Raw genomic sequence first — 62,740 nt, 5'->3', positions numbered from 1 at the left:
TGAGCACCTCAACTTCATGCTTCGGTACGTATTTACGAAGTGCGCATCTCGTCTATAATTACGCGAGCTTTATTTAGAGAAGATTTCAACATTCGCGCTTGGAATCTGCTTTCTGTGGTTGTATTCGAACCACCTCGATGCGCCAAAGCCTTGAAGCAAAGCAATGTGTGCACGACACCGTTACATATCCTCGCAATGAATCGTCCCTGATGCTTCTCACCACGACATGTTTTACATTTCTCGCTTTGTCGTCACTGTGCACAAAGTGAAGGTACCCATTAGATAGTGAATTCTTGCTACGAACTGCAACATTTCCCTCTTCGTATGCGTACTGCTCTATGTCGGTGTCTGCAACATCCGGAAATGTAGCTGCACGTATTTCTTCATCAACGAAAATACCGCAGTTTCACCCAAAATGTGACACAATTATAGCGATTGTGAAATACTAGAGAATTACGTAAAATAGGGTTTCGAGCTCTTTAGGCTGCGTAAATTGCTCAGATTTGACTGAGGACTGAGGGGACTGAGCACTGAGTGGACTGACGACTGTATATGAAAATAGAAGGCTGAATGGCAATTTGTATCTTTACCGTTGTTCTCAGGCACGAAAGACAGGAGAGTAGATGTTTTCTTTGTATAGCAACAGTGCACACTGTAGATACCTATTCAATATTATCCGTGACATGACTACTTTCATGCCCACTCAGAAATTTGGTTTGCTGCCTACATAAATGACAAAGAAGGCGGTCTTGCAGCTCTTTCTGAGCAGGCTCTTAATACCAGACGAGATTGTGTAGTTACGACAGTGTTTGACAAGCACAAAGGTGACCGGTCGACTCGGCATAAACTGTTTGCATAAACTGGCAATCAAGCATGCTGGTCTTCACATCCACGCGCCGAGAGGTCGTCGCCTTCATTACAATACGTGCATTCTAAATTTGCCGAGAGGGGAATTGTAAGATACGTGTGAATTAAGAAATTGTGCCACAATTTCGTTATCTTTATTTCTAAAGGGGGACTTCGAAGGCCTATTTGAGTATAGGTACCGAGATGTTTAAGGCATTGGCCGCGATATGATTTAGATTTAATCTAATGACATTAAGGCATCATTGGCAACAAGTAAAAACCTATTCCTTACATTCAGTTTCTTTTCATAGTCTTGAGAATATAGCCAATTGCGGTACTATCAACGTTCACAGGGGTTGACTAGAAAATAATTGTGTGCATTTGGGGAAGAAAAGAGAACGGCACGTAAGGTGCAATATTGGCGTCACCTATTACATTTCAGTGCGACGTTGGGCTAGTTATAGTGGGTAAATGGAACGGCGTTCGAAATATAGGCTGCTCGATCATATCAGCAAAATAAACAAAAAAATCTATGGGCCCTTCGCTGAGCTAATCTGCGATATGTGAAAGCCTATCTATGGCTGCCTCCGTTGCCGTTCTCTGAACTGTTTTGCGAACGCACGCCGCCGTGGCCGCGAGCACGGGATGCAATCACAGCCATATTAGAGTGTTTTAGTTGAGCGTGTTTACGCGCCGCTAAGCAGCTAAGCGGAGCGGAAGAGCTAATGCGCATGCGCCGTCCGCTTAGCCGTAAGCGGGCTAGCGGAGCGAGGAACACGGTCCGCTGAGAAGCTGCCTGAGCGGAGCGTGCTGCGCAGCGCTTTGGCTAGCGTTGGCGTCAGAAGGAAAGCGGGCTGGCTAACACGTGGCGTTTCCCAAGACGGCGCTTTATTTTCCATTGGATAAAATGGACCGGTAACGCATTACAAGCGCAGGTCTCGATATTTCATGGATAAATGAGTTATATATATATATATATATATATATATATATATATATATATATATATATATATATATATATATACATACATACATACATATACACGTTTTGCTGTATAAGAGTGATCAATAGGTGTGTTTACTTTCTTTCATTACACTGAATTTGGCCAGGGGGCGCTGCAACTACGAAAAGTCCGCTCCGCTGTGGCTTAGCGGGGCAGCTCGGAGCGGAGCGTACTGTAAAGACGCTCAACTGAAACACTCTATTGCTTCAAGGTTGGTCGCCGAAGTGCGCGCACCCTCACTCTCAGCGCCCTCAGCGCCACTGGCATGGCGTTTGCTCTTCTGGCTCCTCTCGCCGGTGGCGCCTCCTCTCCTTGCTCCCCTCGCCGGTGATCACCGCTTTCCTGCATCCACCGCGGACTGCGCCCGGACACTCATGAGAGCTACTCAAGGCTTACGCCTTAAAAGTAGAGAGACAGCTTTGTGCTTCACTACAATCAATGGGCATGCTGACCTCTCTTTCAAAACACAAACGATCCTGGGCAATAGCATAAACAGGCTAACAAGACTCATTGAAGCTGTGCAGACAACAATGCATGTGTTTGCATACAGCAGTAGGTCTTCAATTCGTCTTTGTGTGTGCGTGTCTATGTGTGTTCGCCCGGTCGCTCGTTCTGAGTCAAAGGCGGTGCATCAAAAATAACCCCATGGCCATTGTCATTATTTCTTGAGGAGCAACGGCTCTCCTTTCCACTCGCGGCTTTATGGTGGTGCTAGTTGCTACTGTGCGTTATTGCTTCTGGGTTTAGTAACTTTTCATAATTTCATAAAATGTTGTGACGCGATACCATCAGAAAACGATATTAAGTTTTCATTCTTTTGCTTTGTTTTAACAACTTGCTGCTCTCTTGCACGGAGGATCTCAGTTCGAGTCCTTGGTAATGGGCCTGTTAATATCTCAAATAAATTGAATTATCATGCCACGCTGGGCTAGTTGCCTCATATTATCATGTAATCGTACACAGCGCGGATAACGAAAATAAACACAAAAGAATGCACAGCCTCTTGTGCGGCGCGTTTTAACGCGATAGCGTTAGGGCCGCGCGCCGCAGAAAATCCGCTTTTGGCGTCCGGCGTTGGTGCCGACGTCTCGGGAGCGAATATTGACATATTTGTTTCGGTATATGCATATGCTACGCCTTATTACACGACATGCGGTATGTGCTGGTTATATTGCCACCTAATGCTATCAGAAATGTTGCTCAGACCTTGTCTTACATTCTTGACGAAATAGAGGATTGACGAATTTTGAGAATGACAGCCTACAAACAAATGTCATGAAGCAAAACTAAGACGGCGCATGCCTTTCATGGGAAATGTTCTACTGAAATATTAAAGTGCGGAATAAGAATAGAAACCTGAAAACAATGCAAATTTTTTGTCGTGGCGGTGCACCATCTCCGGGATCGGGCCCCGCAAGAGGCCACGCTCTACCAGAAAACGCGTCTTCGTGCGTAGAGTTCGCAACCATCGTTTCCCTGTAAACGTTGCAGTTACAGAAGTTGCAGTTGCCGGGAAGCCGTGACGTTCCGAATAAATTACTTGCGTTATATCACCGTCGCCGCGCGTCCTGTGCTGTATGTGCAAGTGAAAGCGTCCGAGGGGAACCGATGATCGCGGCTCAATCTCGCCCGCAGGAAAGGTAGGGAAGCGGGAAGGCAGCGCGCCGCTTTCCTTCGCGGGCGAGGCGCCTGGGGAAGGGGAGCTAGGGGGGGAAAGTTCAACTCGGGCTGCAACTGCGCATGTGTACGTTGCGCGTGGTCTCGCGCGCCCTTATCTGGAGATCGATCAGCGTTGGGGGCAGAGTCTAGGTGCACAGGCAGCCCGCACATTTGTGCGTGTGGTGCATTCTCATTCTCAGGGCTCATTGTTGCAGAATCGATAGAAAAAACGAAGGTCGCTTCACTCGCTGCTGCTACCGCATTTCCTCACGCCAGCGTTCTGACAGCGAGTGTCCGCGTTCATCGAGTGTGATGTTTTCATGTTAGCTTTGCGCGCTGACACCATGCTTGTTTAGTTAATATGCCTATGTTTACAATTTTAAATGGCCGACAAAACTACTATCCTTACTTGGTGTAGCTGTCCACTAATTTGCGATTGCAATCGATGCTTCGCATTTCAGCCGAAACTGCGATTTCATGTGATGCTCGCTGCTTACGTAACTGCACAATTATAAGACGATTACCTTGCGACACTCCTTTCAATACACGTCTTTTCTATATAACTACATGGTGGAAACACTATGGCGTGACAACAAGGGGGGGGGGGGGGGGGGGTAAGGAGCTTTTAATGCGTTTTCATGTGCGGGTGCAACTCCACGCGCACAGACTCAAATCTATCTGGCTGCGCATGAAACACTCTAATTGTCGCTACAAGACAAAGACACGCGTGACACGCGTGCCTTCAGCGGCGCTTTATATGGGCACACAACTGCAATTACATGGTGAACGCCACTGCGTGCGTTGCTCATGGCTCAATATGTAATCACCCCTGCCACAATCACGTGGCTGTAGCTGTTGCCGTGCGCACGAGCAGTCACCCAGAAAGCGCCTCGACAAAGCACCCGCAAATCACCGGTCGCGCACGACGGCCAACTTGTGTGCCGCTAGTTTGTCGTTAGGTAATTCTCATCCGCAAGGGAATACCTCAAAACGTGTGGTTCAGCGTGAGACCGCTGCTCGATTCCTACCTTTATGTGCGCTACCTTCCCCCGCGCCGTATATTCAAGGCTATCTGATGTGCTCCTTTTCCGGCGCGCGGCACACTGCCCGGATCGGCAACACAGAACGTATATAGCCCTTCGCTCTTGCATGCGCTGCCCACGGGAGCCGCTTCTCAACGCTACTATGTCACAGACGCTTTGTCATTGTCATTCAGTCTCTCTCTATATCTGTCTGGCTACGCCGTGGCGCACATGCTTACTTAGCAAGCTCACGTCTACTACAGTTCATATTGCTCCTCGCAGTCATTGCTCTGCCCTAGCCGCGAAACTTACTTTGTTTTGTTTTTCCAGCAATATCTCATGCGGGCTCATAGGTGCGCTCTCGTATTTTGGAATGAAGTAGGCTTCAATAAATAATTGACTTGGAAGATCACCGCGTTATGGCATGACGCATTATAGGACGAGCGTTTGCTCAGGTACACAGGTGCACATCTTCAGTGAAACCACAGGCGAGTATCGACCGCGTCCTTTAGAGTAAGTTCTCAGGGTATTTATTAGTATTGTTCTCCCAGGCGAACATGCGCTACGGGCAATATATTGGTAGGCAATCTATTGGCAGTGTTATTTAGCAAATATCCCAGTAATGTTTCACGTTAATCGTGTTACCGATTATACGAAAGCATCAGCAAAACGGTATGCAGGCTTAGGCGTCGCAAGCAATCCTAACTGGTCCCAAGTCTCGAAAAAAAAAACTGGCCCAGGAGAACTGCTGAAAACTAGGTGGATATGTGCAAACGTTAATATATGCTGACAGCACACTTCCCCCTAAAAATGCTAAATTTCCTTTAAATGCAATATGGAGGGAAATATATATATCTTTATGAAAGTTTTGGAAACATAAAGAGAAATTGATACTCCCTTAAAAAAGCCTCATGTTTACTACTCGATCATTGAAAAATAATCATGCCTAAGTACATTTCAAAATTAAGCAGAGAACGCGAATACAATGGGATGAATGCCTTGCTCTCGTCTGTGAGAAATGGTTAATTTGACACCATGAGAACAAGGTCACTCAGTGTCCGAGCGACTTTCGCTGGACATACATAAGAATCAATCGCGCCTGCACCTACATTCGAACTTTATTGTACATAGGCAAGCCTTCGAACGCGTTTACTTGTGAATCAGCTGCGAAGCTTGTTATCAACATTTCCATACAACGACCGGTTTCGTACATAAATGTCAGATGGCGAAAGTGTTTGCAGCCACCTAGAAACAATAGGCGTCCGCGGCTGATTATTGATGAGGTCTTGCTCCCCGTTGGACGGTTCCATGTGCATGGCGGAGTTCCAGGTGCCAATCCTGGGCTTAGAAGACCTCCTGTATTTCGCTATGTTTAAAGCTACGCTACATTTTCAAAATGAAACAGAGAGCTTATAATGAAGAATTTTGAAAACTGTGCTAAATTTTTCTGATCGCCATCGTTTCGATAATCGTATGCTGCAAAGGGAAAAAATAGCAAGCAATACTGTATGGGGTAATTTAATTGGGTTTTTTTTCCGCCATTTTTACAGGATGCAACGAAAAAAAAGAACCTTAGAGCATTCTTCAGCTGTCTTTCCGGTTTTCTTCCCGGCCCATACAGCTCTATTGTTAGTGCACGCCGAACAAATATACTTGTTGGCACAAAAAAGCAACAAGCGTTGGTGGGCCACGAATTATATTGTCATTGCCATCACAATTAAATCATAACTGTGTTAGGTGTTGTTCCAATGAGATCGTGAGAGACAATATGACCATACATTACTGCTAGCTATTTATGTTTACCAAATATATTGGCGACAAAGAAAACAGCCGCGCTGTACTCATATGTCTAACAAATGTTTATGCTAATCAAATAACAAAGTTGCTTTTTCCTTTCTTTGCAGCATACCTGAACTACCGAAGACACAGACATGGCCACAGTTCACCAATACCTCGCCAACAATGATTCTTATCGACAACGGACACTTTAACGTGACGCGAGGATTCCAATATAGGTGTTCAGAACTCTGGGATCACTCTATTGAAATAAAGATTATGCTTTCGCAGATGTGTGCAAATCCTAGCAATTTCTACACAAACAAATCAGCTGTATAAGGAAGGAGTCCTAAAAACCACGAATGCCAATGTGGGAACATTTTGTTGAAACCTGTCTAAATATATACTCATTTGCGAAATTCGAAGGTCTCTTCCAGCGCCACACTATGTCACTTGGAATTCATTGGCTGTATCTGTGGTGAGTTCGTCCATTTCACTATACCAAGTGTGCTCGTTCATTATACCTAAGGTCTCGTGCGCGCTTGAAAGAACTAGCTGTAGTCCAGTTTAATCTTGGCAAACGATTGTCTCCGTTTATCTGACGCAAGTAGACTTCGTTATAGCTGATATTTGCATACACACTCTACCCGAACTTAAAGGACAGAGAGAGAGAGAGAGTGAAATAGAAGACAGGAAAGGCAAGGAAGTTAAGAAGATGCGCGCTTGGTTTGCTACCATGCACTGGGGAAAGGCGTATATGGATGAAAAGAGAGAGAGAGGACATAAGAGTGCACAGTTTCGCGCACTTTTAAAGGTTCACACCGAGTGTACACACGGTTGCCAAGACCTGTCGACTTGAGTTAGTGCAACAACGTTTTGGGTGCTTTCCGTGCCAAGGACACGTACGTCGATGGTCCAAGGATCTTTATTTCAGAAAATAGCCTTAAGTCGAGTCGCTTCAATGCTGTCTGAAGAGCTTCACGCTCGGCGTCGTACTAGGGAGAGAGACATAGGATGTGTTCAATTGTTTCTATAGTTAAACAAGAGCGGCGCATGGGCGTATCCACCATTCGAATGCGGAAAAGTGGGCCTTCGTAAATGCCACCCCGAGCGAAATTCCGCCCAATACTGTCGCCTGAAGGCGGGAAACATTTGATGGCATTTTTAGCATTGGGGATGGATCAAGCCTATGAAGATGACACTTCAGGAGGTTGGGAGAAAACCAGGATTTGTGCTTCATAGCTTTAGCCACCATATCAAGCTTTCTTGGGGCGTCGGTTCTGAATAAGCGAATTGGGAGTGGTCAGACTTTAAGATGGGCAGACCGGGCTGCTTCGGCGGCTAGGTCATTACCAACAATGCCGGTATGCCCAGGTAGCCACTGGAATGTAATTTCACGCCCTTTAGCAATAGCGTAATAGTGGCCTTCTCTTATCGAATTTGTCAGTTGCTCATGTGTCTTGCGGTATAGGGCAAACTGCAGACTTTGAAGTGCTTCCTTAGAGTCGCAAATAATTATCCGTTTCTGAGGTGCGTAGTTCAGGAGCTATTTGACGGTAGCACGCAGGGATGCAAGCTCTGCCGCCGTTGATGTAAGGAGTGACAGTTTGCATTTTTTGGCAGTTTTCGCAGCTGGAATGGCAACTGCACGTGAAGTGCTGTTAGATGACACCGAAGCATCGTTATAGATGTGTACTCAGTCTCCGTGTTTCACATTGATTAATAGCAGCGACATCTGTTTCAGAGCTATTTTTGAGTGATTAGCCTTCTTCTTTACTCCCGGAATACTTAGGCGCACCTGAGGCAGTTGAAGACACGACAAGGGGAATTGAAGCCTTGCTGCTGGTGTGTATACTGATAGAAGACAATCTTTATGGCTGGTGATAACGTCAGAAAGCGTTACGCGAAGTCTCTGTGAGGTCAAGAACGCCAAGTGATGATCGGGGACGCGGGGAAGATGACGGATATGCGTCCTGAGACAATCCAGAGCAACGTATGTTTGGATGAGATGATGGTTGACGAGCATAATTGTTGCAGGTGTTCACGCGCGGTGAGGAAGTCCTAATGATCTGTGCAGTCCTTGGCCCCGTAAGCTCTCCAACGAGCGAATATTTTACTTGCACGTGCTGAACAACACTGGAAGGCTGTAGCGCAGACATCCTGGAAGCTCTGTACAACTGAAGCATGGAGCGTATAGATGTGCCCCATGTTTTCCCCGCATGAATCTCAGGTTCTGGCAATCGGCGACAGTTTTCCTTCAGGAAAGGGAAATGAGGGCTCCAGAAAGAATTTCAGCCGATTATTACACCCAAGATTCGATGGGTCTTTCCACGGGTGATAGTGTGTCCAATAATGGAGACTGGGTATACCGTCATAGGTTTATGTGTAAATGCAACCTATGCGCATTTGTCGGTTGATAGATTCAAACTTGGTGTTTGAAGGTATGGAGATGTCAAGGTTGCTCCCTGCTGCAATCGCGCGCGAACTTGAAGGCGAGCGACCGCAAAAGTCCAAAGGCGCGTCATCTGCGTATACCGAGAGTTAGATTGTTTCAGGTAAAACTTCAGCTACTCCAATGAGTGCCACATTGCACAACGTGGAACTCAATACTCCTCCCTGAGGCACGCCACAGTACCTTTAGTATTCAGCGGTGTGGGGTCAGCTTCTCTTTGTACAAGAAATGACCGGCGAGTCATGTAGTCGAATAACCAGCGAAGAATGCGGCCGCCGATCCAATAGTCTCTAGGAAGTTGATGACATCTTGTGTGACGCTGTCATACGCGCCTTTGACGTCGAGAAAGAGGGCAACTCATATGGGCTTACGACTTTTCTTCTGCTGCACAAACGTTGTTAGGTCAGCTACGCTATCAACTGAGGAACGACACCGACGAAAGCCTTCCATGGAAGCGGGATATATAGTGTAACGCTCGAGATACCATTCTAGACCTGCAAGGATCATCCTTTCCATCACCTTTCCAATGCAGCTGGCCAGAGCGATAGGGTGATATGCCGCCAAGTCCAGCGGATATTTTCCAGACCATGGCACCAGCCGACTTAATTTCCCTTGCCGGGAAACGATAGCACCATGCCATGAGAGTTTGAAACTGTTCAGAAGCGTTCTTCTTGCCGCTTGTCCAAGGTGTCCCAGAGCAGCGTAGGCAACGCCGTCAGGGCCTGGACAGGATGATTGTTTAGAAACCGCTAAGTCAGCTTCGAGTTCTTCCATGATAAAGCATACGCCCATTTCTGGTAGCCGAGCTGTTGAAAGGTCACTTGCATCAACGTTTACGTCGACAGGTTGACCGGTCACTCTCGCACAGAATTTCTCCGTTACACAAAGCTCAGTATGGCCAAGATGCGCAGCCAAAGGTGCGAATGGGTGTTGTTATTGTGGAGATCAAATAAGACCATGGACTGTCCTCCACATGAGTGAAAGCGGCTTGCGAGGGTCCAGTGATTCCCATAATTTCTTCCATCGCTCTAGTTTGTCTATACGGAGCTATACCTGTTTCTGTATACGTCATGCGTCTCTGAGATTATCAATTGATTTAGTGCGTCTGTATCGTCATTCTGCACTCCATCGAATCGCAGGAACCCTCAATTAAATGTCAAAATCCTTTCGGTTTGACCACAGCGATTGTGAACACTTGGCAGTGTAAACTTAGCGCATCTTTTATATCGCTGTAAGATAACATATTACTCCTTTTAGAAATATTTTATGAACTATATTAAAGCAGCACCTATGCAATGAACTAATCTCCTCCCCCGATTACGTTTTACAACGACTAGACCATTATTGCTAAGTAGGCGTCCACTATGCAGAACTTCAACGCTTCGTTTTTCCTTTTTTTCAGTCGTTCTCAGCACCGCGAAAAAGTGAAATAATGACCAATTTATTAAACGTTCAGATAACATTATGTAATGCGAGGGTTCTATTTGCATTGTCCATAACCAACTTCTGTTTTTAATGTCTGCTTTACAATGACAATAAATAAATAAATTTTCTATTATTAGGAGTTGTCAAGACGTCCGTGGGACGAAGATGACAACGGATGCCCAGATGTAGGCCTTGATGATAGCCTACGACAATTTGCTTTTCTCTTTGGCTTACCAACAGAAAAAAAGTGAGGATAAAAGAAGACGCCGGTATTTCTTTTTTCAAGGCCTGCCGTGAAGACAAGATAAGTCACTGGGTTCTTCATCCGATGTTGTGAGGTCATGAGGCTTCCCCAAGCAGTCCATATTAGGCGTGTTATGTCGCTACCTTCTTCCCCACAAATTTCTACGTGTCTCCCGCTTTCCTCTCGTCTACGGATGCCAAGAGTAGCTCTCGAGACAATGAAGATAAGAAAGACCTTCCTTCAGTAGGCTTGAGGGCAACCATTTTATCAGATCCAAGTTTTCGCGCGTCAAATGAAACAAACACACCTTTCTCTTGTACATGGCTGTTTGTCCCAAAGCAAGCAAGTGACACTTACCTGATTATTTCTGACAAACGGGGATGACTTTCAATTATGAACACAAGTTTTAAGCGCATGGAAGACACGGACAGCAGCAAAATACACGGAAACAGGGCCAGCGCCGGTCCAATTTTCATATTTCCTACTGTACTCGTCCTGTTTGTGCTGAAAATTTTCGTTCACAATGTACCAACTAGCCCATGGCATGATCCTTCCATCTTTTAAAATATGTTATGTGAAAATCTTCTAGTTTAAATAGAAAGCATAGAGTTAAGCCAGTGATCACCTCAATATTGTGAAGTGAGCTCATCGCTGAGAGTTTACATGTCATTACGTTTAGGCTGTGATTTCCTTCGGATGCAAAGAACTGACCTAATGGACGTAGCGAGGCCTGGCCTAACCGCCAAGAGCAGCATTTCTAATCTCAATAATAGTGCAACGCTCAATGTTATCTTAAGGGTTCTGCTGTGATGATCATATTTGAACAATACGTTCCTTACCGTGATTGCTGCTAAATGATATTTGGAGCCTGAATCAGACATAAATGTCTCATGCACTGTACAGATTCTGGAGCTCGTCTCTCTAGGATGCCACGAATGGCAGGCGTGAATGTCCTCAACCTTGTTTCAAAGTAAAGAGAAACAAGTGCAACGTGTGACTATGACGCAAGATAAACGCCGCGGGATCGCATGAACGATTTCATTACGCATGCACATGCTCCTATATTTCTACGTTGAGGACGAGAATAGCTATGTAAGCCCGTGCAAGTTACAGAATGCTACTAACTGGGGAATTCATGAAAGCCAGAGAACTGAAGGTATTTAAAGTTCACATGAACAACCAAAAATTTATTCTGTTTCCTCGTGCAAAACCCCGATCTCAATACCAGGCTCGTCATAGTGGGGGATTCTCGAATATTTTGACCATCTAGTGTTATTTAGCGCCCACCTGTTAAACTAATGGAGATTTCACTGCTTTTGGGAGTGAAATTCTCCCAGAGAAAACTCACTGAAGTGTCAAAGCTAGAATTATTTAGAAATTAAGCGATATTCGAAATTATAACCTAGGAAAGATTGGCAAAGCATTAAAGAATTCACCGGCGATTACGATACCCCTCAATGAGAAGTTTGAGTGCAGCTGTATACGTATTGTTATTTCGCAATAGGCCCGCCGTGGTTACTCAGTGGCTATGGTGTTGGGCTGCTGAGCACGAGTTCGCGGGATGGAATCCCGGCGATGGCGGCCGCATTTTGATGGAGGCGAAATTCGAAAACACCCGCGTACTTAGATTTAGGTGCACGTTAAAGAAACCCAGGTTGTCAAAAGTACGGTATTGCTTCACTACCGCGTGCCTCATAATAAGAAAGTGGTTTTCGAATGTAAAACCCCATAATTAATTTATTAAATTTATATTTCGCAATATATTCGCTGGCGTGGTTGATCTTTCCCGTCCTACACGTTGCAAATCAGTGAAGTGTCACCAAGGGGTAAATCTCCGCATGGCTGCCATTGGCATGTTTTAATGCAGACGCTCTTTCGACGCTAGCGCCAAGTTCCCCTTCAGTTATGGCCCCAACAAGAGGGCGATACTTCGTCAAAATGTCGGCGCACACGATTGTGTCCGTTGTCATGGCAACTAGAACGGCAGCCGCGCGTCGCCTCCTCATCGTAGCGCTCTTTGTTTTGTTTTTCTTTTTGTTGTAATTATGACTACCCGCTCCGCTCCCTTTCCATCCTTCCACATGCCCCGCCGGCCTTTCCTTTTTATTTCTTTTTCCGGGGCTGCTGAAACATAAATGGCGCGCGCTACGCCAGACATTGGAATTGTTTGTGAACTGGCGCGTAGTGTGCCGTGGGTTCTTTACGTGTTTGCACGCACGCAGTCTTGCCCATAATTTGATATGCCAGCGTATGCTAGAACATATCTAAATTCGACTTACAACACAACAGATCTTTGGCTTCGTCTTATGAACTTCCGTTTCCGAAAACAAAGGTTTTCCTATAACTTGATATAATGCACGCTTAGAAAATGAACAAAACTGAGAAATGCATAACTGTACATGACTACTAAATAACACAAAAGTTCACGCAGTGAACTAAAAAGTAAATAAAACTCAAGAAAACATGAAGGCCGTTTCATGTGCACACATATGAAAAAAGATTTTTACATAATGCCCTAAAGACCGAAGTGTAGAAGAGCTTCTGATATGCGCACTGAGAGCTTCTGATATACTCACTCAGATATTGCACAAAACTGGACAACATGTATGGCATAGTCATGACAACTAAAGAGAGGGAAAATTCACTGGTAATGGGAAAACAATGACACGGAAAATACCTAAAAGTACAATAAAATGCTGAGGTTGTTTTATTGACAGTCATATAAAAGAAAATCAAGAAGCGTACATATACCTGCACAAAAGTATATGAAATGCGTCACATGTTCATTACTACTGAGCAAAATGAAAAGGACATGGCAGAACAAAAATACGGTTGTACTAAAGAGATAAATACATATTATCACATTATTTTGCACTTGGCCACAACTTGAGTAACGGTGGCAAGGGGGAGCAGAAGGCAGTCAGATTTTGTATCAGCACATAGAAAACATTAGCAGAAGGGCCTATTTGTCAATCAAGAACAGGTGAAATAAACCAACAACACGACTCTCTTTTCCCCCGAATGCAATGCTTAGCTGTGAAATTACGTCACTTAAGGCACTAAGTCGTACCTACTGGGCACTCCTTTGTGTAATAAACACGAACTGCCAGAATCTGCATATAGGACATTTGCAATGCTCATGCTTTCCAGAAAAAGAAGTGCATCGTGCCTACACATGAAGTTTGCTGGCGCGGTTTTCCCATCGGCAATCACTGAGATAATACATAAACGCGAACAGTAATTCTTCAGCTGTTAGTACGTTTGCAGAACGGTGACGCACAGAAAACTACTGAGGGCGGAATGAAAAGCTGGGCGAGTTACTGAAGTTGGCAGAATGAGACTTGGCTCAGAAAAACACAAGTCATACACCAGATGACAATGAGGAGGAACATCTATTTGTCAGCTTTCTCTACTGATAACAGGGAAGTATAGCACAATGTGCCAAACTGCCTCTCTAACCGGGAGAACGCGAGAGGCAACGCGTGGGTAACACGTGGGCGCGATTCCGTGCAGCCGCCGCAGGCAGGGCACCGCTCATGCAGTGCTTTCTTTTGACGTGGTCGTCGCATGACTTATCGATGACATCATCGGTGAACAGACGACGTGCGCTACTCTAGTGCTATATCGGAGCGATCGTAAACGCAGAAAGCGCCACACACACTAGGCGCTAAAATGCGCGCGGCGTGGCGCCATCGTTGACGTGCAGCGGTGGTACAGAGGCCACACCAGCTGGCGGAGAGTCGCTTGGAGAATCACGTGCCAGCACGAAAATCTCTGCTCCGCTCTCTAGGTGCGAGATGGGTGCTTTTTCCTTCGCCTCCTCACAGGTTGGCGCTGTGCTTACGTTCTTGTAACTCGAAAATTCTGTCTTCTGAACGACTGAAAGCAGGCTTTACACCCAAGTATTGAGTGCGAGTGGAAGGAATTGCGCGAGCGTCTAGCATCGTCCGGCTGAGAGGCTGTATTGAAACCGCCTCTGCGTACATTTCGTACAATCGCGTCGGCTGAGGCCATACCGTTTTGGAACGTGCAGTCGCCGCGTATTTATGCTCTTGACGTTCAGGAAATAATGCCCAAGAGTGCCCTTGGAAATTAGATGCTTTCTTCGTATTTTATTATTGTTTAGGATGAGTCGGGTGTTATCTACCTCATGCATGTAAAAGCGAATTCCTTTTGTTTGCAATGCTACCGATTCACCAGTTTTACACGTTTCGACTTTAGAAGCAGTAATCCTATATTACATACATATACATCTAAATACCAAGATGACTTGAATTAGTAAAGGCAAGGCGCAGTAGACCAGGACTCAAGAAGAACACAAACGACAGGACCGGCGCTACTCAGAACTAAGTTTATTTCCGCAACAAGCCTGTCTTATGTAGGTTAATCAAACCGAGTCACACACGAAACTTTAGAAGTAAAATACAGCAATCCGTTGACCACTCAGGAATCATATCCGGCACAAAATATCAAATGAGCAAACACGAACCACACGTGGAGCAGCACGGGAAGCAATTTATTGAGCATAGTCTTTTCCAACCCAATGGGGAGAAAAAACGAGACATAAAAGTACCGTCTACTCTCACTACCAAACTATCCACGGCATAACACACTTCAAACGCCTAAGGCCCAGTCAGTGATAAAACCCGCACGACTATGGGAATAGTGACCAACGAATAACACGGAAAAACATGAATAAGGCCGTCTAAGTACAGCGTCTGCGTCAAAAATAAAATCTCTAATAGTCACTCACCTAAAAAATTGATAAAACATGTGACTGCGCGAGAAATGAACCATGTGACAAACAATGAAATGGACTGAACAATTGAACGATAGAGGGTCTTAAGAACAGTGTCTGCGTCAAAAAACGCAACAAAAGCTTAAGAGCTACTAGAAAATTGTGAACAAAATAAAAACTAGGTAAATAAAAGGAAGACAGAGGGAAAAAACCTAAATGAAATCACTATAACATGAGGCCTAAATGAAACCTTCTAAAAAAGTAGTCTCCTTGTCACTAAGCATAATGGACGGCCTGCTGACGCAATTGTTTCCCTCTTTCTTGAAGGAATCGGCTTCCACAATTTCCCGCTCGAACCTGTCATTTCCAAACTTCAAAAATTTAGTTTTGTCGAACTGAGGGCGGCAATTAGTGCAGTCTCTGCAATGCTCTGCTATGAAACTCCCTTCGTTGTTGGGCAGATTAGGACAATGTTCCATTGCACGCTCACTGAAACATCGACCTGTTTGTCCGATATAGCTGCGACCACAGCTTAGAGGGATTTGGTAGACGACATGTTTCCAGCATTCTTTTTTTTGTGCTCTTATTGAGTCCTGGTCTTCTGCGCCTTGCCTTTACTGATTCAAGCATGAACCAACTAGCCCAAGCAAGAGTTTTACTTGACCAAAATGGCACATGCTTCTAATTTACTTTCCTTCAGGTGATGCTTTCCGGTGAAGCTTCGTACGGCAACAAATGTTGCTTACCTGATGCCGCAGCGTAAATTTATATAGACCAGCATAATCATCGCCTCATTTCACAACGCAGGTTGCGTCTACTTTATGAAATTGCACGGGGCACAAATTTGTTGGAGGCTTGTAAAGATCGTTCACAATCATTTGTACTAAATCAAACGATTCCGCACTAAGACCGCACGTGGTTGATAGTAGAGTGGCTACGCCGATCAGCGCAGTAGGCGGAGGGCGTTCCAGCTAGCCTTCAAATTGCTCGCGCCCAGAACAGAAACCGGAAATGTGGTTCAGGTATTAATGGCGGCTGCTTGGTGCGCTAGAGCCGATTTGGCCGCTGGGCTCCATGGGGGTGTCCTCTCTTGTTGAATTTCTTTTTAAGGCGAAAGCCTTTCTAGGCTCATGGTGAAGTTTGTGTCAGCAGACCTGAGCGACAGAGCGCCCGCCGAAGCATCATCACGCCATTTGAAGGCAGATTAAAGACAGATTAAAGAATAAAAAATTATTGATGGTGACAGTTAGTAAATGATAACGTTATAACAGAGATCGGAAGATGTTTATAATGACTAGTAATGACTTATAATGACTGCTAATGGCTTGTAATGACTACTAATGGCTCAGAAATGACCAATAAGTCTAACGACTGCTTGTAATGACCACAATTGATTAGACATGACTAGAAATGTCTAGTACTAAGTAGTAATGAGTAAAACGACTAGTAATGACTTGTAATGGCTACTAATGACTACTAAATGACAGAATATGTCTAACGACGGCTTGTAACAACCACAATTGATTAGAAATGACTTAAAACGCTTAGTAATGACCAGTAATGACTAATAATTACTGAAATGACTTCTAATGACTAGTAATGACTACGAAATGACCAATATGTCTGACGACAACTTGTGAAGGCTACAATTCATTATAAATCACTAAAAATGCTTAGTAATGACCAGAAATGACTAATTATGACTGAAATGACTTGTAAAGACTACTAATGACTATGATAGGACAAACATGTCTAACGGCGGCTTGTAATAACTACAAGTTATTGCAAATGACTAAATATGGTTGGTAGAGAGCATTAATGACTAAAGAAAAAATAGAAAGAGAAGAGGCAAAGAGAAAGACGCGAATGATAAGATGTCGTAGAAGGGTCACGGAGAAGGGTCTCGTAAGTACCTCTGAAGAGGAACTTACGAGACCCTGTAAGTTTTAGTCATATGTACCGTGAATTCAAAACTCCTAAGCAGATGCGCTCGAAATTCGCATTAGAGAGTATCGTAATCGTTGGTGAAATTTCTTACCCGTCGGCAATTGCTACATGACACCACTCACAATATAATTCACAGTTCAGATTTTCTAGATCAAAGGAATTTAGTAGCTATTTGAGGAATGCAGGGTCGAGGAATGCCGTATGAAACTGCCATTGTAGGGAGTGCTGCCTTACTACTAAACTTTTCTTTCCGTGACATGCGTACACACAAGGCTGTCACATGCACAAACATGATAAAACCATATATTTTAACTAGACACATTCCTAAAACGGCATTTACCTTTAACTACACTTCTGTGATACGAAGATGTTGCGATCTTCAAGCTTTCGTGGCGATGCACTTACTCGCACTTATAACTCGCTAGGAAGGCTCTATAAACAGTTTTGCAGAATCTGGGGTTGAACAAAGCATGTTTATTCCAGGAAAATAGCGTTGTAAGTGTTTGAACATTGAGGTTTAGAACTGTAGAACACTCTAGTGGAATGATTAGTCCGACCACAGAAGGCCGCACTCTGGTGATATTAGTCGAACTTAAAAAAATGCTGTAAAGACGCGGATGAAACATATAAGACACACAGAGCGCCCTGTCTGCGTGTGTGTCTGTAGTTTGTGCCCGCGCCTGCCGTGGTGGTTTACAATCGCTAATGTCGAACGAACTAGTGGAAACTTCTAATATTTTTACTTCTAGCGTACACTGTTAATAAACCTGGCCAATCAATATTAGTGGAGTAGAATCAGCTGCTACGTTGAATGATAGAAAGCCTAAAAAACGATGACTCTGTACATTTTCACTCCATAACACTGTGTTTCCACTAGCCTTCAACCAGAAAGACCACAGGGCAGTACAAAGGATCATTTCAGCAAATTATTGAGTCCTATAATATTCAATCAGTAGAGCAGGCCTATGTATGGCTTTGCGCGTAGTACTTCCCATTTTTGTGAAAACATGTCACATACCACACCTTATCAGAGCAGTAGAAGACACTCTGTCGTTACTTTGCTCTATATGACTACACATAATACCGAAGTAGCAGCACAATTAGTGCAGAAATCATATTTTATGTATGATGTTTCCTTATCGAGCATGATGTTTCCTTATAGGCTTACGTATCGATAATAAGTGAATGGGCACACTCTTGAATCAATGCATCAAAACATGGGTGACGGACTGCCCGTCAGTGTAGTCCGTTATATGTAAGGCACACGAACGTTCGAAGTTGAACATTTCGTGACGGTCAACAGAGAACGTAGTAAGTAGCGATAATACGTCCTTGCGACAAGCTATTAAAAAGTACACAGCATCCAATTTGCGTGCCTTGTGCGTGAGAAGAACAAATCCACCACAACTTAGCACACCCACGAGCGAGTGGACAGAAACTAAACTGTGAGATACTGACCTCACCGAGGGAGGCTACTGCGGCAGAAACGGGACAGGCCGCTGTTGAAAATAGTCAGCAAATAAAATCGAACATAAAAAGACACTGATCCTCAATTATTTGAGAAGCGTAAAGTTTAGATAGGTTGCAATGAAATCTAGCCCCACTTCTAGCAAAAGCAGAGTATACGCTGGTCGCACCTTTTGCACAAGGCCTAATAAACTCAGAAACAACGTGGTTGTTCTCTAAAGGTGTGGCCGGAGCTTCGTGTAGTCCGCCTAGCAACCGTATATGATGTGCACCGAAACGGAGGTTTGCTGAGCTGCACCAACTGCAGTGCACACCCATTGTAAACGCGGGAGAAACGGAGGCAGCTGAGACAATCAATGGACACGTCTTCAAGTGATCAAACATGGCGGCACCCACGACATCGCTGTGAAAAGAGTGAATAAACAGAGATTTGGTTCCGTCTGAAAAGCAAACGAAACGTTCCCTGACGTCCACTCAGGCAACTCAATCTTAGCGTGCAATAAGATGCATTACAATGCAAACTATATAATGCAGACCACTATTGACAGTATGCGATAGTTCACTCATGAGTGCTGTTAATAATGATGATAGCAGGGCTAGTTTGTGCAGATGCATATTGGAAACAGAGCAACAGCATAGGACACAAGTTAAGAAAGAGAAGAAACGAGTTTGCATCTGCTCCTTTCTTGCCTCGTGACCTGTTTTGTTGTGTAGTTTGTACAAATGCATGCGTGCCACATTGTGGCACGTGATAAAGTTAGCAGGCGCACTGCCGTCGCTTTGATTAGCACTTACGATAGACGGGTTCTTATTTACGCGCTCGGCAGGTGACTTATATTGTGTTGTCAATATGCCTGCACTCCACAGTGAACGATTATAATTGTGCTGCCTTCGGTCACGTTGTCGCCTGAGAGCCTGTCCAAAGCCTGAGAGCTGGCAAAGATGTAAGAGCAGCAATCAAGATGATTGACCAAGGGTGCGTCCTCGGAAGCGACGGTCCCCACTGGTGAGGTCCTGTGCACCTGGGGAGTTAGCCTACATTCCCGGCACCATACTTCCCAAGGATCAAGCGCCTCGCCTCGGCAACGACAATCGGGTCAACGAAACATCTATGGGCCTGCTACTGGCAACAAATGCAATGAAAGAGCACTTGTTTAAGCCTCGGAGACATGGAGAACTGTGTGGTTATTTATGCGCTGATAATTCTCTTGTGATTTTGACCATCTAAATTGCTGTATATGGAGCTCCGTTTCTCCTCCCTTCAGACTTCTATTTTCTCCTGGCAACCTGCCGGGAATCAGCCCTGGAGTCTCCGTTGCCGCTTCTATCCCCCAAATTCGCCACAGTGGATAGCAGCTTATGGGATCGGCTGGCCTTGGCTATATCGATTGGTGTCATAAGCGCTACTTCTTCGCTTAACTATTAGAGTGAAATTTTAGGCGCCTGTTCCGACAGTGAGCGTCGGCTTCGGCGTAAGCATGCGAATGAGTAGAACAGCGAAGAAAGAAAGAGCGAGCGTGGAGAGTGAAGTGAAAGGCGCGAGCCGCGAACGGCGGAGACAAATGAGATCAGCGCCTTCAGTGACGTGCGGGCAGGATATTGGTGTCACGTGGACCCGCGCGACTGCACGTTACGTACTCGTGTCCGGCCTCACTTCATACTAACGTCTGCTCCAATGAGGTCTCGTTCGCGTTTATTTCGATTGTCATGGTTTGAGATTGTTTTTACAATGATGAGTCTCAACTGATATTCCTGGTGGAAAGATTTCAGGAGACAGTGCGCCATATGCAATTCTACACGACAAGACGGACCCTCAATGCAAGGACGCGGAAGCGACACCGAATACCGCATTTTTCTTGAGTTTGGTCAGCGCTGATGATGCAACAGAAAAGAGCACACCTAGATGATCACGATCAGTGGCAAAGACGTCGTCATCTTCATAAGGCGCGACTATAGAGTCAAGTACCATGGAAGAAGAACGTAAACGCCGCGTCGACCTCCCAGCAGACGAAAGAAAAAGCACGCGACATCTCGCACATAAAGAGAGGAGACGAGATTTTCATGCTGTCAGGTGACTGCCGTATCTACTCGCAGGCAGTTGGTGAGGCCGTTAGGCCGCAGGTGCGGGTTAACACCGGCGGCGCCCCCGCGTGCCTTTTACTGCTGCGTGTATGGGTCTTTCTGCGGTGATGATCACTCCGAGAGATAGCGCCACAGTATCGCGGGTCGTTTGCTGACCGATGTCGCCATCGGTGAGGCATGCGGAGTTGCGTCAAAACAGAGCGCTGCATGAAAGGAGATGTGTCTGCGGCGGCTGCTCTGAATCGCGTCCACGTCTCAATCTGCCTTTCGCGATCTCCCGATTAAGGAGGCAGTCGCACCACACTTCGCTCGTTTGCAACGTGCCGCAAGAGGGAGATTGTACGCGCCAGCCAGTATATCGTGAATTGAAAACAGGTATAGAGCTGTGCTGAAATATTGCAATGGGGAGTATAATAATGGTTGGTGAATTTTTTCCAGACTCATTGGTGCAGGCAGTCGGCACTTGGTTCGCGTTGGTTGTGATTTTGTCTCAAAGACCAAAACGGGAGCTAGGCTCATAGGCTAAATGGCGTGTAGACAAGTGACACTGGGTGCCGTGTAATATACTTCTCGAATTTTCTAAACAGAGGGACAGGTCCTTTCATCTAGCGAGACGCAAAATGAACAATGTACGGGGCGATCATTTTTACGCTTTAGACAATTTAAAAAATCACTTCAGGCAGATAGCGCTATACCATGACGGAATATCCAAGGACACGGACATTACTCGAACGAGTAATCGAAATACATATCAGCTAATTTATTATAATCCACTAATTAGCCCTGTAATTAATTAATTTAGCTACAGATTGCAATTCACAAAATGTAGTCGGTTAGCGTATAAGGCATACCTATTATTATTATTATGACGAAATTTGCAGAATAGCACGGATCTGGAGATGTGTGCCATCTTACTCACGAGAAGAATGCACTGTTGCACTTTGAAAAAAGAAATCCCTTTTATGCACTGAAGCACAAAATAAACTGGAACGGCCATGTATTTCGGCGCGCACTTTGGAACTGACTATCCCGTAGCTGGTGTGGTCCTCAAATTTCATTTTAACTGGATACGATACACCTTGCGACGCCACCGGCCACAATTCATAGATTGCAATTTGTGCCGCCAAGTAGTTAATTAAAAGGGTAGTTAGTGCGTTTCCGGTATTTAGTTGAACGCCTGAATAGACATCTCGTGCATGTAATGTCCACCTCTTTCAATGTTTTAGTCTAAAGAAGGGAATTATGCTACCAGCAAGAGGTGATTTTAAACATTCTATAAAACTTCGAAGTGATAACGTGGCAGAGATTGTCGAAAATAACGCAGTCCGTTTGGACGAGGCTGATGAGGCCTCCACACAATTCCAGAATGGAAGGATGGTGATGTGTGAGAGCAGGAAGCCGAGAGAAAGTGGAACAAAACGAACAGTGCATGTGTAAGAGCAAAAACAACTTAATGACGGCCTGACCACTCTTTGAGCGTGATAAACCAATCAAATTAGATGCTAGAGAATGCTTACGTGAATAAGTGGGCCAAATATTACTGAATTCCAGGCAGCGGAGAACTCACAGTGCCTCTGTCAGATGGGTCATGCCTACCCAATCGCTCGATTAGACCCCCGCAGTGGGGCTCTTGCATTGCCCAGGGGGCGCTGCGAAAAAGGTGCTAAAAAACGCCCTCTGTCCTAAAATGGGTCGTACCAAGCTCGGTCGTCTGCTTCGGAAAGCACGTTTACAATATGGACCCGCCACTTTCGGTTGTGTTGTATGACGGCCTGCAGCGAATATCGGGCGCTGAAGATTTTCTTAGGGGTGGCACGCTGCGTAAAGGCAAGAAATTATGCAGTGCCGAATACGTGTATGCCGTTTAAGAATTAAGCGGCGAAGTTTTAGCGCGGTGTCAATCGCAAGCGAAGCGAGTCGCGTACGAAGTGGAACTTCAGGTAAGGTTTGCACGCTGCTAAATTCAGGCGCACAAACGCGAGGAAATGCTTGCTATAAATGAATCCACAGCAGCGATAAGCAGACATCATGTGTACGGAACTGCCCGAGCACACGACGGTACGCGTCGCGACGGCAGCGGTCTTTCAGCATGCCGCGATGTACGAACTGCTCGAGCGCACGATCGTACGCGCCGTGACGGCAGCGGTCTTTCGACATGCCGCGAAACGGCGGGTCTCCTGCAATCTTTGTTGACGGCATGCCGCAAAACAAGTGGTGATGCCTGCGTTGTAGTAGCGGCCATCCTTCCCTTTCAGTAACTGGTAATAACTGATGCAATGCATATGAGCTCGCAGTAACGTGCGTGCGAATCGCGCTGCAGCGCGAGATCGTGCGCTGCTCGCTTGATGTAGCTTTTAATGACAATGCTCGAGCATCCATCTGCTGTAATCAATACTATCTTGCTGCGCTGCCTCAACATGCTGGCTTGAGGTCAAGTATGAGCACATTTAACTCTCTAACCTGTGCTGCTCGTAGTGGGGTAGTGAATTGTCACCGAATCAGCCCGGCCATTTGTGGTCATTTGCACACACCTGGGCACTTCTTCACTTCGCACCGGTCGAATTGTTAATTGTCGCTGTGGCCGGGTTTCGAGTCGTGAATCATCAGCCATGCCTGCTGCTATGTCGGTCTGCCGTCGGGACTGTAGGCGCAAAAGACCGAATTTTAGAACGCAGATCTATAATCAAGCAAGCTTCAAGACAGGTGAAGCAGTCAGCATGGCGCGAAGTTTCGCTTACCCAGCGCGACGAACTGCAGTTATTCCAGCGCGCCCGACGCTCCGCTTCGTGAGGCCTTGAGGGGAAACGATAGAATCGGATGTTGGGATTCAGGCCGTCTTGTTCATGGCAGCCGACGACGCAGCAGTATCGACGGTGACACTTTTTCGATGCTGAGCTAGGTCCCTCCGGATCGGCGTCGCCGATTCCTTCTGCTTCTAGCATTACGTCCCACGGCACACGGGGAGTCCGTTTTCGTTAAACTATAGGCTGCGGCCAGCTCGCAGCGTGGTCGACGTGGTCTGTGAGAAGCGACGAGCCTTTTCGCACTCGCAACAGGGCAGAAAAAAGTGCGAATCGACGCAAAACTCGGCCTAGAAACGTGCTTCGCCACAGCCATGGCTCAATACGACCCAAGCTGGTACGACCCAGATGTCGTTTCCCGCGCCGCCACCAGGCGCCGCTACTATACCTCAAACTCCAGCGCAAGACGCCCATATGAACTGTGCATGACACGCCGTCGAACCCTAATACGACTATTCTCTAAATGTGGGAAAGTAATATGTGTGGAATATTATCGAAGCTCCGAATAGTAGATACAGACCAAACTAGCAATTTATTTCTTAAAGGTCCGCAGAAGCTTAACAACAACTGTAATAACCTACTCCCTCCAGATCACGCTCAATAACATGCTCAGCTATAGAAACACAAATACCTTTTCGGAACTTCTATACAAAAGGAATATCATTTCAACCCATGTTTAGTCACCGAAGGCAATGAAATTATTCCCCATAATCACGTTTTCAAGTGAGTGAGTGAAAAATTTATTCTAAATGTCCGGCTATTTGTGTGGGGTGGTGCCATAAGCACCCCAGTCTAGGTGACGGCCTGGGGTCCTTGGACACGGGCGGCTTCCTCGGCGTGCCGGACGGACCACAGTTGATCACCGAGGGTCGTGGCTGAGCAGGGCCGCCTACCAACGCACCCCTCGGTTCGAGACTGCCATGTCTAGCCCGTTCGTCGGGGACTCCTGCTGCCCCCTACCGGTGCATGCCCACAGCATGTGCTGCAGCGTCGCTCTGGATCCGCACGCTTTACAATCGTCGCACGAATAAATGTAGGGGTAGCAGAGGTGAAGGTTCGCCGAGTTCGAATATGTGCGTGTTTGCAATCGCCTCCAGGAACCGCCTGTTCCTTGTTTAGTTTGGCGTGTGGTGGTGGGTATTTACATCTGTTCAACCTGTAGTGTTGCGTGATGTCTCTGAAAGTTGTCATGCGATCCCCCCACGTCTACTCCCGCAACGCTCTCGCGGTGGGCGAGACATCGGGACTGCCGGCGGGCGTCGCGGTTCGGCTCGTAAGTCCTCGAGCCACGGCGTGGATCGTCTCGCTTCCCGGGAGCGGAGGGTCCGTGTGAGCGGGGGCCCATACTAGGAAACTGTCGTTTTTGCGGCAAATATTACCACGTTGAATTTGGAGAATGTGGGCCGCTTCCCGGGAGATCCGGCCGCTAGCGTAGTTTCGTATCGCTGCCTGTGAGTCGCTTATTATCCCCTCGGCGTCCGTGGTGGCTGCCGCGAGGGCTATCGCCGCTTCCTGGGCCGCCTCCGTCTCTTCCGTGCGTATCGTCGCGCTCGCGACGCAAGTTCCGCTGTGGACCATGATTGCGACCGCGAAACCACGTCGCCGCTCGTAAGGGGCCGCATCTACGTGAAAGGTTTCTTTGCTGCTGCCGTATTTCTTTTGCAAGTCTCGCGCACGCCTGTTGCGCCGGCCGGCGTGATGCGTCGAGTGCATGTTCTTGGGCAACGGGGAAACGACGACGTGCTCCCGAATGGGTGTTGGTATCGCGACCTTTTCGCCCTGCTGCGTGTGGTAGCTGATGCCCAGCGTCTCGAGGATGTGTCGTCCGGTTCTCGTTTTTGCCAAACGCTCGTACTGCGCGACGTTGTGCGCTTCTGTTATCTCGTCTAGGGTATTGTATAAACCCAGTTCGAGAAATTTATCCGTGCTGGTATTGATAGGCAGTCCGATGGCACGTTTGTACGCCTTGCGGATGCGTTCAAGCTTCGTTCGTTCGGTCACCTGCCGCTTGAAGTAGGTGGCGACGTACTTTATGTGACTGGTTACGAACGCCTGTACCAGGCGGATCGTATTGTTTTCTTTCATTCCACTATGTCTGTTTGCGATAAGTTTCAGCAATCGAATCATTTGATCGACCACACGCACTAGCCTGCGTACGGTTTCGCCGTTGTGGCCGTTGGCCGACAGGCGAAACCCAGTACCCTAATGTTGTGAACATGCGCGATGACGGTGCCGTCAGATGCGGCTACTCTAACTTCTCTGTCTGCGTGCTCAGCTGCGCAATCGGCATTATTGGGTTTGCGACCCCTGCGCGTGGGTCTGTAGAGCAGGATTTCAAGATCTCGAAGAAATTGTCTTCTGAGAAAAACGTTAGGCAGAAGCCAGCAGGTTATTCTCATTGCATTACTTGAACATTGTTTCTGGCGCGCTATATGTTATTGCGCTGAAAAATAACCCTATTACGCGACTGCTTGAAATTTTATTCACTGATCTGAAATTACACCATAAAACTATGTTCGTTTTTTTTGTTTTTTTTTTCTATAACAGCCGCAATCCAAGCATAACTATATTGAAATCCGGCCTAAATATGTTTTAAAATTCCGCTTTGGCTTATCACGAGTGGCTGCGGGATTAACTAATCCTTTGTCCTGATTACTTTTCCTAATAAATATACCTTTCTTCCAAAGTAGGCATCTCACTGTGCAGAAATAGTCATTTGATGCAGCCCTTGCCACCAGGCTCGACGATATAGAGAAATCAGCTTTGAGCGAGATCATGAAGAAATTAAGGAACATTCAACTAGCATCGCCTTAGAGAAGACTGCTGCATTTTCAACTTTTATAACCCATCCCCTTTGTAATGTCCCTTTTTGTCACGATGGCATCTGTTAAAATAAAGAATAAAGTTAAGACGTTCTTGGAGCAACCTTTGTTGATGGCCACGGAGCAAGAAATATAGGAGTGGAAACTCCGCTGTTTGCGGCGACCAGAAAAGGTCACAAGCCTGCGGATATATTTTCATGCTGGCGGCACCTGGCGGCATGGGAAGAAATTACCGCCGTTTCGGTTGCCAGGGCAACCGGTCGAGCGTGTTGCTCCCGTTCGGCCGCGCGCGCCTGACTTCTACTGAGGGCACTCTTGCGCGCTTCTTTACCGCTTGTAGCCCGAAGAGCAACTGCTGCTACCCTTCAGCCATTTGAGCACAGTAAAAAATAAAACGCGTTTTCCATGACAGCTATAAGATGATACGTAGCTTCTGGTTGTAGAAAGGGCTATCTTGCTCCGTGGCGGGCGGTTTTCGGCTTTTTGCGCTTGCGAAACTGATGGCTATCTCGTTCCTAATCGCTCAAAGGGCGACCGCTTGTTTCTCGCTCTAGTGCTCACAGGGGTGCGCTTAGGAAGGATGCCGCCGTGCATGTGTTTCCGTTCCTTTTCTTTTTTTTAAGACTCGCGAAAACTAGTTGCCCTAGCTGTTTGGCGATAAGAGGAAGATTAGCGGAAGTTTGCCACACGTGTTGCTTTTTTTGATGGGCACACAACAAAACAGTTTTCTTGAGTGCGCGCACCTACGCAGTTCGATTACGGCGTGCCCGCTGAAGCAAACATCCGTGTCGTCTGCTTGTCGTCTGCTTTGAGCGGGTGCCGCCGGAGTGAGCGCCGGAGCTGCCGGAGCCGCCGAGCCGCCTGCCGGGCGCTGCTGTTTTTTTTTTTTTCCGCTGCGGCTTCTACGACGCGCCGCATGGTGCCGCCACTGCATAGGGTAGCGTCGGCGCATGCAACAATTGTGACTTTATCTGGTCGCCCACGCTCGCTCGCGCTGACGGGAGTTTCACCTCCTATATGTCTTACTCCGTGTTGATGGCTCATGCGCATATACAAGCCCTGATTACAACCTACGACAATTTGCTCCTTCTCCATCCGCATATAGGAACGCAAAGTAAAAATGCACATATAAGGTGACGCCAATGGCATTTTCAAGGTTGCCCAGCGGGATAACGAAAGCCGCTGAAGTGTTCTTTATGCGGTGTTGTAAGTTCATTCTACATCGAGCGCCCTCTGTTACTTCCTACTCCTCCTCCTATTTCACCCGTACCTCCCTTCTTCGTCACACAAATCTTTGCCATGAACGCTTGTAGAGAGGAAACCATTACACCTCCAAAATGTTGCTGACCAATGAATGGAGAGCGAAAAAAAATGATAAATGAAAGGCAGAGAGGTCAACTAGGACTGAGCCTGGTTGGCTACCCTACATTGGGGCAAGGGAAATGGAGAGGGAAATATTAAGAGAAGTATGACTTCCTCTTAGGTTCCATAAAGGGGACCCATTGGGGGCAGAGTACCCCATGTTTAAAAAGTCATTATCGTTTGCGTGCATGCTAACGAAACCAGTTCATTAGAACCGCTCTCGTCTCCTCAAGCGAGAGCAAGGCCTTCACCTGTGTACATCGCAGTGCGCACCTTACATGTTAATTAGAAGCCAGAGTCGCTTGCAATTGAACAATTAATTTGGCACATCTAAAATTGTGTTTCTCCTTCTGTGAAATAGTCATATGAGTGCTTCTGGCTGGTATTTGCGATTTTTATTACTGTGAATACGTCTACTTGCCGACCAAGTATGCTACTGGAGGCAGGGATGTGTTCAGTGGAAAGAACTGAGAGCATTTGCGTGGAATACTTGTTCATCAATTGGCGGATGAGAACATATAGCGTTAATCAAGCAAAAGCCCCTTAGTTTGATGGCTTCTGCAGACATAGCTTTTATAAGGGAAAATAAATTAAAACCTTTATGCCCATATTAAATTTCTGGGCTTAACATAGAGTGCACAGCGATGCACTGTATCAGTCTTCCCAGAAACATATATACTTGTTTTGAGAAGAAGATAATATTCTGTTGAGCGTGATAATTTTTCTTACTTGAGCGCACCTTAACCACTTCAGTAGAAGAAAGCTTTGGTTTCTGGTAGTTGGTTCATTGTGTATGTATATGCATAGCCACATGCAAAATCCACGGGCATGGAAGGCATATGTAAAACAGAATGGTGCCTTTCCCAATTTATGATTTGCTTCTTCGTCTTTTTCGTGCTCTGCCCTGCCTGTACTTATGATTGTGTTGCCTTTGATACATCATATTCGTGACATCTGATTTTTGGTTCACATATCATGCTATTCTATAGTTTAGTTAGATTACATTTTCAACTAGTCACAATAATTGATCATGTATTTATGCACGCTGCTCTTCAAAAGTATAGCGTTAAGGCCATAATGCGGAATAAAAGGCTACAATGTGTGACATGAAATTTAATGTGGAGTATTTTAATGTGAATGCTCCTTGCAGTTTCATACTCATTTTCTACACACTAGATGATATTGTAAATATAATTTTGTATATTTTTTAGAAAATGTAACGGATCAATCACAACAGCACCACGGAACTACTATCCTGACGACGCCAACTGATTAGGAAATGTGATACGCCTCTGTACTGCTTTGAGACTGGTCGGGATATTGCTGCAGAACCACGACAAGCTTAGAAACAACGGGGTGTAGCCTACACACGAATAACTTTATCTGAAATATTTGTAACCAAAGCTAGACCTGCGGCCTCACATGAAAATACCCAACAAATTTCTAAATGCATTGTACTCTCAGTCAGGAACATCCATACGTTGTGCAGGACATCATCAAATGAACTGGTGTCTTAGAATATGACACACAAAAAAGTTTCTTGCACAATTTAACTACATTACCAGCCTCATGCTTAGCAGCTCATGTGGTAACCTCTGCCATATAAGTGCATGCGTTTTGTGCTAGAAATGCGCTTGCTCGCGAGTAATTTGGCGTATATTTATCTTCGATCGTTATTTTAACTTATGGGGTTTAACGTACAGAAACAATTTTCTGATTATGAGGCACGCCGTAGTGGAGAACTCCAGAAATTTAGACCACGTGGGGTTCTTTATTGTGCACCGAAAGCTAAGTACACGGGTGTTTTCGCATGCGGCCACCGTAGCCGAGATTCGATTTCGCGACCTCGTACTCAGCAGCCCAGCACCATAGTCACTGAGCAACCACGGCGGGTCCTCTTCGATCGTAGTCAATACTTAGTGAGTTGGCACACCTTTGTTCTGTTTAACTTTCCATTGTATACTTTATTGTTGAAAAGATGGAGCCAATTAATTATAAAGAATATTTCTACACTGTAATGCTGATGAAACTTTAGACAATATACTTACGTGTTACTACAAGATGTGTTCTAAGGTTCATGGACATCATTGCAATCAGATTTTATGCGTGTGCCGGTATGTTTCTCAAATTCTTATTCAGTTCGCCCTGCGACTGATCCATAAAGTTTTTGTCCTTCTAAGAGAAAAAAATATTCATTTGAGTAACTCGGTGACTAGAGATTACATCCAATTCACCAAGTATAAGTGCAGGAGCTGCTTTTGAAGGAATTAAATATTCCCCACACGTAAGTATTGCGAATCCCTTCTAACATGGCCATGGTTCTACTTAGTGAGCCCTTTCACACTACTGGGAGGAGTACTAGCACTTTGTCCTCAGTGAGTACAAAATATCTGTATTAGGAGTATGAGAACTCTGTTTTGGGGCGTAGAAACATTCGATTTGGAGGAGCAGAAGCACTCTGTCTGGGAGAGTATTATTACCCTTGTGGGGAGACTATTGGCGCACTGTGGAAGAATACTAGCACTCCTTCACGATGACCTAATAAAAGTCTGTCAGGGGGAGTTGTTCTACTCTCTCTCAAAGGTGGCCGATCTATTCGAAAAGGGAGTGCAATATGGGACAAGAAGATACTCCCTCGAAGAGAGTTCCTGGAACTCTCTTCGTTTTTAGAGTGTATCAAGGTTCAGGCGGTCCTCACCTCAGTATCCTGGACTAAGCTATGCGCAGCGACTCTATACTCCAATAACATTGGCTGTCATTTCCTACCGATACGTGTATAAACAGTTTGCATGCTGCGTGCGGCTAGCTTTAGTATAACCTGACCTAAACAGGATGCTGGACGACTTCGTAGATTACCCCCATAGAAAAAAAACAGGGTGCTATTGACGAAGGACAGAAAGTGACAAGGGCGCTGAGTCACGACTAAATTTTTTGTTACGCTTACAAAATTATTCATACGAGCATAAGGGCAGTTGATGAATGAAAGTTATACAAAGTACATCAGAAAATATAAACTTCATGTTTTCAGGAAACCAAGGTGATGTTTCAAAATAACAACCAAATAACCTACGCAGTATTCGAGGTTCACCATGAGCCTAAACATCCTGCCGTGTGGGCAAGCCGAGCGTGTCCTCCCCTAACCGCCCTGCACAACAAAGAAGTATAATTCATAAGTGGTACGATTTCCTAATGCAACTGGCATATCTGGCATGAATCACGTACCTTTATTTTGGTTGCTGAGAATCTTGTCGTTGGAATAAAGCACTTATTCTTGGTCGACCTCCGGGTTGTCTGATTCTTGTATTTCGTTTCTTGACCTCTCTGATTTAGAAAATATTTCATAGCTCCACTAAAAGCAGCATGTATAAGCTCGATAATAGTCTTTGATATAGAATGGTTGGCATGGTCGCTTTCGGACAGTGTATTCCTCACCACTGTTGCTGTGAAAAGCGGCCATACTTGGGGCCTGCATATCGAGATAGCTGTCTGCCGGATAAAACGCATCATTAAGAATTGCAGCTGGACATTTCTGGTGTAGCGGTCACTGATCTTCAATGATGTTTTAATTTGTACAGAAACATGTCCTACAGATGCTTATGACACAATACCAACGCCTCATGCTATTACGAATGACTTCATTATGACATTGAGCAAAACGTGAACAAGGTGAATTCTGGAGGCTCCACCATTCACCTTGTTCACGTTTTGCTCATCGTCTTGAATTTCCATCTGCTGCATTCCCCGTCTTTTCTCATTATCACATTGACACACATGTATAGGCCTAGTTCAACACGAGGGTGAGTACGCTGGTCTTCGCAACTTCTACAACGCCGCGAACGAACATTTTTTTAGAAAAGGAGAACTTAACGGATTATACGCCCGAATCTACACCATAAAAGCCCAACCTATATAGCTGAATTCGAGTTTGTTAGACGAACTAAGCTCCACCTCCACAACTCCGATTGAACTTTTGTTAAGCAGGCACAAGTTATCTCGCCTAACAGCTCGAAGTAACATCTGTTGTTTTACCAATATATACATTGGTGAAAACCAGACACGCAAGCGATCACGTTCGCCGGCGTACACGAGCCTGAACACAAGGGGCGGTGCGCTGCCGACAAATCGGTACCCGTGACCCTTACTCGAGCACACACCCACGACAGCGGTGGGGAATGCAGCCGTTCCTCGCCTTTACTACGCGTTCTCGCGTCGCACGCAAGGTTTCCTCTTGGAACCTACGACGCCAGCTGGTGAAACACACAGTTTCGCAGGAATCCCGCCTAATATAAGCGCATCGTCGGATGTACTTGTCTAGAGCTCTTTTGTTCTGGGTAGCCGCTCGGGTGCTGCAGTCGATATTACTGGACGAGGTAAGTGCCACCGAACATGCATAAGCACCAAAGGGATCCCTTCACGATGTCCAGTGGCTGAAACAGTCACATTCTTCTTGGTCTCTGCAGCCGTATCTCATAATGATTCTTTTCATTTTTCTCCAGATATTGTTGCTGTTGTTCTTGTTCTTGCCTTAGACAAAGTCCTGTGCTTTTTGGGTGTACACAGGGAAAATTAAACCTTTGAAACCAACAATTAGTTTATATTCTGGCTTCCAGGGATAGAAATTTAGCAATATTTTTCCGTTAGAAGTTCTGGCAGTCGAGATAAAACGCCAGGATCATGAACCCGCTCTGATATTCTTCAATGAAAATGCGCCGCTATTAAGTGATAAATATATTCTAATGCTTTTCATTCTCGCTTTTTGTCAGCTTTTGGAGCAGCGTTCCACCTACATTATCAACGAATCCGCGGTTCGTAAGCAGAGTGCGATAACGAAGGGCTGGAATAGAGCGAAATAAATCCGTACTATAAATTCGCTCTGACGTTTGTGTCTTTAGCGTTTGCGTCCAAACGGGCGGCCTCTTGGTTCCATTGAATTACGCCTGTGAAGTACGGCAAAAAGCTTGGAGTGTTTGGGCTGATTTACACATTGCAGGTGAAGCAAACCTCCTTTTAGCTTTCGGGTTGAGGTGGCGAACACCGAATATTCATCGCTCATGTTCTAATGTGTAAATTCACACAATATAGCCAAATCAGCTCTAAGGGTATGCTTAATGTGAAAGTAGAACCATGAAAATTAATATTGCCAACCACCCGAGAGTATCGCTTGAACTTAAAAAAGAAACCCCTATGGTGCCGGCTGCCCCTTCGGGACGTCCTGCGCACGTGCTTCGCCATGTTCTCGGTCCGCGCTTGCACATCGCTGGCATCCGAGTACATAAGTACGATCTCGCGCGCACAATTGCTTGTCAAGGCAGGTTACGATAGCAGCAACGGTACATTTAGCCATGCCACCTTGAACGCAAGAATCACGCCTGATATCTAGAAAGAAAGCTGCCTCGAAAGCGAGTCCGTCTTTGTTCCTGCCGAACGTCGGATTACACCTGTTGCGACGGTAGAACCCAGAATGTTCGTAAAAGCAGTTTGAAGATTGCTACCTGATGGTAGTATATGGTAGCTTATGGTACTTGATTGGGCGCACAACCGACCCCACAACTACCGCCGGAAGCGCGCTGGCCTTGTACTCGGGCTTCACACCTGGAAGCTGCCGGCGCATAGGCGTCGTGGCACTAGTGCGCGCAGCAGGCAACCAACCCGAGCGCAGTTACTAGGTTATGAGTGTATGGGAAACATGTAACTGTACCCGACATGGGCTACACAGAAATATCAGTGTCCCTCCGCCTTCAGTTGTGTATTATTTCGGCCTCCGTCTGTGATCTGCTGGCCGAGTTAACTCGGCTGCTAGAGCAGCCGCTCCTGTAAGGCCTTGGTCTCGGGCTTAATCTTTCGATTAGCAGAACTTTTTGCGACATAAGGAAAATTTTTCGTGACAATGCTGTATCGTTATCTCTTGTTGCTTTTGTGTTAAATTCTGTCACGTAGTAATGTTACATCGGATACAGTGGTCTCCAGACAGTAATCTTCTGGAGAAATAAAAATGTACACTTGTTGAGCGTTCACAACACGGATCAGTAAAAAAGGTCGATCGTTTATTAAGGCGCACTGACCCATCTAACGGTAAACAAGAATGGGCTCCGGTACTTGCTAGAAATTGATCGCTTCATACTTTTGGGATCCGTTTGGTCTCTTTGGCCAGTTTTTTGCCAGACATACTTTCCGGGTGTTTCAGGAAACACGTTCAAAAATAGTAAAAATTGCATGTGCCAGATGGCACACTTCTGGTTCGTGAGATGTCTACTCGGAGATGTGGAAATTATTTGCAAGAAGGTTGAAATGCATAATCTCACTTAATTATGCATAATCCCCAGAGTACAATCAGCCTCTATATATGGCTTTCACAGATTACGAAAAGGCATTTGATTCAGTAGAGGTACCAGCAGTCATAGAGGCATTAGGTAATCAAGGAGTACAGACCCCTTACGCAAGCAACCTGGAAAATATATACAGAGATATTACTGCTATCTTAATTCTCCACAAGAAAAGTAGGAAGATACCTATGAAGAAAGGGGTGAAACAAGGAGACACAATCTCCCCAATGCTCTTCACTGCGCGCTTTGAAGAAATATTCACGCTGTTAAACTCGGAAGGCTTAGGAGTAAGGATCGACGGCGAATACATCAGCAACCTTCGGTTTGGTGATGACATTGTTCTATTCAGCAACACTGCAGGCGTGTTACAACAAATGATTGAGGACCTTAATAGAAAGAGTGTTAGAGTGGGGTTCACTATTAATATGCACAAGAAAAAGATAATGATGAAAAACGGGGCAAGAGAACAAGAGTTCAGGATCGCCAGTGCGCCTCTAGAGTCTGTGAAGGAGTAAGTTTACCAAGGTCAATTAATCACAAGGAACCCTGATAAGGAGAAGAAAATTCGTAGAAGAATAAAAATGGGTTGGATCGCTTACAAAAGACATTTTCAGCTCCTGACTGGAAGCATACCATTGTCATTGAAAAGAAAAGTGTATACTCAGTGCTTTTTGCAGGTGCTGACGTATGGGGCAGAGAATTGGAGACTGACAAAGAAGCTTGAGAACAAGGCAAGTACTGCACAAAGAGTGCTGGGACGAAAAATGCTAGGGATAATCTTGAGAGACAGAAAAAGCGGTTTGGATCAGAGAGCAAACGGCCGATATTTTCATTGTCATTAAGAGAAAGAAATGGCGCTTCGCAGGTCATGTAATGCGCAGGTTAGACAACTGTTGGACCATAAGGGTTACAGAATGGATAGCAAGAGAAGGGAAGCGCAGTACAGGAAGGCAGAAGACCATGTGGTGCGATGAAATTAGGAACTTCGCGGGTGCTAGTTGGAACCGGTTGGCGCAGGATTGGGGTAATTGTAGATCGCAGGGAGAGGCCTACGTCCTGCAGTGCGCACAAAATGCTGCTGATGATGATACCCAAGCCCTGCATCTGGCGCAAGGGAGCTGCTGAACTAATTGAATGTCTTAAGCTAAAATACGTATAAAACTCGTAGTGTGACTTACATAATACATACAGACATGATAGCGTCAGATTGTAATTTGACTATACGAGAAAACATAATGCCGTTATGCGAAAAGTCAAATAAACCCCTTTTCTAGCGTTTCTACCATGCATACACCAGCCACGGCGTCCGCCTTTTGTGCGCGCCGGTGCGTCAGCATCTTGGAGGCCCCGAGTGGCACACCCGGCTCCTTGCAATACCACCATAAAGCGTTCGCATCTCCCGCATCGCGGCCCACGCAAGAGGCCGCGTTTCTACCAGAAAGCCAGCCTTCGTGCTTAGCGTTCGCCGCCAGTGTTTCCCAGCAAACGTTACGATTAGCCACGCTCCAGTTGCCGGTAAGTGCGAGAAGCAGTCAGGGATCTTTGAAGTCTATCACGTTCCACCATTAAAGGCAAAGCTTGAGCGATCCCCATGTTCTTAAGCAATTTTTTAAAGTGTTTGCTGAAACACCCTTTATAAGAACACGGTAGGCCGGCGAGGGGGGCTAAGAGGCGGCGGCTTTGATGAGATGCATATATGATTTTACGCTTGTAGCTCATTTTACAGAACACCTAACCCCTATAACGAATGAACTTTCATGGAATACGGAGAGTTGCCAACATCTAAAAGACTGCTTCGCACTGCACAGCAGAACAACAGAAAAAATTAACACCAGTAAATGTCGCAGTAAAGCGAGTACGTACAGTCTGCTTTCTTGTCAATATTACTGCACCGTTTGCCTAGATTAAGAAAAACCCCGCTGGTGTCAAATATTGGCTTTATCCTGACAAAATCTTCAGTAGCGCAGTATTTTGCCTGAAGTCATAACGTAGCAGTAGCCCGGTGCACCTCCTGTGCAACGTTGCTCTCTCTGCTTGGAACCTGCGATGTTCTCCCCTGGGGCGTCGTTTTGCCCCGTATGAACTCCATTGACGTCCCTGCACACTGATTGATAGTCAAAGTGTTATGACCTCGGTTTGCAGCGGTCACGAGTACCACGTAGGGCAAGCATGCAGCTTACTGATGACTTCCAGAGGAGGAAATGAGAGGTGTCAATAGAAGAGCGGCGGCAATTCCCTGAATAGTAAGGACGCCAGAACAGAAGATAGTAGATTTGAAGCCCACCCCACCTCACGGCAGGCAGAGGGGAACACACGTGCTCCGGCATCACGTCAAAACGTTGAGTTTGCATTATCAGAAGGCTGTCGTGTGCACCTCGACTTTTCATAGATTTGAGCCGATGTGGTTGCAAATACACATTGCGCATAGGCATATTTAGTGGAGGTGTGGTGTGTGTGGTCTTCCATTTCCTGCAAAGTGAATTGCTCCCCACTTCATTCATGAGAAGTGACAAATGGCGCAGCAGCCCTGGCCGCATTTCACCATAGCACAATTGTATTAGAGCACTTTGTACTTCAATGGTGTATGAAAAACATAGCTGGACACTATGTGTAGATAATATTTAAGCCTACCGTATTTACTCGCATCATGCTCCTACCATCTATCAAATGCATAATGTTTGCGCGCATAATGCTCGTGCCATCGGGCATCAAAAGTGACGTTTTCTTTTTTCGAGTAAAAATCACACCAATGAAACTTGCTGCAGGCACTTTCGTCAGCTTTTTCCGGCCGGTAATAAAGATAGTGTATGGTTCCCGAGCCCCATCTGTTGAGCTCTACGGGGACTTTTGGCGCGCACAATCACAATCCTATCCAAACCAAAAAAAGGGTGAGGTTGCTGTCGTTTCGGGAAGTCCGTGACTTCAACGGGGATAGCTAATACGTCTCAGTTTTTCCTTTTTCTCGCTTCGCCAGACGGCGAGGTGTAATCTACACGAATGGTCTCAAGCTGGACGATGACGACAATGCCGACGAGAGAGGAATCAGAGACTTGAGTGTTCACATCGACTGTGTCTTGATCGTGCTAAAGTCACTTTATACGTTAGTTCATTGATTCTAGGTTAAGCGAGTCTCTGAAAAATAAAGGGCATTTGCTGTTTACGGTTGTGTAAAACCACCACTTGGAAGTAATACTTATTAGTCGAAAGTAGCTAGGACGGAACTTCAATTTACAACAACTTCACTCCTTATTTCTTTTATTGAGCACATAGAAAGTACTCTGAGAAATTTTCTGGCAGAATCATTGCATCTCACAAATTTGCATAAATTTTCTGCGAAATATAAAGTCCCAGCTTTACATAAGTAAATACGGCATAAGTGACCCAAAGCTTTAATGACTTGCCGTCGCCTTTACAATTTCGACCTAGGCCAAATCATCAGCAACCAGAGCAATGGCGACCAGTACGGCACTCCTGGCGGGCCTTCTCGTCGCCGTCGTGCTCACTGTCACGGCCGACGAGTCATTCGTGGAGAGGCAGACCACGGAAGGCATGGTTCGCGGCAAGGTTGTCCGTGTCCTGGACAAATCCGTCGAAGAGTACCGCGGCATTCCGTTCGCCGAGCCGCCTGTGGGAAAGCTCCGCTTTCGGCCTCCACTTCCGAAACAACCTTGGGAAGGCACCGTGGACGCAACCGCTGGAAACACAGCCTGTCCTCAGGTGGGAATCACACGAGTACCGTTGCTTGACTTGCGTGATCGCGAAGAGAGAGTTGCAGGCGCACGAACTTAACAACACATTTTAGGAAAACACACTGGAGGAAAAGAAAAGAATAAAAGGGATACATGTAGCTGAAGACGCAAAGTAAGCGTAGCACTTAAGCGGAAGGTCACGATGGTGCAGCGCAAGGTTGGAAACTAAGGGACGCCAACTTTGTTTCAGTTAGCCAAGTAGCCGCAATTGTGGATGAAGTGCGCATGGTCTCGACGCCTGTAGCAGCTGATTATTCTTCATGTTACAAGGAACAAGGCCATGTATCATGGTTGTCAGTTACACTGTTGACAAGACGTCGATGCACTGAGAAGTGTTACAGATACCTAAATAAATTTCAACCGTCTATGCCGCTTGAACGAGAAGAAAGGGAACCAAGGCGCCTGATTTTTATTATTCGAATCATCAGATGCGAACAGACACTAAGCACACAACATAGGGGAAATTACTTGTGCCCACTAATTGACTTAAAGAGATTAAAAGGACATGGATGAAAAAACAACTGGCCCCATGTGGCATACGAACTCACGTCTTCGCATTACGCGTGCGATTCTCGTACTAACTGAGCAAAAGCTGCGCCGTTTCACCATTCCGTTTCTGAGGTATTTATGTTTTCCTAGTAGAACTAACCGTGGCAGTGTTAGCCTGCGCCACCCCTCACAAACCTAGGCGCTGGATGTGGAACGTCCTTTCTGCCGCAGGCGTCACGAGAAAGTGATCTGTTTAGGTGATGGCGACGTGTCCCTAACCGCACACATGCTACCTGAAGGCATCAATGTTGCCGGATTTGAAGCCGTCGTAATGTAGTGAATGGGGTAAGTACGAGTAATTTCCCCCATCTTGTCCTTGGTGTCTGTTAGTTCCCGTCTTGTGACATTATTAATAAAAATCGGGTCCCCGTTCCCTTTCGACGAAGAACTACAAACCATGGACAAGAGGCAAAGAAAGCTCCGGTTTAAAAAGAATCCTAGTGCTCCTCCCGCACCTAAACGCTGTCAGAACGTACGTCGTACATTGCATAATATCATTCACTTTATTTTCGTCACTCATAGCACGTTATGCTCAATAGACAAAATACAAGCAGGAAAATAACGGCTGGCCACCTCGCCACCAATTACTCCAGAAAACATTAATCATAACACTTCATGTACTACCCCTGTCGAGGGCGGTTGTAGAGAGAGAGAGAGAGAGACAAAGCAAAATAACTTTATTGTCATCGTAAGCTTAAAGGGTTGGGCTCTGAATGCAGGACTCCAATGGTCATGGCGATGTCGCCTGCCTGCCAGATCAGCGCCTGCATAACCTACAGGTTTCTTTTCCTAGCACAGCTTCCAAGTTATGGGGGATATGGGGTGGAGGACATCTAAGAGGTGGAGGTTGGAGTAGGTGTTGGTACGCGCTTGCCTCAGAAGTGCCCTGTCCTCTCTCAAGAGAGTAAAAGCTAGGGTATGCTTGCCTAGCTCTCTGCTCCCCGAATGTAAATACATTTTGTCTATTGGACTTACAGCGTAAGCATGAAGAAGTCATAGACAATGACATTTCAAGGAGAACAAGAAAATTTCACCAAAATCGATTCCTCAGCTCTGTGTACATTTGTACTATATATATATATATATATATATATATATATATATATATATATATATATATATATATATATATATATATATATATATATATGTATAAATATATATATATATATATATATATGTACGTCTATCGGACCAGTACGGCTTTTCCTCTCAAAGCACTAAATTTACGGCGCAGTAAATGAAATGGCAAGGCAACCATTAAGGTGGAGGAATTCAGAGAACTATGGTGAAAACATATGCCTTACCTAAGCGCTAGTCAATGTACCGACTTATTTCTTTCTCTATTTTTTTTTTGCATATGGTCTGTGCCATCCAGGTGCTGTTGGAAGGAATCACAATGGGCAACCTGAGCTTTACAGAAGACTGCCTTCAGCTGAACGTATGGGTCCCAGAGGTCGCGAGTAACCCGGGCTCGCGTCGTCCTGTACTTGTGTGGATCCACGGAGGAGCATTCACCTTTGGCAGCGCGAATATGGCGAACACTAGCGGAGTCGTGCTCGCCGCGCTGGGCGATGTAGTCGTCGTCTCCACGAATTACCGTCTTGGCATCCTGGGTTTCATGAACGTGTACTCTCCTGAGGCGCCAGGTAATGTTGGCCTCTTGGATCAGAACATGGCTCTGAAGTGGGTGCAGAGGAACATCGGACATTTCGGAGGCGACCCTGAGCGAGTGACGCTGTTCGGCGAGGGTGCAGGCTCAGTGAGCGTACACGCGCAGATCATGTCGCCTTTAAGCCGACGCATCTTCAAGAGGGCAGTCTTGATGAGTGGTACGATGTACAGCCTAGACACATGGGAGACAGTTTACGAAAGCATAGTCAAAGCCTACAAGGTCGCTAACGTTGTGGGGTGTTCTAACAGTGCAAGAATCGGGCTGTCACCGAACGCGGAAAATATCGTAGACTGCATGAGAAACAAGTCCGCCGATGAGCTCTCCACGGCTTCTCTGGTGGTAGCGGCACCGAAGATGGTCCAATTTGCGCCTACTTATAGTAACAAGTTCCTTCCCCAAAGTCCATTAGCGGCGCTGAAGCGTGGTTTCTTCTCATCTGTGGACGTCTTAGCTGGCGTAACTTCAGACGAAGGAGCTGCGTTTCTCCTGTTCCCGTTGGTCCCCGAACTTTTAGTGGAAGACCTTCAAGGTTCTCCACCAGAGGAGCTTGTTAAGTCTCTTCGCAGCGCATTATGGCGACGGCTTAAAGAGAACACGCAGGATATATTAGAAACGTACACCAAGGAAGCACCAACGGACGATAAGAACGCACTGAGACGCCAATACATCGACTACGTGTCGGACAGATTGTTCAACTGTCCCCTGCAGTTCTTCACGGAAAAGCACAGCGAAAAGGACAACAAGGTTTTTACGTATGTATTCGCCCACAAAACGGCAATGTTTCCACTGCCTGGGTGGATGGGAGCGCCCCACGGCTCCGATGTGGCCTTCGCGTTTGGTCAACCCTACGCGGCAAATCCTGATTCTCCGGATGGACGCATGGCTCAGGCCTTCGTGCGAATGCTGGCCAGCTTCGGCGAAAATGGGTGCGTTGCTTTTCTTATATTTATGTAGCACAGATTGAATGGTCTTTCCAGTAATTTGTTTTCGTAATTAACCTCCTTGGGCTAGAAAGAACACCAATGTGGCAATGCGAATCCATGAGAGCTGCACATCGACGCATTATTAACATTCAAGAATGTACGCTAATGCCAATTCTTACAGTTGTCCTCTAACCGAACACAGAAACCAGCACATATATCTACTTACAGCAGCGAGAACGCGTGGAACTTGTCGAATTTGTGTGGCCACCTATCGCGAACAGTGGCTGTGGCTGTGGCCGAACCATAGGCTTATCTTATGCTCTAACGGATGTGTTGGCATTTTGAACGCTCAAAAGGGAATGGTCCCCTATCTATTTCCGTATGATTTCTCAGCATAAAAGGGAATGAGATTTCATAAAAACGCAATGATAATAATTGAGTAAATTAGCGCTTTATTGTCTATATTAAGAAAGTAATCTAGAAGCTTCTGAGAAAATAGTACATTACTGGCGCAACAACGAAAAAAAAATTTGGTATCTGAGGAATATCGTGCATAGTATATCGTGATTATCAGCGATACACTACGTTTTGTTCATTTACAATTTCGAAAAACAATTAAAACGCATGCAGCGAAATCGCAACGGGCAATACTGGAATCAAGGCGCTAAAATAAAACGAATATTGTGCGAGCTCAAATTCCTTATGGCCTTGCGGTCTAGAACTCAAGGCCGCAGTAATCGACTTGAGTCAGTTCAAAAATTAGTGTGAAGAGCTGCACTTACGAGCCCCGGCTAGCGAAGTGATCTGTAGTAGCAACAGGATGAAATCATTAGGCAGTTTAGAAATAGTGCACCTAAATGTACTTACATGACCAATGGGCATGAACCTGATGCCATGTAGGTGCAGGGGAAAATATTTTTTTATTGCTCAAGAAATAAGAATGCTTTGGTTACGTTGTGTACACAATGGTTGACAAGCCTCATACAAACTGAGCAGGGCATCGTTCTGAAGGGATTCTAGGTTACTTCTTGATAACGAATTACGGGGGCTGTTGGAAGGGCATTGAATTTTTCAACTGCTACTTGAATAGGAACCTGCGATTTTTAGAGAAGTTGAGTTCACACCATGGCAGTTCCGGCTTTTTCATTAAAAAAAGTTACTGGAAGAGTAGGACGGCGCGAAATGCCGTTTCCTTATAGGCACCGAACGCTAGAGCAAACATGAAGATGGCATAGACCTTTATTTTCTTAAATTCATTCTTATACCAGGCCAGAAGCACGAAGGCAGTGAAAAATGTTTTAATTCTTGAGATTCTTAATACCCTTGCGGCTAGAAATCAAGGCCGCAGTAATCGACTTGAGTCAGTTCAAAAATCAGTGTGAAGAGTTGCACTTACGAGCCCCAGCTAGCGAAGTGAGCTGTAGTAGTAGCTGGATGAAATCATTAGGCAGTTTAGAAATAGTTCACCCTAATGTAGTTACAAGCTCAATCAACCACGCCCTGTTAGCGTTCGTTTGTACACATTTTATCATCGTCTTGCTTTGTCTCCTCGTGATTTCAGTTAGCTTGTTATTAACCGCTGAAGTACCTTTCACTTGCCTGACATTGGAATCAAACCAGTTCATTGTTTGATCTAATGCTGGGTAATGCTTCTGGATACAGTTCAGGCACGTCGGAGTGATGATTTCGTGTGTGTGATATTTGCATCAGTTTTTTACGACACCTCTGCTATCACCCTCTTCGGCCTTTTGAGCATGACTGCAATAATATTTCGCACATAATGTTCCACTGGCATCTGTAGCGATAACCCCAGTACATCGCTACAACTCCTATAGATTTACATTGGTTATGCTAAAGGGCTGTGATATAATTTAATAATTCATAAAGATGCAATGAAGGGGATCTTATATTGGCAGGTGAGGAAGCAATATTGCAAATGTATGAGCTCGGACAACCTTTTCTTGCTTGTGCTGCCGTGCCCACGGTGCTTAGGTCTCCTATGTACCGTCAAGCTACTCTTGCGGAAATTGCTGCTCTTGTGTGGCGACATCGAAATGAATCCAGCACCTACCCTAGACCAAATCGAAAGCTCATTAAAGGAAATCGCTTCGGATATTAAACTCACTCAAGGAAAAGCGGCTTGCTGATATGGATAATCAACTAGAGGCCTTAACAATACTCGAAGAGAGGGTTGGCTTGTGTCAAGAGGAAATTGTCAACATGAAACGCGCCTATGAAAGCATGGAAAAGAAAGTCGACGACCTAGAAAAGCGGAATAGGCGATCGAATTTAATTCTGTATGGCGTGCCAGAAATTGACGCAGACTCGAGTGAAATTCTTGAGCAGACAGTAAACAAAACTGTTGTTCAGGATACTCTCGGCTTAAATCCGGTCACTATCAAACGCGTACATCGTCTAGGAAGAGCAGAACGGAACAAGAATAGGCCAGTAATATTCAAGACTCTAGATTTGAGGCAGAAATCTGCCATACATAAAAAGATTATAAACTGAAAAACACTGACTTCTCAATCGGAGAATATTTTTCACCCAGAATCAGAGACATTAGAAGGAAGCTGTGGAATAGCACAAACGAAAACCGCGAGAAGAACGATAAAGTATCACTAGCATTTGATAAACTTTTCATTAACAATCGCGCCTTCTTTTGGGACGATGAAAACAACCACAAAGCTCCTCTCCAAAAAAAGGACGAGGTACCACTAAGGTCGCAAACTCGCCAAACTCGTCAACAAGTAAAATTAAAGCCCTAACCATTTTAAATGTTAACGCGAGAAGCGTTCTGAACAAAATAGAAGCTCTGGAAAGTCTCCTACTGGAACATGATCCTGATATAGTAGGGATTACGGAACCATGGCTTTCTCCCGAAGTATTTGATTATGAGCTTGTTCCTCCCAATTATGTCATTATTCGCAAAGGCCGACCTTTCTGTGTTGGTGGCGTTGATTTACTCATCAAAAAATGCCTTTCATATGTATGCCTTCCCGTTGTCACAGACGCCGAGGCCGTTTTCTCCCGGCTTCTTTGTGATGGCACCACCATATTTGTGGGATGCATTTACCGAAGCCAGTCATCAAGTTACGAGGGCATCACCACAATTCGAGACTTCATGCAATATCACGTACGCAGCTCTCGTGTACTGCTAATGGGAGACCTTAACATTCCAGACATTGATTGGACTACACTTAACCACACATCGGTTGCCGCGGATTCACTGATAGACCTAATGTTGAACTTTAGCCTTCATCAAATTGTATCATCTCCAACACGCAAACATAATATAACTAAACATATACTTGACCTGATGCTTATTAGTCAGCACTTTCCAATAGACCAGGTTCGAACTGATGTAGTTGAGGGCATATCGGACCAAAGCATACCTATCTGCTTGCTGCCGCTCGGCTTTAGCTTTACAGATCAACAGCGTGGATCAACTGTAATTGATTTCAAAAGAGCAGACGATAACCCTGGGTTAACCTATCTCGCGCATGAGTTTGAATTTTTTTCACAGCTAGCTTCCGACGCAGCTAGTGATACTAATCTACTTTGGCTCAGGTTCAAATCTGCTGCTATCCACTGTATTACTAACTTCATACCAACGAAACTGAGAAAATCAACAGTGAACGATCCTTGGATAACACGTGAAGTGATTCAGGCAAAGCGAAGAATAAAAAGGCTGCGCAGGGTGGTGAAAAACACAAACTGTGAGCCTTGCATTCAGCACAGACTACACTGCGCGAAAGCAGAACTTAGACATAAAGCAAGAAATGCTAAACGATGCTACTTCAGTGTCGCTCTTCCTAGTTTGATTAAAAGCAATCCTAACAGGTTTTTTAGGCACCTCCGCACTATTAATTCCACGGCGTCGCACACGGGTCCGGAGGAAAGAGAGGAGCAAGCTAATGCATACAACAATTTTTTCCTCTCAGTTTTCACCACAGATAATGGTATCATCCCTCCCATTTTATCTTTTTGTCCATCAAACATCGATTACCTAGAAGTCACAGATGCAGGAATACTCAACCTACTGCTTACCTTCGATCCTAAAACATCCAGCTGCCCAGACGATATTCCAAACGAGTTCTTTAGAAAATATGCGGAATGGCGTAGTAAGTATCTTGGGCTCATTTTTCGCAAATCACTTACTTCGTCTCAACTGCCAGACGACTGGAAAATTGCAAAAATAATACCGATTCACAAATCTGGAGATAAGTCTCCATTGCCAGATTACCGTCCGATATCTCTTACTAGCAATGCGTGTAAGTTGTTCGGACACTTTATCCTAAAACACATAACCGTTTTTCTTGAGAAACTGAATTTCTTTTCCCCTAATCAGCATGGATTTCGTAGCGATTTGTCCACTATTACTCAGCTAACCGAGGTAGTTCATGACCTAGCACTTAACATCAATAATCGCGGCCAAATGGACATGATTTTACTTGATTTATCAAAAGCCTTTGATTGCGTATGTCACAGTAAATATTTCGCAAAACTAAGAAGTGTAATCGGAGAGGGATCCGTTCTTTCATGAATAAAAAATTTTTTACCCAACCGCTCACAGTTAGTGTTTTTCGAAGGTGTTAAATCAGAAACAGTCCCTGCAACTTCAGGAGTTCCTCAAGGTTCCGCCCTGGGACGGCTGTTATTTTTAATCTTTATAAGTAGACTGTAGTATCAAGCTCTTCGCAGACGACTGCATTATTTATAACCAAATTCACAGCATCACAAACCACCTTAAACTCAAAGCATCCCTTGATAAGTTAGTAGACTGGTGCGCTAAATAGCAAATGTCCATTAATGTAAAAAATCCGTAACCGTTGCAGTAACACGCAAAGGGAATGCGCCCCGATTCACTTACACTATTAATGGTAAACCACTAGCGAATGTGGAACAACATAAGTATTTAGGCGTTACGTTGACGTCTGGCCACTGGTGGGACACACACGTTGTCACATTATGGCAGCCGGACTACGCAAGCTTTTCAATGTACAAATATGTTTAAGAATGGCACCCGCGTCCGCAAAGCTACTAGCATACACTACATTCGTAAGACCGGTGTTAGAATATGCTAACACAGTTTGGTTCCCTCATTCCCTAACTCGTATAACAAAATTGTAGCCAGTGCGGCGCGAAGCCATAAGATCTGTGTATAACAAGTATAAACGCACGGATTCTCCCACTAAGTTTGTTGCTTCTTCTGGCACTAGGACTCTATCCACAAGGGCAAAGCAGGCACGTAACAAGCTTTTGTACCAACTGGTGCATGACACCTATAAGATAGATGTGTCTAAGTATATCGCATTTTCACAGTCGCGCCCGACTCGTCATAAGCGTCAATACACATTGACTGAATATTCTACCAACAATGACTCGTTTGGGCAATCGTTTTTCCACTTACGATACGCGAATGGTTAAATCCCGATGTCAAGGACGCCGAAATAGTGTCCGCTTTCTCTGCAAAGTTACAACATACATCTAACCTAGTACCATCGCCACTGCCGCGCACCATCTCTCATTTGAACGCTAGTTCTCTTTTCTTAGATTCCTGCACTTTTACAATGTATTTCCTGTCCTAATATTTGCTGGTCATGACCGTAGAAATGTAGACCGCTTGTCTTGGTGTAAGAGATTGCTTATGCTATTGCACATAATTTTGTTCTTGTACTATCACTTGCTTGCTTTTTTATTCCATTCCCATTTTTGTAACACATTGCCTTCCTGTGCCTGGTTGTGCTTCGCTTTTTTATTTTCAACAATATTTTGTGGTGCTTGCACACTGCGCATGATCGATACGGCGTTTATTCTCTTTGCTTGGCAAACTGGTTGTAAACCATCCTCGTGGTTGGGCTTCATTTTGTGTTCGCAGCATGCATGTTTTCGAAATGTTAATTAGAATTTGTGGGTGATCTTTGCCTTAAATGCTCTGTATAGAAGTTTGCTTTCTTCTCTTTTTTCTCGAATAATATTTTCTATTTCCATTTTTTTTCACGATGTGCTTGATTGCGCACTGGTAAACTTTATTACAAGATTGATGTTTTTGCTTGAAAAACTACTTAGACCACATTTATTGCTTTAATGCTACCCTGGCGGATGTGCTTCGGTACTTCCTTGTCGATTATTTTTTTTTTCTTTTTAAACATGATTGTCTTTGTAATGCCCACCTTCTATGCTCTCAACTGAGAGTGGGAGTATTGAAAATAAGAAACAAAAATAAATAAATATTAAACACTGATAATAACCTGCTACTGCTTTGCTAAAACCGTCGAGAAACACTCTCTTGATGACTGCCTGAGTTAAAACCAAAAAAACATTGTTAATAGTTATGTAAAACGTCACCAGCGTCCCTATAACGTAAAGCTATTCCAACATGTTTCTATTCCTGACGTCAAATTTGCGCAACCACTGACGTAAGCATCGGGCTGTGACTCGCAGAGTTGTCTGAATAGATTAATGAAGCACTCTCTTCATTTACAGGAGGTCACGTTTGTTTTCTTTAAAGACGAATAACATTGACTAGACTAAGCAGCTTGCCTTATCTAATTGGCTGACAAGAGGGAAGTGCGCGCTCAAGTGCAGAGGGCCCAGACAGTGCACCGAAAATGAATAACTGGATGGAGACGGTGGTGCCAGCGTCTGCGATTGGTACACTTTCCTTTACTTAGCTTGCGGTGGCTGGTCGAAAATCGCGGCGGCATGCAATGGAATCTTAAGAATGGCGCTAAAACAGACCATCAGCTAAGAAGAGTTGGCAGAACAAGGTCGTAAATGTACCCAAAGAGCTCAAAAACGTTACACGGCTTCGCGAAAAGTTTTATTATGCGCAAATAAACCCATGCTCTGTGGCAGGTGCAAGTAACCAGTGCTTGAGCGATTGGTGGTAGCCATCTTTTATTCCTTTCAGAACGGAGCAGCCTGCGGCTATTCAGAAGAAAATTTAGTTTTTTTCGACATATTAATACATCTTTAACGCGTACACGTTACTTTGACGCGGTGAGTTTTTGCGGTTTTATGACGTCGCGTGACAGGCAGGTGAAGTCGGCCCAGCCCGAAAACTTTTGATGAATAACCGAGGGACAATGGCGAAAAGACGTCGAGTGAGAAATAACTATTCTTCTTTTATTCGGATAAATCATACCTAATGCAGTGCGTACACGTCATATCAGATGGAGCTATCCCGGTTCTCGTGACGTCGCGTGGCAGACAGGTGAAGTGGGGGTGGTCCAAAAAGTTTCGACCAATCGCGGAGGGCTGGTTGCAGAATTGGAATAGAAAATTTTAGAATAGCTTTACGTTAAAGCGCCCCTGTATATGGTTAGCTGATTCGTCCGTTGGTCGCTCGCCTGTACGCCAAAGGCTGCCCCGGCGCAAACCCCTGCGCATGCGCGAATGAAAAAAGAGAGAAAGTGAGGCGCGCGATTAGCCAACACCACATAGATAGCACGAGCCCTCTTGACTCGGATCCATGAAATCTCGTCACGCGGCCTGAAATATCCATGGACAAGGCCAGCGCGAGGAAAGCGGTGAAGTCAAAATCACTGTTACCTATTCCGAAGCATCCCTATTAGAGTCTCTGGCAACCGGGCCAGGCAACATGTGTCAAGGATCGGAGGGGAAAGGCCTTCTGCTATCTAGGTGATGTTATGTTAGCTGCACCAGCAGTCACGTCTTAGCTCTCCGTCGCAGCCGATCACGCGCAGTAGTTTCTCTCCATCTTCGAAATGGGTTGGTCCCGCGTCATACGTACTCCTTAGGAACAGGTAGCTTTCGATCAACAACGCCACAGGCAGGACCGGGAACGAGCTTGTCTACGTGTGCCTATGCTGCAGCCTGGGCACAATAACCGGCTCGGGCAACCAAGCGCAAGTAGCAACTGCGTACCGAGGATCCCGCAGGTTACCAAGGCGTCGTCTAATGAACCGCCGGCATTAACGCAGCGATAAACACTGGGAACGCACGTTTCAGCTTCGCTGGTTAACCATCTGTATGGACTGTAATTTTTGGACTAGCCAGAGCATACCCCGCTCTGATTTGCGCCCCCGCCCCCCAATCATCGGCCTGCCACTGAATACTCGGAGCTTCCGGTGATCATGAATTTATTTACGTATAATAAACATTTTCACATGGCAGTATAATGCTGTCAAAACCTTTCAGCACGTTTACAACATTTCTCTGCCAAATCGTCTTCACTGTGTATCTAGCTTAGCGGCATTCTTATTATTCCGCTGCAGAAACGTCCTGAGATAGGGAATTTCTGGTTGAAATCCGTTTTGAAAGATAAACAAAAGCGACCTCCTACAAACGACGAGACCGTTTGATTGGTTGGGTCCAACAACACCGCGGGTCGCCGCCCGATGCTTGCGTCGGGTTTTACGCAAGTTATGCGTGAAAGGTTTTGGATAAAAACAGATTGGCATGTTCTTACGTTATAGGGCCCCAGGTATATCAGCTGGTGTACCTGTGTTACTGCGTTCATTGAGGTGTTGCTTTCCGCAGTCAAGCACTTATTCGGTTTCTCCTAATGTATGTTTGCAATTTCAAATTTCTAAAGCACATCAGTTAGACTTTTTTGGAAGTCGATGCTTCTGTGAAATATATTTTATGAAATTTTGTCTTTTCAACAGGATACCGGAACTTCCCAACAACGAGACATGGCCACAATACAGCAAGAACTCGTCAATCATGATGGTTCTCAACAACGGCCAATTTAACGAGACAAAAGGATTCCGCTCAAGCTACTGTGAACGCTGGAGGCCTTTGTACTAAATGTGTCACTCAGGTTTGCCCTGATTGCTATGCATTACTGGATTAGTAATTGCACATTTGCACTCCATTAACGGTACAACAAACAAATAATGCAGTTCAGGTTGACCTCTCTGCCTTTTCTACGAAAAAAAATTATTTCTCTAAACTCATAGAGCAAAGGGCCAACAGAAAAGGAAGGCGGAAAAGTACGACAACATCCGAACCTTCCTTTTCTGTTAGTATAGTGTTGTAAAGAATGGTTGACCCTTCTTTCAAAGAAATTGGTCCTAACGCGCAACCGAAAAGTGTATTTTACCCAGCTGCGACAGAGTTTTTGCACATTAATACAAGCCTATAAATATGCACAGTATTTTCTAATTAATTACAGTTTGGCTCGAAGGTGGACGCAATGACAGCGGTAGCAAGCGCACAGGCCTGTGCTGCTGCCTAGCTTGAACAACACGCCGGAGGATACCAGGCGTTACAGGTATATGCGATGCGTCTGTGAGTACGTGTGTAGCGGTACTGCGTGGTTGGAGCTCCGGTGGATCGCATGCACGCGCCCACGCGCATGTTCGAAGGTGACCACACGGTCCAAGACGGTGTAAGCTGCCCCGGTTGGCGGCTGTCGGAGACCACCTTCTAAAGATGCTCCAGGAGCGCACTACCCTCATAGATGCCAAGGCTGCCGGGCATTTAATCGGTCGCATTACTCAGTGATAAAACAAATTTTGCATAAATGTACTCATTACGATAAGTAATCCACACCAAGAACCGAATCATATTAATGAAGCAACCCTATCTAACCTTTCTACACTTACTTTCCTAACCGTTCGTTAGGCACAAAATGGGCAATTATTTCCATTGCAGGGATCGTCATGATGATCGTGACTTGACTACGTACACGGGACAGATTTTTGGCAGGCCCTGGCATAAAACACTTCCGTGTTAAACCGAATGTGTATCAACTTGCCCATAGTTTTCTTGTTTTCCTGGGATTTAAAACCTTTGACACAACAGTACGTCTTCATTGTATTATTCTTTGGAGTCGTACTCATATGCGCTTTTTAGTGTCGCCCAGAACCATCTACACACGGCAAGGGCCGTCATTGAGCGCTAATTCGAGAGTAAAGCACATAGAATATTTTCTTTTGTATTGTAAATATCACTGACAGTGGCCTCGAGTCCGTTTTTATATTGGGTATAGGCACTGTACAACCGCTAAATAGCCTGCAATGTACTAGCTGCTAACTTAATTTTGAAATATATACTGATATGGTTTGGTGTGACAAAATTCCATTTGCTTTAGTGTCCTTCTGTATATGACAGATCTCTCACGCAGAATTGGTATAGATTTATTAGAAATAAGTATTAGTTCATCACTATACAAGATATTTAGGGGAAAATCGAAGTAAAACCTAAATAGCATTTCGCGCTTTGCATTTAGCAGGAAAGCCGGCTTGATACGAGCAGGAATTCATCGAACATTCTTACGATGGCGTCGGAGAAAGGTGGCTCCAAACGAAAATGTGTCAGGAACAAAAAGATTCACTCCTATACAGGGAAAGGGACCTTTTAGAATATTTTATTAAGAAAGACCAATGACAAATTAACAACCAGGGATTGTAAACCGTGTCAAGGTTACCGTAAACGTGCGCAATAGGGGGTGCGGTGCAGACAAGCCTCATCAAAGTTCTATGCATGAGTAGCACTACACAATCTACTCATAAGTTTTTGCTATATCTCCCAAAAAGAAGATGTGGGAATCGAAGCTGAAACAGCAGCAGCAGAAAGTCCGGAGCAGCGAGGAAGCCCCCCTCAAGTCATCAGAACGGGAGGCCCGGGGGCGCAGTCGAGAGGCACCCGGAGCCCGGTCGAGAACGAGGTCGTTGTTTAGGACTAGGTCCAACTCGAGGTCCAGGGAGCCTGGCCAGGGACGAGGACCTGGACTGCCATCCAGGGAAAGCAAGCACCCGCGGGGCCTGCAGAAGAATATTGTGGAAAGCAAGGTGGTAAGCTACACTAGCGAAACCTCCCAGGCTGAAAAGACAGATTATCAGACTTAGGAAATGAAATGAGGCGCTCAGAGAGGAGAATAGAGAAACAATAAACGAGATGCAAAATATGATAGCCGAGTTAAGGGGAAAACACTCTGATCCAAAGGCATCAGCTGACAGATCCAACGCCCCCGCGGAAACTAAAAACACTTCTCCCCTAACGTCCAAACCGAGGACGGACAAACCAGAGGTAATGAATGTAGAAAGATCTATACCTACCCCTCCCCCCTTAAGCGCAGAATAGGGGAAACCAATCCTCTGGTAGCATGAATGAGAGAGGAGATTCGGGCAGAGATTCGAGCTCCGACAGGCCAAAACCGAGGAACGGATCGATTCTCAGGAGGTAAGCACCCAACAGCTCATAGGTGGCCAGAGACAGAATCAGGCGTAATTGGGACAGACACAAGAAATAATACAAATCTTTCAGGAACAGGTGCGGATAATGAATGCCGCTCTTATAAAGTTAAACTAAAAACACATCTTTCTGGAAGACACATTTCTTAGCATTCATGGACAGGCACCGTAAGCGAGAAAAATGCTCTACAATCTGGCAATGGAACTGCCGTTGGTACCAAAGAATGCGAACACTACTGCAGCAGCATATAGACCAAATTACCGAAAAACCCATAGCCATAGCGATCCAGCATACCGTAAAAAACTTAGCCAAACTGTCGGGATATCAAAGCTTCGGTAGCGATGTAGGAGAAAAATCCAGGGTCAACACACTCGTTAAAAGAAACATTGCCGCTGTAGACCACAAAATCACATTTAGGGACTATGACGCGATACTAACGGAAATTATTACAGGGAGAAAGGACCGGAGAAGCATATTCGTCCTTAATGTCTATAGTACACTGAAAAAAAGAAAAATTTCATTCCTGCCCTTATTTCGTAATGCTCTCAAAGCGGCCGGGAAGAATTATCTGATAATAGTAGGAGACTCCGATGCGCCTCGTCAGGAAAGGGGGTTTGATAGGCAGAATCACAAAGGCAGACAGCTATGGGAAGACATACAAAGGCTCGCCCTTGCACTTCATACAGACACCAGCACACCCACCCGAATGGGCAATAGTATTAGTAGGGATACAGTCCCGGATATCACTCTTTGCCGGAAGGCAATAGCAGTTAATTGGAGAAACACGGGGCAAAACATGCATCATTTCGCTCAGGCTAGGCAACAGTGTCAAAATCAGACGAGGTAAGAAACCCAGAACTACGGAGTGCGACAAATCCAGACAAATCAGGGCAGCCGAACCCTTCGGAAGCATAACCGACATTGATGAATGGACGAGAGCGCTGAAACAACACATGAATAGCGCATCCATCCACCACCATAGAAGACGAGGACGCACCATCCAACATAGATAGCAAACTGCTGAACATGTGGGAAAGAAAAGGGGACCTAGAAAAGAAGTTAAGGGCCCAAAAGTGGAACCGAAACGTTATGAGGGAATTGACCAGACACAACAAGGAGATAGAGTATTTTACATACGCCTCGTCTACACCCTGATTCCGTAATGCCTGCATGACTGCTGAGGTATCAACTGAATCAAACGCTTTCTCGTAATCAATGAAAGCTATATATTTATGGGTTGGTTATATTTCGCACATTTCTTTATCACCTAATTGATAGTGTGAATATCGTCTATTGAGTAGCCTAATTGATAGTGTGAATATCGTCTATTGAGTAGCCTTTACGAAATCCTGCCAGAGACTTTGGTTGACAGAAGTCTAAGGTGTCCCTGATTCTATATGCGATTACCTTAGTAAGTACTTTGTAGGCGACGCACATAAGCTGATCGGTCCATAATATTTCAAGTCTTTGGTATCCCCTTTCTTATGAAGTAGGAATATGTTGGCGTCCTTCCAAGATTCCGGTACGCTCGAGGTCATCAGGCATTGCGTTTACAGGGTGGCAAGGTGTTCTAAGACAATTTGCCCGCCATCCTTCAACAAATCTCGTGTTAGCTGATCGTCCCCAGTTGCCTTCCCCCTTTGCATAGCTCCCAATCCTTTCTTTACTTCTTCCGGCGTTACTTGTGGGATTTGAAATTCCTGTAGACTATTCTCTCTTCCATTATCATCGTGGGTGCCACTGGTACTGTACCAATCTGTATAGAACTCGTCAGTCACTTGAACTATCTCATCCATATTAGTAATGATATTGCTGGCTTTGTCTCTTAACGCATACATCTGATTCTTACCTATTCCTAGTTTTTTCTTCACTGCTTTTAGGCTTCCTTCGTACCTGAGAGCATGTTTAAGTCTATCCATATTATACTTCCTTATGTCAGCTGTCTGTCGCTTGTTGATTTACTAGGAAAGCTGTGCCAGTTCTATTCTAGCTGTAGGGCTGTAGGAAACATTTATTGGTTGTGCCGTTACCAAGAAATATGCACCCCACACACAACAAAGAGCGCATCGAGCACAGAGCTAAAACTGTAATAAGAAGAATGAAAGATAAATGAGCTACGTCGACGCCTACGTCGACGCAGCTTGCGGAAGACATGGAACTGCAGTCTCGGCTGTTGTAGACGGTGGCGAAATACCCGACATCACGGCCTCGTAACGCACTAGAGATGCAAGTACGGCTGAAGAAGTCCCAATAGCGCTCGCTTGGACTGCTGCGCAGGCGAACATACTTATTGGCGATAGCAGAACAGCAACTTGGAATTTTTGTAAAGGAGGAATATTGGAGGAAGCTAGACGCATATTCCTTGGTAACCCAATAATAGAAAAATAAATATCCATTATATAGATACCCGCGCAGGAATCTGTCCCGGGCAATGAGGCTGCACGCGAGTTGGCCTGAGCTCTCTACCACCAGGCGGCTGAGGAACAACCCGAAAGCAGGGGATGAAAGATAGTGTAATCACATATCATGAAATCACTGATCATTACAAACTTGAAAGGAGAAAGGTCCTACATTCGGATCGGCCTCTCTCCTACAACGAGGCGCGTATAGAGAGGCGATTGCTAGCCGGTAATTACATCTGTCCATCTTGGGTCTATCTTACGCAGACAGGGGTTGAAAATGACGCCAAATGCAAAGATTGCGGCGACAGGGGTATGCTAGACCACATAATGTGGGAACGTGCCGGTTGCCCAGGGATCAGCCAGAACATATATAGTTGAGAAGCCTGGGAGGTCTGGCTGCGGAGCGAAGACCCCAACGTCCAGCAATCAAACCAACCGCCTGGCTTTATTCACAAGCCTTTATTCCGCGGGGCAGTCCCTGATCCGCCCCTCGGCCTGCATGCCGCGGCCTGACTCAGACAGCGCCTTTTTGGTGGGAATAAAAGTTCTTCATTCATTCGTCCTGGTAATTTTTATTCACCATGCCATTCCGGGCCCAGCGAAAAGCACAAACTGTGGGGGGACTCACGGATACCTCTAACCGATGGATACAGATCTATGGCTGCTATAGCGAGACCATGCTCCACAATTTCATTAGTTACAGGCCCTTTTGCTTTCACGGAATCCTGGATGGAGGAGGGAACATGCGATTGATGCAGCGAAGCCAGCGTCCAACAATTTACCTCGAGTTCCCATCATCAAAGCAACGAGAAACATTTGGACTATTCAGTCGTCTCTCGAAGTGTGAACGCCGGTCACTGAGAAAAATAAGACTGAATATCTTATCGAATACGTCACGAAACTAAATATAAAATGCAACCTACATCTGAAAATATGCGATAGTTTCCTCATGTCCGCCATTACTGGGGCTGCAAACATGGAGTTCGTGGGAAAGCATAGTTACAAACTGGGCAACAAGACGGGACATGAGCTATGAAAGAAAACATGTGAGTGCTCATCTGCTTCTTATACTTGCTTTGGTCCTGTCTTCTTGCGCAAATTGTACCAGTGAATGTGTGCGATATTGCGGCTGATGAAGAAGTCATCACCCGCACTGCCGTTGTTTTCAGTGACTCGACTTGCAATAGACGACTTCTGATTGATGCGCTTGGCCGGCGGCCTGTATATGTATTCCGATGGACACACTTTCTGAAAGGTAACGAGTCACTCCTTCTCAACGCCCGTATCACAACCATTTTATTACGGTTAGCCAGGAACATATGTTTAAACCAGGCTTTGATTTTACTCTCTGGGAAAAATACTAAAACCAGATTCACACTTTGATGTTTCGGGACAACGAAAAACAATATGCATTGGTTTAGGCCCCAACCAGCATACGTCGACAAAATAAACGGAACTCACTTATACTCACTCACATAATATTCATCATCATCATCATCTACCTCATCATCATCATCAGCCTGTTTTATGTCCACTGCAGGACGAAGGCCTATCCATGTCCTGCGCAAAGTGATTACCACTAGCGCCCGCGAATTTCCTAATTTCATGGCTCCACCTAGTCTTTTGTCGTCCTAGATTGCTTTTTCTTCTCTTGGTACCCATTCTGTAACCTTAATGGTGGTTATCTCACCGGCGCATTACATGACCTGCCCAGCTCCATGTTTTCCTCTTGATGTCAATTAGACTATCGTCTATACCCGTTTGCTCTATGATGCAAACCGCTCTCTTTCTGTCTCTTAACGTCCATGCCTAGCAATCTTCGTTCCATCGCTCTTTGCACCGTCCTTAACTTGTTATCAAGCTTCTTTGCCAATCTCCAAGTTTCTGCCCCAGATGCCAGCACTGGTAAAATGCACTGATTTTACACCTTCCTTTTCAATGATAATTGTAAGCTTCCAGTCAGGAGCTCAGAATGTCTACCGTATGTGATCCAATCCATTTTTATTCTTCTGTGAATTTCCTTCTCATGATCAGGGTTCCCTGTTATTAATTGACCGGGTAAACGTACTCCTGCATAGACTCTAGAGGCCGACTGGCGATCCTGAACTCTTGTTCCTTTGCCTGCCTATTTATTATTATCTTTCTCTTCTGCACACTGATCTTCAACCCCAGTCTTACACTCTCCCTGTTAAGGTCCTCAATCATTTCTTGTAACTCGTCTGCATTGTTCCTGAATAGAACAATGTCATCGGCGTACAGAAGGTTGCTGAGATATTCGCCGTCGATCTTTACTCCTAAGCCTTCCCAGTTTAATAGCTTGAACACTTCTAAGCGCGCAGTGAATAGCAGTGAAGAGATTGTGTCACCCTGTCTCACCCCTTTCTTTATAGGTATCGTCCTCCTTCTGCGTGTAGAATTAAGGTAGCTGTAAAGCCTCTGTAGGTAGTTTCTAAGGTCCTTACCTAAGCGTTCTGTACTCCTTCATTACGTAATGCCTCTATGACTGCTGGTATCCCTACTCAGTCAAATGCCTTTTCGTGATCTATGAAAGCCATATAGAGAGGCTTATTTTACTGTGCGGATTTCTCGATAAGCTGATTGATGACATGGATGTGATCGATTCTAGAGTATCCCTTCCTGAAGCCAGCTTGTTCCCTTCGTTGATTAAAGTCCAGTCTTGCCCTTATTCTATTGCAGATTATTTTGGTAAATATTTTATATAATTCATAATATAATATATTTATCAATTCTTTAACGTCTCTCTTTTTGTGGATTAGTATAATGTTTGCATTCTTCCAGATTTCTGGGCCCTTGCAGTCGATAGACTCTTCGTATAAAGAGCCGCCAGTTTTTCAAGCATTATGTCTCCTCCATCTTTGATTAAATCGACTGTTATTCCATCTTCTCCTGCCGCTCTACCTCGCTTCTTGTCTTGCAAGGCCCTTCTGACCTTATCGCTAGTTATAGGAGGAGTTTCTGTATCCGGTTCATTACTGTTTCTAGTTGAGGTATCCTGACTCCTCTGGGTACTGTACAGGTCAGCATAGAATTCTTCCGCTGCTTTTACTACATCTTCGAGAATGCTGATTATATTACCCTACTTATATTTAAGTACATACATCTTGGTTTGTCCTATGCCAAGTTTCTTTCTCACCGATTTCAGACTGCGTCCATTTTGTATGGCTTCTTCAGTCTTTCTCACGCTGTAGTTTCGAATATCCCTTATTTTGGCCTTGTTCATCAGTTTTAACAGTTCCGCGAATTCTATACTATATCTTGAGTTGGACACTTTCATTCTTTGTCCTTTCTTTATTAGGTACTTTGTTACCTGGGAGAGCTTGCCTACCGGTTGCCTTGGTGCCTTGCCTCCGACTTCAGTTGCTGCCTCTGATGCCAACCTAGTTACGGATTCATTCGTTAGCTCTATGTCATCATCATCTCTCTGTTCTAACACTGCATATTTATTTGCAAGTACCAGCCTAAGTTTGTCTGCTTTTACCCTTACCGCCTCTAGGTTGACCTGTTTCTTCTTGACCAATTTAGCTGTTCCTCTCTTGAAATTGAAGTGAATGCTAGCCCTCACTAACCTATGATCACTGCACTTTACCCTACCCATCACTTCTACATCCTGTACTATGCTGGGATTGGCGGAAAGTATGAAGTGAATTTCATTTGTTGTTTCACCATTAGGGCTTTTCCAGGTCCACTTCTTGCTGCTACGCTTCCTGGAAAAGGTGTTCGTTATTCGAAGCTTGTTCCTTTCTGCGAATTCTACGAGCATCTCGCTTCTAGCGTTCCTTGAATCGACCCTGTAGTTGTCAATTGCTTGTTCACCGGCCTGCTTTTTCCCCACTTTTGCATCGCTCATCATCGCTAATTCAACATCATAAAACTGATCTACTTCCTCATCATCGTGGCGGGATGTTAGAGCGTAGGCTTGTACTACCTTCAATCTATACCTCTTATTAAGTTTGATTACGACAACTACCTTCGACTTAATGCTGTAGAATTCGTCAATGTTGCCCGCCATGTCCTTATGGATTAGGAATCCTGCCCCGTATTACTTCTTATCTTGCAGACCTCTATAGTAGAGGACATATCGTTATTCATCAATGCCTCACCAGTTCTTCTAATCTCACTATGGCCGTTGATATCCCAAACGATGACTGATAATTCCTCAAGGAGTCCTGCTAAGCTAGCCTCACTCGACAGGGTTCGGGTGTTAAACGTTGCAAGGGTCAGTTTCCATTGGCGGCCTGTCCGTATCCAGAGATTCTTACCACCCTCTGCTGCGTTGCAGGTCTGACCGCCGCCTTGGTCAGCTGCTCCGCAGCTGCTGGGGACTGAGGGCCCTTAGTGATTGAGTTAGCATTTTGGGAGGTGGTGGCCGAGCGCTGCGCCAGCGAGGCCAATTCTTGATCTGGTGAGGGAATGTCTTGTTGAAGCTTTGTGGGCCTTCGTAATTTGGTTGTACCTGGATTAGGATGCTACCCCTCGCTCTCGGCCTCTTTTGCCGGTGCCAGGCGTCACTTCAAGCCTGCAGAAGTTATGTCCTGGAGCGGAATTTCAAGCTCACTATCACATATATATATATATATATATATATATATATATATATATATATATATATATATATATATATAGAAAAGAAAAAAAGAAGAAAAGACACCTTATAACGGGATTCGAACTTCCGACTATGGCAACCGAGTATTCGCCATAACTGTCAGATAATCCCGCAGGCGGGGACGCTACCTTATCGCCGATGAGTACAGCCCCCAGGGCATTACATGCCTAAAATCTGCCTCAATATAGAACGTTCCTCAATATAGAACGATTTCTAAACGGTTCCGGTATCGTAGTACAGGAATTGCATGTGCGCAGGCGACACCGCATAGTATTTCTCACTGGTTGCAACATCGTGGTTTCAGAATCACCCGCACGCATGCGGCCATGAACGCTGCTAGATATACGATACATTTTCGGCGAACTTCAACAATACTTAAATGTAGTGTGGAAAAAATGTTGCACATTATTCCACATTACTTTCATTATATTACGAATTATGTGAATGTGCACCCGCCGTGGTTGCTCAGTGGCTATGGTGTTGGGCTGCTGAGCACAAGGTCGCGGGATCGAATCCCGGCCACGGCGGCTGCATTTCGATGGGGGCGAAATGCGAAAACACCCGTGTACTTAGATTTAGGTGCACGTTAAAGATCCCCGGGTGGTCGAAATTTCCGGAGTCCTCCACTACGGCGTGCCTCATAATCAGAAAGTGGTTTTGGCACGTTAAACCCCATAATTTAATTTAATTATGTGAATGTACTGCCCACCCCAGGGGTATCATAACCGGTGTACACATAATGCGGGTAAATGTAAATAAGTATAATACGAATTTAATACAATACTGTTCGGAATAAAACAAGAATATCATTGCAATGAAAGTACAATAAAATTACAATGAATGAAAATTATACCTGTGTGTAATACAGACAGACAGGTACAGAAACATATTCAAGGAACAATTTCAGTGAACTAAAATGTTCAGCAAGGAAAAGAAGCCCTAACATAAGGAAATATTGGACGACGAGAAGAAATATACATGCTATGACACTTCAAATTTGTGACGGTAGAAAAATGAAAGACGAAAAATTGGCAAACATACTTCCATAAGCTTGATGAGGGCGAGTTGGTTTAACATACTCGAAGTCTTTGCAGCCCTCATTTCTTTTCTTCAAGTATACTTCCATAAATCAATCAGGTTTAAAGGTAAAGACGTGGCATCATAGATTTAGCATTTCGCTTTCAATGGCAGATAAAAACTTGGTAAGTGACGCACATCTAATAGTCTGTGCAGGAGGTTTATTGCATTCTCTTATAGTTAATGGGAAAATGAGCTTTTGTGAAAGCGTATATCTGGCTGGACGTGTTTGAATGCTGGAGATGTATTTAGTTGAGTCAATATTTGCTTGATCATGTATGTGTAACTACATGAATTTTTAAGCGACCAATTTCGCTTATTATTGTGTTTGTATTCCAGCGGTTTTGATTAACACGGTAGGTGAATCATATGGACCGTACCTGTTGAAAATAAACCTTACTGCCATTCTCTGTATGCCCTCAACTGTATTAGTCTTCTTTAGTAAACGGGAACCACGCGATGTTTGCGTACTCTAATATCAGTCTAAGAAGTACTGACACGTGGACTTGTTTATCTTTTACGGGTGAGCACTTTTCACCGTCTAACGAATATTACCGCTCAGCGCGGGACGCGCGCGCATGTATTGGAAGTTTCTCGAATGTTATCGATGGTTCTGTTCACATCTCATGCGCGACGCGAATTGTGTAGAACTTTCGGGAAGAAACGCGGACACTATCCATTACTCGGTAAGCTAAACTCAAACTCAAACTCAAACTCAAACTCAAGCTAAGACGACTAGTGTATAAAAGCCCATCCGCTTGAGCCACAGATCAGATTTTCGCCGATCGCCGACCGTGCTCGCCACTGTCGCCGTTCTTTGAGCGTAGGCTGTTTTTGAGGGCACACGTTCACCTAATAAAACGCTAGTTTCATCATTCCCAGCTTTGGCGCTTTCTTCATCATCACTACTACGTGACAATACATTGTAAGACAACAGTTTAGTTCCTAGGGGGGCTAATTGGAGAGGGCGTCCGAAAAGTTGTTTGTGTGGGAACGAAGTGATGTGTTTAATACGAGCACTCCATCTAAGGCACTCACTAATTGTCAATTCAAGGTACCTATGTTGAGTAATTGCACTATATTCGATGGTATTTATTTTAAACGGCAGTAATGACTTATTCTTTTTCCTCAAAGTATAAGCAAGGCAGACCTTTTAGCATTTAGTGACATTTGCTCGTCGGAGCACAATTTGTTCACGGATTGTTAAGCGCAATGTAACTTGCCAGATGATCTTCGTGCGAGTTATTTGTGTCATAACCAATACAATCATCTAATACAATCATCAACAATCTAATGTAAACGTGTACATTTTCAAGCAGATCGTTAATAAAGATTAGAAATGGGACAGGAGCCAAAACGCAGCCCTGGGGAACGCTAGACACCACTTCTGCTGCGTCGGATGACTGACCATCAATTTCTACGAATTGAGTGCGACCTTTTACATACTCACCTGTGAAGTTATTTATGGGGCCATTACCTACTGTTCATTGAAGCTTACAAACTAATTCCTGGTGGGATACTCAATCGAAGCCCTTCGAAAGATCTAGTGGAATATGGTGAATCAGCTTTTTAGGGTCTATGCCAAGAGACAGGTCTTGAATAAGTTCGAAAAGCTGCGCCACTCTTGCTAGTCCATGGCGAAGAGCATGGTGAAAAGGCCTTAGGATGGATTCATGTTCCAGATGGTATTTGTTTGAAAATGATGTGTTCCAGAATTTTGGAAACTGCGCATATTATTGAAATAGGCCTGAAGTTGGTTACATCTGACTTGCTTCCTGGTTTGTGTATTGGAGTCATTCGAGCTATTTTCCGCTCTTTCGGCAGTCTACCAATTGAGAATGATTTCTCGAATATGATACATGGATACCTAGCCATCCATTATGGGTATTTTTGAGGAACATGTTAGGAATACTGCAGGCCCTGAACCTTTTTTGAGATCTATATTAGGAAGCAGATTAAGAGCACCTGACTCAGTGATTGTAATGGATTTTATTTGCCTCCTAGCGCATGCGTCGAGATGGGCAATGTTGCCGTCACCACATGTGAAGACTGATTTGAAATAGACGTTAAGGGCTTTTTCAGTAGCTAAGATTTCGCTTGGAGTCGCTGCTTTTTCTGGGGGTGAACTTGGAAAAAGATAGTCCCAGATTTTCCATACGAAGTTCTTATAATATAATTGAGTTTATGGGTATAGAAAGCATTTTTGGCCGCTCCTAAATTTCACTTCAGATTGTTCATAGCATCGCCGCGACTCTTTTTTGCTGTCACATTAAACTTTTTTTTTAAATGACTTGCTTAGGCCCTTCACATTCCTTTTTGCGTGTATGGCGTCTCGCGTTACCTTAGGGCCATGTTCCCTTTTTATTGTTGTTGTCTTAGTGGGTTTAATTTTGCGTATGCAGTGTGAGACTATATCTTCTTTTACATTTTCTGCAATTTTTCAACGTCTGCGGAGGCCTAACAGGAAGTTTCGTGGAACGATTATACATGTAGGTAAATTGCAAGATGGTCAATAATGATGTTATGGTCGCCACTATGGAATTCCACCAGCCCTAAACAATTCCACTATGGTGACCTTTGTTATGGACTGGTATGCAACA

At 45.1% G+C, this 62,740-nt stretch overlaps 1 protein-coding gene across 1 annotated transcript; it reads left to right on the top strand.

The window, feature by feature from the left end:
* The first annotated feature begins 37,422 nt into the window (after positions 1-37,422).
* Positions 37,423-49,646, top strand: LOC126519175 (acetylcholinesterase-like). Its single transcript, XM_050168791.2, has 3 exons — positions 37,423-37,689; positions 39,649-40,871; positions 49,505-49,646. Exons 1-3 carry the CDS (start codon positions 37,423-37,425, stop codon positions 49,644-49,646), a joined length of 1,632 nt encoding a protein of 543 aa, XP_050024748.1.
* Positions 49,647-62,740: the final 13,094 nt, after the last annotated feature.

Source organism: Dermacentor andersoni, chromosome 10, assembly GCF_023375885.2.
Source record: "Dermacentor andersoni chromosome 10, qqDerAnde1_hic_scaffold, whole genome shotgun sequence".
NCBI classification, from domain to species: Eukaryota; Metazoa; Arthropoda; class Arachnida; order Ixodida; family Ixodidae; genus Dermacentor; species Dermacentor andersoni.
This window is presented reverse-complemented; position numbering and strand designations above follow the sequence as displayed.

Excerpts from the sequence above, each read along its gene's own strand:
- LOC126519175 (XM_050168791.2), top strand. The coding sequence starts at position 37,423 with ATGGCGACCAGTACGGCACTCCTGGCGGGCCTTCTCGTCGCCGTCGTG. Across the intron at positions 37,690-39,648 it reads GAAACACAGCCTGTCCTCAG|GTGCTGTTGGAAGGAATCAC; the intron begins GTGGGAATCACA and ends TGTGCCATCCAG. Across the intron at positions 40,872-49,504 it reads GCCAGCTTCGGCGAAAATGG|GATACCGGAACTTCCCAACA; the intron begins GTGCGTTGCTTT and ends TCTTTTCAACAG.